Raw genomic sequence first — 72,089 nt, 5'->3', positions numbered from 1 at the left:
TCCCTACAATCAAAGCATAAGGGAGTTCTGTATTTTTTTTATTTCAAGTTCACATTATGGACATTATTACAAGCTGTCACTTCTAGACACAAGAGTGTTGTCAGGTGCATAATTTTGCATGACATACTAAATGAGCACATTTTTAATATATCCCTTGAACGATCATGATACATATGTATGACTAATACAAAAGATGCTTCAGAAGGTCTTTTATTTCAAATTTTCCTTGACAGAAATGACTTGATTTCATGTAGTAAATCTTTATTATTACTTGTAAGTAAAATATGATCCACATATATGACAAGTATTATAAACTTGCTCCTATTAAACTTAATATATATATCCATTGATCAATAAAATTCTCCTCAAAATCAAATGAGGTAATCACTTGAACGATTTTTTTGTACCATTGACAGGATGGCTATTTTAAACCATAAATAGATTTCTTCAATTTACATACTAGATACTTTGAATCATTAAAATCAAAGTTGTCCAATTAAAATATGTATATATTCTCCTCAATATCATCATTGAAGAATGAGATCGTTACGCCCATTTGATAGAAGTCATAATGAACTACAAATGTCATGACTATCTCAAGAGAGTCTTTCATCGAAATCAATGATAAAGTCTCTTTATAATCAAGACCCTCCTTTTGAGTGAATTTCTTGCAACAAGATGAGTTTTATATTTTCAACATTGTCCAAAAAATTCCGTTTGATTTTAAATATTCATTTACAACTAATAAACTTCGTTCTTTCAAACAATTTGATAAATTCCCAAACATCATTGTTCTGTCATGAACTTCATCTCTTCCTTCATTGCTTTGATCTATCTTTCAGGACTAAATCATTGTTTGACTTCTTGGAAACATATAGAATTACTTTCTAATCTTATGTCAAACTCATGCTATTAGAGATAAATATAATCATGTGAAACCGTGGTTTTCCTTTCCTTGGACTTGAGGAGGTTAGAACACTTGCTTAACTATAAGAGAGAAACCCTCAATTTGAGTAGGTGATTCCTCCATTTATATTGCAGAGGACATGAAATATCTGGTGCTACTCCCACTGAATGTGCAACTCCAAAAGCATAGGGTGTGATTACTATACCACTACTAGTTGCACAAGTAGTAACCATAGTACAATCATCAATGCTTTCCTTCTATAAAGATATATCCTTGTAACTCCCAAAGCATACACTACAAGAAAATCGATAATTAACAACACTCAAAAGACATCGGTTTTATGCCAAAACCGATGTCTTTTACTTTTTTACAATGGTTTTAACAAAAACCGATGTCTTTGAGAGGTTGATTGGAGCCTATGACAACGGTTTTTAGAGGCTACAACAACAGTTTTAAAACGGTTGTCTATGTCCGCTATTTTGGGACTACAACAACGGTTTTTGAAGACTACAACAACGGTTTGAAAACCGTTGTCTATGTGCGCTTTTTTGTAACGACAACAACGGTTTTGGAAGCTATAACAACGATTTAAAACCGTTGTATATTTTCACTTTTTTCTTTCCCTCTCTCCTCCCAAATATTTTTACATCCCGCTGATCTTCCACTGCGCGCTTCCAAAACCCCTAAACCTGACTTCCACTGCATTGCGTGGATGCTGTGTTTAAGCTAGAGGCCTTGTGTGGAAGATAAAAAGGTGAGGTTTTTTTTTGTTTCTCTTTAAAAAAACATCCGCCGAAACCCCCGCTGCCGCTGTTGGGGCCGTAGCGGAACCTTCAGAAACGTCCACCGACGCCAACCCTTCGATCACCGTCGCGAAATCGCAGACGTCGGTGTCGGAGGGTCCCGTCGAGGCGCCTCCGACGGAGGCCGCGGAGGCGTCTGGAGTTGGTAAGAAGGCAGCCGTCCGGGTGAGGAAGGTGATCAAGAAGAAAATCATCAAGAAAATCGTCCCAAAGGTGGTTTCTTTAGCGAAGAAAGATTCGGCTTCGTCGCAACAACCAATAGAAACGACCGACAAGAAAACCCTAGTTGCTAAAATCGGGCCTGATAACCCTAGTTCTGATGTTGCGGTAGGAGATGCCATGCTGGCCGAGAATAATGATCTTGGTAGGGAGAAAGATTCTGAGAGGGAACATAGTGACGAGAAAAAGGTGCTCATTCAGATCAGGACGCGAAGGATGATTTTGCGGAGCAGCAGGATAAGGAGAAGGGTGCTCAAAGGAAGCATGATATGAAGGAAGGTCACAATGAGGCAGTAGTGGCTGCTGAGGATGAGATGGCTGGGATGCCCATACAGCAAGATAAGGAGAATGAGGCTCAAAGGAAGCAGGATAAGGAGCAAGGTTACTATGAGGCAGTGGTGTCGGCCAGGGATGAGATGGCTGGGATGTCAAAGCAACAGGATACGGAGAATGATGCCCAAAGGAAGCAGGATAAGGAGGAAGGTCACATTGAGTCTGTGGTGGCTGCTGCTGATGAGGTGGCTGGAACGTCTTAACGAAAGAACAGGAGAAAAACTGAGATTTTTATTGGAGGATTGAGTAGGATTGCGAAGGAGGAGGATTTAAGGACGGTCTTTGGGAAGGTGGGAGAGATTGTGGAAGTAAGAATGATGATGGATGGTCAAACAGGGAAGAACAAGGGGTATGCTTTTTTGAGGTATAAGGATCCTGCACAAGCTAAAAAGGCTGTCTTTGAATTTCCTAAAGTTGAGGTAATTTCATTTTGAGCCCTGACATTACAATTGTCTGCTATAATACTTCCAGATGAATAGATAGCAAAGAAAGATAGACGTATATTGACATAAATATCATCCCTAAAATGCAAGCTAAGGATTTAAGGAGGTATTTTTTTTCACGAGAATGAAAGTCATAGGTTATTTGTTTGTTTTGTTCATATTAATAGTTCAATCAATATATTCCAGAATTTCTAGAATGGAACATTAGCTGAGAAATGAAAAATTGATCCTGGTTGCTGTATATATTACTCTCATGCTCCTTCAAATAGTGCACAATCTATTATATGCAAGAAATCCTAGAAATTCATTGTTCAATATATTTGTAGGGATTCAAAACAGTTTCTAATTGATATTTCTTAGGGTTGAAGATACAATTAGTAAAACCACTTAAGTTGCTAAAACATGTTTGAACAGACTCTCAAGTTGTGTACTTATTATTTGAATGTATATAGTGATTGGCAATTGTAAGGTTATTTTTTCACATCAAATGTACCCATGGGCTTAGGAGCCGTTGTTCGTTTTGATACTTACACACACAGAGTATTGGTTTATTCAGAAAGCAATTTGAACACTAGGGGTCACCATCATCCATATAGCAATTAAGGGTTTCTATCTCTAATCTAAGGGAGATAAACTTTCCCTCATCAATGTGCTTAGGACTTGACAGCTTATATCTATTCTATGACTCCTATCTCTAGCCAATGTGAGATAAAAGCTCCCCTCATCAAGGTACCTTGGACTTACAACTTGAAAGTTTATATCTTTTCTTAATGCCATTTGATGACACATTAATGCACATTGACTTCTTTTACCTAAATTGTCATGCCTCGAGGCAGAGTATGTGGCTTGGCCTGTACACTTGATCAGCATGCGGGATGAGGTAAACGTGATAAAGTGGTGTCTAAATTTTGTATGCTTTTTAAGTATGTCACATATCTAATATATATGTGTGCATCTATATATGTAGAAGACTAGGAAGGAAAAAGTTGGCAATAGAAAAGAGAAGTCCAAGTTGCACTAATTATATCTCTTTGAGTAGTTTTCACTGGATTTTGACCATCCTCAATGTTGAAAAGGAGATTGTTTATTTGTTGGATCCTCTTAGACATCACATTCATGATCAAGATTGGAAATATGTGGTCAACATGTAAGTTTTTTGGGTTCTTTTCTTATCTTTGTTGAAACATGATTTTATTTTGATGTGGCAATACAATAAACTCTTATATGCATGAAGGGCCTTGAAATTGTATAATGCGGAGGCGGGAAGGAAAGGGAAAAAACAACCAACATGGGAAGTTGTCAAGGTATGTCCTTGTGATTAGCAACTGTTTCACTGTCCTCGAAGGAATTATTTAAAAAAATAGTACTTAGAAGGATCCATATTATGTTTTTCTTATAATATAACTCAGCATGACTATTAATTGATGAATCATAAAGTTAATTTTGAAGTCTTTCAAGATGATGCAATTATATTTGTTCCTATGTTTGTTCACTATCTTCATTTATTGCCACAAATACTTTCTATATTTCAGTTGGTTACGTTAGTTTTGCTGCTATTCATATATATCAAAGAAATGATTTTGTGTCTTGCTAAAACAGACATGGACAAGAATGAAATGGAAATACAAGTTTAAGAGGGTCCTGATTACTGCACCGGTAAACAATTTCTCTTATTTTGTGTTTATTTTGTATCATTTTTTATTGAAAAACTTTGTGGGGCTTAGATAAAGCTTGATCTAATACATTGCTTTAGTTTGATTTAATATATTTCACAGTTTTGTTACACTAAAGGCTTCATCCTATGTTCAATCGCATTGTTTCGTTTCATATGGTGGCTTGAGCAAACCTTCAAGAAAAAACATGAACTAATATGATACATTCCACTATTTTGTGACCCTAAAGGCTTCAGCTTAAGTTGGACTACATTGTCAACACAATAGTCAAATTTATACATTAGAAAATGTGTTGTGTGGCATGAGCAATGGATGACTTTCCTTGCATGGAGGATGCATACATTTTCATGGAATGTAATTTGTGGATATTGACTTGATGTGTATCTCTATTAGCTTTTTTCATGGAATGTGTAATATGTTGCAAGAAAAATATTTGTGTTGGTTATTTTTGGTTATTTGTAAATATTGAGGTGATTAAATACATCGGTGCTTTTCTATTTGTGATTTGTTGGGTGAATTTATAATATTATGATAATTTTGTACTATTGGGAATTAGATTGATGTCACTCTTGCTCGATCATAATTTACAAACAACATAAAAAAAATAAGTGTTATTACAATAGTTTTAGATTCAATGACATCGGTTTGGAAGCGTTGTCGTTAAGTGTTATTACAACAGTTTTAGCATCAATGATATCGGTTTGGAAGCGTTGTTGTTAAGTGATATTACATCGATCGAAAATCGTTGCTAAAATTAGTGTTAAACAGATATTACATCGGTTTTACACCGTTACGGAACCGATGTCATTGAGTGATACTACGTCGGTAAATAACTGATTCGAAAATCGATGTTGTTAATTGATACTACACCGGTTATAAACTGATGTCTAAAATGTCAGACCTTTTACATCGCCTTCATAGACAGCGGTCGATTTTCTCATAGACACCGGTGGAAAATCGATGTCTATGACTGTTTTTCTTGTAGTGATAGGGTATGATTACCATACCACTACTAGTTGCACGAGTAGTAACCATAGTACGATCGTCAATGCTCTCCTTCTCAAAAGATATATCTTTGAGTTTAATACTCTCACTGTCCTCAATGAACTTGACATTACTCATCTGAAAAAAAACCTACTTGAGAGGACATAAAACTTAAAGACCATCGACCTTTCAGAGTAATGTACAAAATGACAACTGATTCTCCTTGAGCTAATTTTCTTTCATTAGGCCTATAAATGTCTAATGCTAGGCTTCTTACTCGTCCATAGCTCGTATGTGATTTTTCTTCCTGCCTTACTAGATACTCTATTAAGTAAGCATACTACAATCATGAATGCTTCACCCCGCAAGAACTCTGATAAAGAAGTAAATGTCATCATATTTCTTACCATGTCCTTTAGGGTCGATTTTACGCTCTGTTATACCATTTTGATGAGGAGTATCAGACATGGTATACTGAGCTACTTTCCTATACTCAAAAAGGTAATTTGCAAAAGGTCCTAAACATTGTTCATCTGATTTGTCATATCGACTATAATATTCACCTCAATGGTCAAATTTGATAGCTTTGATTTTCTTGTTTAGTTGATTTTCAACTTCGACTTTAAAAATCTTGAACACTTCTAAGGACGGTCACCTCTCATGCAAAAGGTACAAGTAAGTATATCATGAGTAGTCATCAATGAAACTGATAAAATATGTATGACATTCCAGGGTGCTTTAGGAATTTCCCACATATGTTCGTAAGAATCAATTATAAGACACTACTACATCGACTTGCACCTTTGTTCTTCTTGTTAATTGTTTTCCCTTTGACACACTCTATGAAACATCAAAGTTTGACATGTCAAAAGAATTAAAAATTTCTTGTGACATTAACTTTTCTATATATTGTTTGGATATATATCTTAAACGGTATATGTTATAACATTAATGAATTCTCGTTAGTCAAGTTGCATTTGGTACTTATGCTATGCATTATTTGGTTGTCTGTAAGAGTTATGGTGTTTAACCTGTACAACAAGAAATGAAAACTAAGTTTCATCTAAATGACGGTACTATAAATGTATTTTCCAAATTCAAAAATATATTGATTCCTAGATAAAGCCTAAAAACACATATTTTTTACTTTAGTCTTGTCACTACCCATATAGATATATCTTTCACCATCACTTGATAATCAACTTCTTTGATAGTGACACTTATATGAGTAGTTACTCTAATATTTATTCACCAAGTGTCAATGGGTACAATAGTTAAATTGATTTCCAAACTAATAAAATTGAGAAGTTCACTTCTAGATACTACAATTTTACTACTCTTACTCTTATCATTGGTCCTTTTACATCTAGTAAATTTAGTGTCCAAAAACACTAGGATATTATTATGATTGACAGATAAATATGCTATGTGTGTGTGTGAATATAAAAATAAACATAAATATATGCATATAAATGAGCCCTTATTGGCCCAATATTGGCGCAGATTCCTGTAGGAGTGTGGCAACCAATAGGTCTGAGGTCGATTCTCAATAGATACGGAATGCCCCATTGGTTGCCTCACGCCCTATAGGCGCTATTATTGCTAGACGAAGTCCCTTGTATTTATTCCCTTCTAAGAAGTGTGGAGACGTTCTAGAGGGACCGTCAATGTGACGATTTCACCTTTTGCTACGAATATAAATGAGCCCTTATGAAATGTCAAACATAACATTACAATTAATCTTTGAATTAAATTGTTGCTTATTAATGACACTCTAATCTCAACTCAAGACTGCCGTAATATGCAAGATCGAAGTGAGCGCTAGAGAGGGGGGAGGGGTGAATAGCGTTTGCCATTTTTTCACGTTTTTTTGAAAAACTTGTAACCTGAATACATAGCGAAAGATATAGTAAAACACAAGTATGGTCTCGTATGTTGTTACTTGGTTCACAACCACTGATTGCTATTCCAAGGCCCGCAATCCTTGACCACTTACATTGTGCAATTCATTAATAAACTCTTTCTTTTACAAGAAAGAGTCTCACCTTTATACAAGATGTAGGATCGATAACACTTTTACCATCCGAATATTTAAGTACAAAAAATGAAGTATAAAATCAAAGTTACCGACAAAGATGATTAGGATGTACATGTGATTGTTAGTACAGCTTTTCGAAGTTGCGGCTGCGCCTCGAGAGGTTCGATCGCGTGGAGAATAGCCGTAGAGTAAGCGTGAATTGATGCTCTAGGATTTCCCTTCGCAACTGCTTTTATTGACGTATCCGAGTGTCTGGAGTTCCATCCAGGCACCTCCATATCGGCTTATCGATCCGCTCTCGACACTAACTTAGCATCTCCGAGCGTCTAGAATGCTGACGTAGAGGTTGTTGGATTACCTTTGACTCCGCCGTGCCTTATCCATCTCCGAACGCCTGAAAGTTGAGGTATTTGCGGTCAATCTTGACTCGCCGCCTCATCTGCTTCGTTGGTCCGAACAACTAACATCCAGGCACCTAGATTCCTTCTGGGCACCTAGACCGTCCGATCGACCAGATCCAATAGGCCGCTTGGAATCCAAAGTTCTAGTCTCTCAATTTTCTACATCATAGAGTTAGTACAATATATATTTTACTAGTTTTACAACTGTCTTCTTGACTTTTAGGTTTCCAATGAAACCTTAGGTCAAATCGACGTCTACTGTTCCCTTTAAAGAAACACGTCATCACCTACTCCTCTCAAAAGAATTTACCTTCTGCCAATCATCCGATCCTCCAAACCTAATTGGACTTTTGCTCAGTATTCGATCCTCGACCCTTAGGACTTTGCTCCGGTGTCCGATCCTTGTTGACCCATCGATCCGTTAGATGCCCAATCCACTGACCCACTTAGACTTCCTATCTGGTGCTTTGATTTGTCAAGTTTTCCTACCTGATCCACCTGATTAGGACTTCCTTACCTGATACTTCTTTCCCCAACCTCAACTAGGACTTTCCTGTGCTCCCTGCACACTCAACTCAACATGTTAGTGCACTACACAATCTTAACTTGAACCCTTTGCCATAATCCAAATATCGATTCAATTATCTGGTGCTCTCCATATAATAACAATCTCTCTCTTTTTTATTATGACAATCTAGTTCAAAGTTAAGTCAAACTTACATTGAAAACTAAAACCATTTCAAAAGATCTTAAGTAAGGAAAAATAATGCTCCCCTATAACTCAATCTCTCCCCCTGAAATTAAGGTTAACTTTGAAAATATTTTATGAAAACTTTCATAATCCCTCCCCTGAACTTAACATGACCCTTTATAATTTTAAGTTTTGAAATTCATTCAAGAAAAACTTAATGTTTAAAGAAAATTTTGAAAAATACTTTATGAAAACATATTTTACAAAATATTTTGCTTTTAAAAGTACTTTAAAACATATTTTGGAAATTTTTCTTGAAAAACTTTAGAAAGAATTTGCTTTATTTTTCCAGACATGAAACACATGTCAGAAAAAAATTTTATTTAACTTTGAAAAGTTACTCTCTCTCGCCCCTTTGATATAATCAAAAACATATTTATAAGGGTTTTTTTTTAATTTCAAAGTGTTTGAAATTTATAAAAACTTTTTGAAACAAACTTCTTTGAATAAAAGAATATGCAATTATAAGAACAATATTGAACACAGAATTTAAGTTTTGGATCTTGAATCCAAGCATGATGCCTAAATTTGTATAACATATAAGTAAAAATTAAGCATCTATAAATTCGTCCTTATTTACATGTCTAACTTGTTGTTATTAGCTAACTATTATAAGATAGCGTTTTCACTAAGTTAGTTAAGTTAAATATATATTTCTAGCTAGTCTTTTAATATAAAGGAACACTTAACTTGATCAATGTGCGTATATATTTTTAGCCCAGATTTATTTTGATGCACTGATATAAGTATCTGAAACTCAAACTTTTACTCTATGCATCTCACTTCATTCTAAGTTTCACAGTACACAAACAAGTTAGTCTTAATATGTTTTGTGAGATACGAGTAGTCTAAATCTATATGTGCATGCTTTCTATTGAAAATGCTAGGTTAAGTTCATAATTCAATTAATTTTAAAAAAATCATAAATTTTTAAAAATATACATTTCTGAAAATAGATTTTAAAAAATTATGTTTTGAAAATAATATTCTATTCTACTAAATACATTCCTGATTATTATAGTTGACTAAATTTAAAATATTAAACAGATAAAAACTAAATCAATATGAGTAATATATAATGAGTCAAACTCAAATACATAGGTCAAGTCAAATACAACTTAGAGAAAAAACTAGTAGGTTATACTGGGAGGTGAAGGAGGATGACCTATGCCCCAAGATTTGAGCATGTCCATCATTTGAGTGTGTCTAGTTTGATTCTGCTCCTCCAATCTCTTATACTGACTAGTCACAGTCTGCTGATAAGTGACAACTGACTCCTGCAGACTAGTGAGTGAAGCCTGAATGCTAGTGGCTACCTCCTCAAGTCTGATCACTCTCTACTCTAGAGTGATAGGAGGTGAAGGTGGAGGTGGAGGAATCTAAAGGAAGTCAACAAGGTTAATGTCATCCTCCTCATCCTCTGCTGCCTACTTAGGCTGAGGCTGATTCTCCCGTCTCCAGGATAAGATTTCATCCTCATCTAAATGGACCCCAGCTAAGGAGAAGTTTCTAATGTCTAACATGTCAAACTCACTCACAGATTTGACATTGTTTGTGGCAATGCCAAATCCAAGGGCAGCTATGAGTGAAGTCAAGATATGACAATAGGGCATATGAACTCTCCTACTAGTACTAGTGCTAGTGCTAGAGTAAATGATGATATGAAATATGTACAAACTAATGTCTATGTTTAGCCTATGATATAATGCATATAACAAAAATTTGATTTGATGGTCAACTTTTAATTACTCAAAATTAATAACTTAGTTTAAGTTAATTAGGTTTAATTCAAATTGGTTTGGTGGTCAAATTTTAATTACTCAGACTTAATTAAATTTTAGTTAGGTTAAGTTAATTTTTATTTTAGAATTAATTAAGATGACTTGATTTTATTTAACTCATTAAGTTGAATTGATTGATTTTTAAATTTAAGATTTAAATGAATTAATTTTAACTTATGCCCTAAATCTATCTCACTAGTTCTAGATTGTCAAACAGTTAATCCTATGGATTAAGTGAGATGATTATCAATTTTAATCTTAATTAATTTAATTATTAGATTTTAAGACTTGATTGACCTTGAGTTAGATTCAAATTTAATCGTCGATCAATTAACCATACATTTCAGGATTTAGCTTCTAGGCCGTGGCGAAGGCACAGAGGCCTTCTTGGGTATCAGAGCAACGACCACTTTCTAAGACAAAGTTAATTCATGAAATTGTATACTTAGTTAATCTAATGAAAAATTTTAGTCTAACTAGTCTAGGGTTTTACAAATTAACTTCGATTAGTTCCACTTAGGTAAGCAGACCAAGTAAGGTACTCCTTACCCCACTTGACTACCTAGACTGAGTTTCCCTAACGTACTATCATTTTGTCCCACCCTGGTACTAGGTTAGACAAGTGTCAGTCAAACCTTTGTCCTTATCTAGCCTAAGTTTTGTCTAAGTTCAGAAAGTAAATACTAAAAAAAAATAAAAAAACAAAATATGAATCCTAGTTCATCTAGTTACGATGAATTTTGTTTTAGCTCCCCCTAGATCATGACCCTTGTTGAATCTAGTCAGATAATGAATCTGATCCTTGGGGATCAATATTGGTTTAGTCCGACTTGATTAATCAAGCTAGACTTGAGAACTAATGCTTGGACTCGTGGTTTGTAGGTTCGATTGACTAAGGAAAGATAAGACCTATGTCTGTGATTTTGCTTTGTGTTCAAGTCCAGATCGATTGTATATAACCCTTTGAGTCCCAAGCATCATGTCAAGATATTTGGAGCCCGAAGTAAACAATTCCAACGATCTTTTGAGATCCTCAACTTGAGTTTTTAGGGTGGAATTTTCTTTCTCAAGTTGTTGGACATAAGTCAAAGTTCCACTCTGAACATCTCTTGTTGAGGAACTAGGGTTAGTCTTCTCCTTAAGGAGTATAACCTCCTTTTGGAGTGAATTTACCTAGACTGTGAACTTAGCTAGTTTGTGAGATAAATAGTAAATTACCAAATACAATCATTCAACTAATTTAGCTACTTACATCGGGGTTTGAGCCTTCTGAACTAGATACGGATCGGTGGTTGACTTGACTCAACTTCAGACTCAATGTCGGGTTCGAATTTAATTTTGGCCACTTGCTCTTGTGCTAGTAGAGCTAGGAAGCTTGCTTATTTTTCCTCGTCTAACTCTTCTAAGGAGGATTCATCCCACATAGCTTTTAGCACTTTTCTCCTTGCCTTCTTCTTCTTCTTCTTCTTCTCCTTCTTTTGCTTTGGACAATCTATCTTGAAATATCCTTTTTCGTTATAGTCGTAGAAAGTTACTTTAGCTTTGTTGAGTGCAATTCGACTTGATCCAGCTTGCTTGTTCTTGGACTAGATCACTTTGTTGACGTCCAACTTTTTGAAGCCCTTCTTCTTCTTGAACATTTTCCGAACAAGGTTAATTAGTTCGGTGGTGATTTCATCGTTTTCTTTTGAACCTGACTCATCTTCGGATTCGGGTTTGGGTTGGTGCTTCGCCTTTGACTCCTTCTGCTTCGTTTGTCCTGTAAGAAGAGCAATACCTTTCTTATCCGGAGTGGCATTAGTTTGCTCATGGAGTTCAAATTCGAATAATTCATCAAGCTTAATCTTAGAAAGGTCTTGAGATACCTTGTAAGCATCAACCATTGATACCATAAGGTGTTTCTTGGGAACACTTTCAACGCGTACCTTATAATATCACGGTTCTCCATGGTTGTCCTATAGCGTGTAGACCGTTGAGTAGATCTTGAATTCTTACGTGTAATTCACTGGTAGACTCTCCTTCCTACATTTTCATGTTATATAATTTATTTAAGAGTAAGTCACGCTTACTTACCTTGGTGTCGGAGGTCCCTTCATGTAGCTTGATCAGTTTGTCCCATAAATCCTTTTCGCTTATGGGGGCTCACTTTATTAAGCTCCTCCTTTGTGCATTGTAAGATTTGGATGGCCTTCACATCTACCTCGATTTTGCAATTAGTTGTGTTATCCCACTTCTCGCAGGGTTGCGGGATTCCATCTTCATTGGTCGAAAAGTGAAGCCAATTTGTATGACTATCCATATGTCCGCTTGAGTCTTCAAGTGATACTTCATTCTGCCCTTCCAGTACACGAAATCATCTCTAGAGAAGAGGGGAGGTCTGACGGTGTTGTAGCCTTCTTGATGGGTCATCCAAAAAATCTTGCACAATAAATGAACAAAAAAATATTTTAAGACTTAATCTTAGATTAGTAATGCGGGAAGAAATCTAAAATTTTTGAAAAAAAAAACTTAAAGCGACGACAAAATGACTCGATTAGTGGTTGCATTAATTTTGAGCACTCTTGCTCTAATACCAATTGTAGGATCGAAATGAGCGCTAGAGGGGGGTGGATAGCGCTTGTCACTTTTTCACACTTTTTCAGAAAAACTCGTAACTCGAGTACACAACAGAAGATATAGTAAACACAAGTATTCATTTTTTTTACTTGGTTCACAACCATTGACTGCTATTCCAAGGGTCTGTAGTCCTTAACCGCTTAAGTTGGACAATTCACTAATAAACTCTTTCTCTTACTAGAAAGAGTCTCGCCTTTACAAAGATGTAGGATCGGTAACACTTTCACCGTCCAAATATTTAAGTACAAAAGATGAAATATAAAATCAAAGTTACCGACAAAGATGATTAGGATGTGCGTGCAGTTGTTAGGTGCAACTTTCCAACGTTATAGCAGCATCTCGAGAGGTTCGATCGCGTGTAGAATAGTCGTAGAGTAAGTGTGAATTGATGCTTGAGGGGTTTCCCTCGTAGCTGCTTTTATTAACGTATCTAAGCGCTTGGAGCTCCTTCCGGGCACCTCCATCGTCGGCTCGTTGATCCGCTCTCGACACTGACTTAGCATCTCTGGGCAGCCTATATCCCTTTCGGACGCCTAGAATGCTAATGTGGAGATTGTCGGATCAACTTTGATTTTGCACCTGTGTCTTATCCATCTCCGGACGCCTGGAGCCTTCTGAGTGCCTAGAAGCTGAAGTGTCTCTGGCCAATCTTGACTCGCCACCTCATCCACTTCGCTGGTCTGAACAGCTGACATTCGGGCGCCTAGATCCCTTCTAGGTGGTTGCACCGTTCGATCGTTAAGGGTGCCCATAATCCGAAGTTCCGATCCCTCAATTTTCTACATCATAGAGTTAAGAATAATATATATTTTATAAGAAATTAGTCAAGTTTACAATTATCTGATCTTGACTTTTAGGTTTCTAGTGAAATCCTATGTTAGACCGACGCCTACTATTCTCTTCAAGGAAACACGTCTTCACCTACTCTTCTCAGGAGAATTTACCTTCTGCCAACCATCCGATCCTCTAAACATGGTTGGATTTTTATTCAACATCTGATCCTTAGCTCCCAAAATTTTCCTCCAATGTCTAATTCTCGCTAACCCATCGATCCACTAGACGTTAGGTCCACTGACCCGTCTAGACTTCCTATCTGGTGCTTTGATTGGCCAAGTCTTCCTGTCTAGTCCGCTTGACTAAGACTTTCTTGTCCGATTCACAGACTAGGACTTCTTTACCCAACCTCACTTAGGATTTTCCTGTGCTCTCTACACACTCAACTTAGCTTGTTAGTTCACCACACAATCTTAACTTAAACTTTTTACCATGATCAAAATATCAATTCAATTATCTGATGCTCCCTGCACTAACATAATCTTTCCAGTGAAGACGGACCTGGGACCCCTAACCAAACCCGAGCAACTACCGTTGTTCATTATAATTATAACTCTTGGAATTCATTTCTCTTATAGAAGCTTCCAATGTGTTTTCTCTTAGCAATATTACCTTAACCCTGTGTCAACTAACCTTCATGTGAAAGGATGTTCTTACTATACTTGCTTATTCATAACAAGAAAAAGAGATCAGTCGGAGCGAACAAGTACTCTTCAGCAAAAGATAAAATCTGCTATCCCAGCGGTCCCACACAGTCAGTCTCACGACCATCTGTGAGGAGATAAATCAAAAAATTATAATTAACCACTATGACAAAGAGCATATTCGATCCTTGTCCACTTCAGCAAATCTGTCCCGTAATAATCAACTCAACCATGCCTTGAGGACGCGAACAAGTACTAAAAACAACGATAAGATGGAACAGAAAGGACGAGAACCACACAATGTGTTTTTTTTTGGATCAATACATTCGATATGCATATGATTCATAACTATTACTAAATGAATTAGGTTTGATTATTTGTAACTCCAGCTAACTATTACATTAATCAGCCATATAATATCTTTTTTTTGAGTTGATATACCACGTGCATGATCCACAATAATATGCTTATAATGAGCTACTTTTAAGTGCATATCTAGTTTAAAAGTAATTTTTTTAATTAATTATTTTTAACATAGATATAGACACAAAATACATTAAATCTATCTAATAATTTTTACTTTGATGATAATATTAATTCAATTTAGTACTATATGTATAAATTGATTCAATAGAAAACCTAGAAAAACTAAATGGAGAAGAAGTAATTGATTGATGGGAATTAATCGAGTGCTTCAATTGACTTGAAAACTTTATGTTCTCTACCTATGTGCAAAAACTAAATGGAGAAGAAGTAAATGATTGATGGGAATTAATCGAGTGCTTCAATCGACTTGAAAACCTTATGTTCTCTACCCATGTGCAAATAATCAACTGTGCAAATAATCAACTGGACCTCAATTGCAGTCAATTGCCAAGACAATTGAATGCATTAGTCAATTAAAAATTATTTTATGTTTGATCTTGAAGACAACAGTCGATTGATATCAAATAACTATCGAGTGATGCAATTGATCAGAAAATATTCTATTCTCAACTCGCGAGCAATAATCAATTGGATCATAATAACAATCAATTGCACAAGCAGTCGAGTGCCTCAATCGATCAAAAAACTTACTGTTCACGATTACCAGCACAACAATTGACTAATTTCAATCAATCAAATTTTTAACTTATTATTTGCAATTCCTAACACATTAATCGATTGTCTTAAATCATTAATCGACTGATCATTGATTATCATATTTTTTATGGATCAAACATGACGGTTTCCCCAAAAATCTGATTCGAAGAACTTAAAATCTTAAACTTTATATATCCAAATCTTGACGAAATTGTATCGTTTAACACGTTAAAATAAAATCTAATGCAAAACACATGCATTCAAACCAAAATCATCGAAAAACTCACATCTTAATATTGTAAAATCAATGACAACCTAACCTATGGCTTTGATACCACTTAAAAGATTTCAACCCTTCTTAAGATCGAGTTACCACATACAAAAGATTCAAACCCAATACATGACTTCAACCATTATCTAACATTTGATTGTCCTTAATTTATTAAGACTTCATCACTTATCAAACATTCATCACTCCATGACCTGCTTTAACTTCCATCACTATCAAACACTTAATTCTCTATGGCAAGGTTGGACTTCCATCACTACCACCTATTGAACTTCTCCATTGTCAAGTATCTAATCGACTTTGACCTATTGGATAGTTGACTCATTCAAGCAATACATTGCTAAAAAATAAACATATTACTCAAACATCAAAATATATTCCTGACCTCCAATTCATACATGTGCCCTATGATACTTGTCCCATACATGGCTCTTTGGAACATGATTTACCCTATTAAAACATATGCCACATTCTCCACTATATATCCATGTATGCATATATATAAAATTTGAACACCTCACAAAAGTTCCATCCATAAAAAGTCCAGTTTAGTCTAACGAAAATTGTGTAATAGAGACTTCAACAACTAAAATAAATCAAATGTGAAATATAAAATTTGAGCACATCACAAAAGTTCCATCCACAGTTCCAGTTTGTATCAAATCAAACAAAAGTTTTCCCACTTGCAAACAGGCTGAAGAACTACACGAAAGGAAAGTGAAGATTGTAGAGATGGGTCAAAGGCTAGGCATTAAAATGACAACTATCTATGCAGAATTCTTAAAGCAAATGTAGTCATCTGGGTTGGCTGCTGCGTGCGCTTCCCGATTTACCCTGGTGGCTGATGGAAAACTTCCGTGGGACCGAACCGGTCACCTCCAGGAATTGAGTTAATGCGACTGACTGAGATTTATCATTTTTTCTTAAAGCAAATGTAATTTTATGATTAATACTAATTTTGATAGATCAACATATGCTATACTTATGCATATATTTGCATTTATAAGAATTTTATTTTTAGCTAAAATGTGATAATTTTAAAACTATCTTTAGATTGGAAGAAGTAGCAAGATAAAGAAGACACTCATAAGATGAAGCTCTGGAGAAATTATAAATTGATAGAGGATGAAAATTCTCCTCTATCTGAAACAATTTGTTTCACCATATTAAAAGTCACAGGAGGAAGAGAAATGAAATTCTCCAGTTTTCACAGTTTTAAGTCAACAAAAATAGTGAATGTTAGAGTTAACTCAATGAAGTGTAAATTAAAAGATAATATTAAATTAAGAAAGTTCTGATTTTCTTTGCAAGGACACTTACCATATTCTAACTTGCTTAGAAATACACAAGTGGCCTACAAGTTACACATGCCATCATATTATTAGCTATTAAAAATTTACTCTAAGAACATATTTGGCAATTAGAGATAGATAGATGAAATTTTGAGCTAAAGATTACTGATGAAATTTAGAATTTGAAGTCTAAGAGGCCGATATCGAGGCTAGACTCAAGAGGCATAAACATGAATTAAACAAGAATCACTTCGCTGATTAAGGAGAAGAATTAGATACTATCCGCCTAATAAAAGAGAGAGGCTATACCACAAACTCCGAAAGGAAAGAAAAAGGAGGCCAAGGAGCTATAACTCTGAATTGAAGTTTAAGGATGAAAATTTAGAAGGTTAGTCCAAGAGGTTTTAGACCCCAACAAAAGAGGAAGGCGGACATAAGATGTAGATTTGAAGTGAAGGTTGAGAATAAAACTTGGATGATCAGGCACAGAAGGGAGGCACTTACCAGTTAAATATCTGTAAATCAACTAAACATTCCGTCATGCACAAATGAAGTTTTATTAGGGGGGTTATTACCCAGCCGGAAGACATCCCCCAATAACATGTAATCAATTAACTAGAATTTACAGACTAAGAGCTTGCTTATGGTAGTTGGCATCATATTTACAGCCATTCAAACATGAAATGGAATAAAAAAGATGAGATTTCCAGCTTCAATAAAGTGGAAGGAAGGCTACATGAAATGGAAGTACCTGACCCATATAACAGAAAGCTAGCTACTAGAGTATGTCTGGAACAAGTAGCGCAAAATTTCTTTATAGTCACCCATTTGAATCCCGGTGTTAGGATCGACAAAATAAGGCACCTACAAATGCAAAAAAAAAAAAAAAAAAGCACATTTTCTTGCATTAGTATAGGCATTTTCAGAAATGCCGAGTACATTATGCAACATGTCATCTTGAATTAACAAGCGTATGCATTTTTGCCTACATGCGATGCACAGGTGTCAACTTTGAGAGACATATATGAGCACAAAATTACAACATTTTTATAGAATAATAATGTTTTAATTGTCTTTTTTTTTAATTTATCATCAAAATGGCGCCCTAATTAATGTTTTTTTTACCAAATTACCTTTCTAAACCCTCAGCAATCACATGCATCTCTAAAAAAAGTCAGATTGGTTATCAAGCCAACTTAACGTGACTAGGTAAACTCATGTAGCCATTTTGGTCAAAATTATCGCATGAATAATAAATTTTAAAAATAATAAATAGTAAAGTGATATAAATATTGTCATACAAAGGTTATAAATCTAAAAATAATTTTAAAAAAGTCACATCGTAATCTTAGTAATTTTGGTTCAAAATTATTACATGATCATTCTCTACTTAAAACTCAACATAGGAGTCAATGGAGTTTATTCATTTTTTTTTAAATTATCAAATGACTCAAAAATTATAGAGTAATAGTTTTAGCCAAACTTTCACATGTTTATTTTTGCTCAGAATTTGAAAGATGCACCTTAGTAAGCTATTGGAGTCCAACCATACATTCAGAGGGACCAAATGACTCAAAATAAGTCCAAAGGTCATTTTTATGCTCAAATTTTAAATTTGAATATATAGACACTCTAGAAAGTCATTAGAATCCAATCATGCTTTTAAAGTAACTATATGATCAAAAATAACAATGTAACATTTTTACTAAAAGATTATTTTCTACTAACAATTTGAATGTGAATGTACTGATGCACTCTAGGAGGGCATTAAAGTTCAATCAAGCTTACAAGAGACCAAATGACTCAAAACTAACTGTAGCAGTTTAACCATCTTTTTAACCGTTTTGGTCTACATAACCAAAGCTACTATATAAATCTAGCAATTTTACCATATGTCTAGTACTTTTGATCAAAATTGCTAGATCTATATAGCAATTTTAACTAGTCAAAATTGCTATACAAATGGTCAAAACTGCTACGTAGTCATTTTTGAATAATATAGTCACGTTAAAAGCATGGTTGAACTCCAATTCATTTACATATTCACATTAAAAAATGACCATGTATCGACTAAAACTGTTATATGATCAATTTTTAGTCATTTAATCATGAACTATAATGACCTACTTGAGTGTACCTAGATATTTAGTTTCAAAATTTGAGTAGAAAATAACCATGTTGCAGTTTTAATCAACTAGATAGAGTCGGCTATATAGATTTTCTTACATTATTGGATTTTATCTTTTATTATATCATCATCTATATTCAAATAAATTTTATCTTATTTTATCGTTGTAAATCAAATCTTCTTTGATCTTCCTCTTCCTCATTTAATGTGTGTATTTGTCATAATTTCACATTGTCTAACTGGAGTATTTATTGATAGTATATGTCTGTAATATCTTAAACGTGTCTCTCGAAATTTTCTCTCAATAGGTGCAACCTCACTTTCTCTCTAATGTTCTCATTTCTTATCTTGTCCATCTTCATATGTATGCACATCCACTTTAACATCTTTATCTCTACGACTCTCATCTTTTACTCATGTTCTCGAGTCAACCCTAATTCATCCCAATATAACATAACAAGTCTAACCGTCATTTTGTAAAACTATCCTTTAAGTTTTAGAGGTACTTTATAATCAAGGTTTAAAATATCGAGCTGTGCCGGAGTTTCGGTCCCGGACCGGAATGATACAGTTTCGGTACCGTATCATACCGTGCCGGTATAGTTTCGGTATTTTTAAAATATAAAATATATTAATTAAAATAAAAAAATTAATCAAAATATTTAAAAATAAAAAATAATTTTTTGGATAATTTTATAGGTTTTAATAAAGTCTATTTAAATTATCCCGAATTATAACTTTGAACTATAGTTAGGAATTAATTATTAAAACATAATTAAACCCTAAGTTAAAAAAAAAAAATCGCACGATCGATACGCGCGGCCCATGCGCAGAGCGTCGCCAGCCCCGGGCGGCGCCTCTGGCGGTGTCGCCGATCCCGGGCGGGGCCTCCACCGGCGTCGCCGGGCTCGAGTTGCGCCTCCGGTGGCGTTGCCGAGGCCACGCAGCGCCTCCGGAGGCGTCGTCGAGCCCGGGCGACGCCTCCGGAGGCATTCCCCGATCGGAATTTTTGTGTCGACGCTGTGCCGGTGCCTCAGTGGAACGAAATTTTTCGCCCATATCTGGCGATACGGCTCGAAATTTTAATCCTTGTTTATAATCACAAAAAAAACACTCAATATCAAGTTGAATAACTTTGTAAGACATTAATACCCTGCTTTCCTAAATAATTCCGCATCTCTATCAAAATATCATTTGATCCAACCATATTTTCATTTTGCATCATATTTAAAGCATGTTTTACTTCTAAAGTTTGAATTATACGATAAAAATTTAATTTCTATACTCTTCTGACCTTTTTAATTAATTAAGTTGGTCATCTAAACCTTCGTTAAAAAGTTAATGAAAACATCTCTTTCATTGCTTTTTTTATTTCCTTATCATTCACTAATACCCTATTGCATTCATCTTTAATGTATTTTATTTGGGTAAGATCTCTTATCTTCTTCTCTCTCACTTTAACTATTTTATAAATGTCTCTTTCCCCTTCTTTTGTATCCAATTGTCGATATAAACATTCGAAAGTTTTATTCTTGTCTTCACTCACCACTTTCTTTGCTATTACATACATTTTTTAAAAAAAATTTTCCATTCTTATAAGTGAATAATAACTTATCAATTGTTCGTTTTGCTTCACTTTCTCTTATACTTTCTCATTCCGGCATCAAAATTCTTTACTTGGTGATGCACGTCCTTTTGACTCACCAAGTCTGCTCTTGATCATCATTTTCAAATTTAATATCTTCTTATCCCGTATCGTATTTAAGTCACCATATATTTCTCCTAATACTTGAGCTTCTGTCCTCTTTTAAATATATTTTGTTTCCTATCTTTTAACTTCCACCACTTGATTTTAGGAGTCATGCAAGTCTTCCTTCTATTGGTGTTATGCTTGAAGCGCATATGTAAAACTACTAACCTATGTTGGGTAGTAAGTTTTCTCCAGAAATGACTTTACAATCTTTACAAAAGTTTCCATCATTCTTTCTGATTATAAGAAAATCAATTTGTGATTTATTATTTTTACTTTTGAATGTAACCAAATGTTCTTCTCTTTTTTTGAAAAATGTATTAGCTATTATAAGTTCATATAATATTGCAAAATCTAATATAGTTTTTTCTTTTTCATTTCGTATTATAAAACTATAACCCCCACTCACCCTATCATATTCCTCATTTCTTGCTCTATATGCCCATTTAGATCTATTAAAATCATCTCATTTGCCAAAATTTTTTGCACTACCTCATGTAGGTTTTCTGAAAACATATATTTGGTGTCTTTATTTAATCCTATTTGAGATGCATATATGCTAATTACATTAATAGTTTCTTTCGCTACCACTATCTTAAGAGTTATAATTTTATCTCTCTTTCTAATTGCTTCTACTACTTCATTCTTTAACAAACTATTTATAATAATCATTACTTTATTTCTTATTTTACTCCTTTCCTATGTACCATAACTTAAAATTCGAGTTCATCGTTACCTTCTCTCCTACTCATTTTGTCTCTTATAAACATAAAATATTAATTCTTCTCTTAATCATCGTATCTACTACATTCATTGCTTTACCTATGAGCATTGCTATGTTCTATGTTCCAAATCTAAGACGATTAATATTCCTATAATATTTATTTTTATCCAATCTATAATATGAGAATTCTTGCATATTTAACACCACTCAAATTTTCATGAAAATGTAACGGTCCTTAGGAGACATTACAGTAGGAATAACCTAAGATTAGCATTGCATTCCTTCCGAGGAACAACTTAACAGTAGCACAACAGTTTGATGAATCCATTTATTATACATTTACATGTGTTTGATGCTGCCTAACATCGTTACACAACCCTCAACCTTTTTCATCCGAATTTAAGACAAACTTTTAGTAATTTTTAACTTATAATTCATGTAGTGTTTTTATAAAAAAAATGTCACAATTTATACCATTTTACTCTCCAATATTTTTTTAAAAAATATTTTTTTTTTATTTTTTTAAAAATTCCAACTCATGTAATAGGATTGACCAAAACTACTACATGGGTTTGCTTAGGCACAAGTGTCAAATCGGTTGAACTTATTTTAGATGGGTAGGTGAAGGTGCAATGGATTTCAAAAAAGATAAATTTGGCAGAAAACATTGAATGGGTGTCCTTGTGATGTATATAAAAAATGGGTGCTCCTTTGATGATTTTGTAAAGAAGGGACATCATTTTGATTTTTGCCCAACATGTCCATATCTTGTATTTCAAATAAACCATTAAGTATATATCATGGCACGACTAGCTCAAACTAACTAGTATTGATAAAAGAATATTCTCATACTAACACACCTAAAGTATACTAGTAATGATAAGTTGAATAAATGGTCCTTGGCGGCTTACCTCTTGTGAACCATACATCTGCAAAAGGTGCTTCAATTTTGCTGAGCCCTCTCCGACGTTATGAAGAATGTATGGAATTTCCAACTCACATAGTGCTTCCCGTATGATTCTTGAATACTACATAAAATATAAATTACTTTAGCAAAAAGATGCAAACATTGGAATATCAAACCAAACTTACCATATTGTTCTCATATGAAAAAAGTTCCAATTTTAGGGAAGGTTGTGTTCCTGCTGCATTTTTCCACAATGTCATTCCTCTACCAGCCCGGAGAAGAGTAGGTACCCATCCAGTAAACATAGTGCTGCACCTCTCAAAGAAGGATAATCAAATTAATAATAAATTAATAAGTACATATTATGATACTATTTTAAAGTAAATAATCTGATACAGTCTAATTACCATGATACCAATTCAATTAAAATAAGCCCAGTCCTGCTTTACAACGCATAGTAATGAACAGTCAACAAAATGAATTGCATAGGTTGAACACTTAAGCCTACAAATAAATGTCATTATTTTCTTTTCTAGTATCATGATATAAGTTGAAGAAGAGCTTCGGTGCAATGATAAAATTGTCACCGTGTAACTTGGAGATCACGAATTCGAGATTCGGAAACAACCTCTTGCAAAGCGGGGTAAGGTTGTCTATAATAGATCATTCCTCGGGACCCCACATTGAGGGAAGCTTCATACACCAAATTTCCCTTTTTATCATGATATAAGTTGAAGATTACATTAAAATATAATGTGAGTCCTTGAATCCTATTTGGATTGTTAAACTAGCATTGATCCTCCAAATGCCTTGCAACATATTCTCAGGTTGTCCTTGTTGAGGACCTACTTGAAATATGTACAAAGGTATATTTTCATCTCTGGTAAAACAGGGTAAGGCTACTCGGAAACAACCTCTTACAAAACAGGATAAGACTGTCTATAATAGACCATTCCCCGAAACTCCGCATTGACGGGAACTTCATACACTAGGCTGCCCTTTTTATCATAATATAAATTGAAGATTACATTAAAATATAATGTGAGTCCTTGAATCCTATTTGGATTGTTAAATTAGTGTTGACCTCTAAATGCCTTGCAACATATTCTCAAGTTGTCCTTGTTGAGGACCTACTTGAAATATATGTACAAAGGTCTATTCATCTCTTGTACATTCTCAGGTAAATATTGTGTGTTTATATATATCAATAAGGAATATTATGAAAACAACCTTACTATTAAACATGTCACATATTTACACTTAAGCCTGTTAGTTCAAATATATTGTGGCAATCCAACTTCGTACAAGCGTACTCAATTGTAAATTCTTTAAAAATTTAGCAAGTCTACTAAACGAAGTTCAGATCTCATTGGATATTGCATTTTTTCTATGATGAAGTGACAATCAATCTCTCTGTGTTATCCTTTTTGTCAAACACTGATTTTGGGTGCATCATATCATGATTGTCACAGTAGAGCTTTATTGGTTCAATAGGGCTATAGTCTAGCTTGATTATCAATTGCTTAACCTAAATGAGGCTCTATTCTCCCTTTATACTTTATACTTTCAAAACTCTACTTCTTACTTGATTACCTCCCAAAAGAATGCAATAGTCAGAAGTGGATCGTCTGTTTGAAGGACTGGCCCAATCTACAGCAAAGTATCCCAAATCATAAAAACGAAACTTTTCCCTATACTGTAAAATTCTTAAGGCTGCTACCCAACGATAATGGCATGGGATCTCTCAAAAATTGACCGATCACAATAACTGCAAATAATATGTCAGCTAGTGTAACTTAACACTGACAATCTAGGCAAAAGATTAACAAGTGGCTACAATAGAATAACTAGAACTATAATCATTATTCTCAGTTGTAATAGGATAGCTAATTCAGCTCGTGGTGGATAAAATTATCACATGCTTCAGAAAATAAATGATCAGTGTAAATTTCAGAAACTATATATATTCTGGACTCATCTCATAGAATTGCTAAACTAACTTATCCTTGGAATCATAAATCATGAGAACATAAATCCCACTACAAAAAAATAGTAGATTAGCGAGGAATTTTTGAGACGAATTATTTTCGTCGCCAATTGACAACGAATTTTGGGACGAATCCAATTTTTGTCGCAAATCCGCAACAAAATTTGCGACAAAACAATATTAGTTGTCAATTTAGCAACAAAATAAATTCGTCGCAATCCAACAGTTCGTCGCTAAATTCGTCACAAATTTGCAACGAATAAATTATTCGTCGCAATTTGGCGACGAATTATTTTTTCGTCACCAAAAATACACCACTGTGTAGAATCTCGTCAAAAAAGGCGACGAACGCGACGAACGAAGAATTCATCATCGAAATTGGCAACGAATATCGTGTTCGTTGCCAATTTTGGTGATGAAAAATTGGCGACGAAAACTCTATTCGTCGCCAAATTGGCGACGAACAGCGAGTTTCGTCGCCAAAATTGGCGATGAAAACTCTATTCGTCGCCAAATTGGCGACGAACGGAGAATTCATCGCCAAATTGGCGACGAAACTCGCTGTTCGTCGCCAATTCGGCGACGAATAGAGTTTTCGTCGCCAATTCGGCGACGAACGATAAATTCGTCGTCGAATTGGCGACGAATTTGGCGACGAATATTTTTCGTCGCCAAAAACTTATTAAACCCTAGATCCGACTTTTTCCCTTCACACGAACGCGACTTTCTCTTTTCCCTTGCGCCGCAGCTCGCCCTCTCTCGCTCGCCTCTCGTCCGATCTTGCTGATTTCTCTCCAAAATCTTTCCTCCTCACGTGGTAAGCTTCCTCCTTCCTTCTTCCTCCTTTCTTCTTCGTTGCCATATTGGTTTTCGACATCGGACCTGGCCCTGGACGACGGCGGGCGGCATCGCCCTGGCGGCGGGCGAGCACTGGCGGGCTGGCGCTCCCTGGCACTGGGCGGTGTCGGGCGGCGATGCCTAGCCCTGGTTGGCGCTCCCTGGTGCTGGGCGGCGCTGGAATGGCCAATAGATTTGCTGACAATTTTGTGAATTTGGTTGATTCTTTCATTCCATAAGATTAAAATATCCAATAGATTTGCTGACATTAACCTGGATTTCCAGAATACGGTAGCAAGCAAACCAGAATAAATGATACTTGCATGATGGAGAAGAAATCCATCAGTCAGAGCATGTCTAAGTTTTCCACTTTATTGATATAGCATGGTATTCAATATCCAAAAGTTCATCCACAGTATCCTACCTCCAATTTGTTTTGTATGAATTTGCTAGTTTGGATCTATACTAACAACAACTACAAGTGATCAAGATATAGATTCTTTCATGCAAGAAGTAGTGAAGACTATATGGGATACATTGATATATGATAGTTAGTCATTACCAACGTAAATGAGTATCATCAACTTTTTATTCTACCTTAATAGTAAGGTTATATTTCACAAGTTTAATAGACGCTTATACATATATAATCTAATAGATAGTGTAGCGTAAGAAATTATTGTAAAACACAATGTGGATAGTTGTTTATTGAAACAATACCAACTTTAAGAAGGCGTAGGTGCTCCTAGAGTAAACACATCCTAGATTAACAAACTTAATCTTTGAAGAAGATAGGGGAAATGAGGTAATTGTTAGCTAGTTTCATTGTAACTGTCATTATAGATTAATGAAGAAATTGGTTTGATAGGGGATGCTATGACCTTGTGCTACTAGGCTTTTAACTTCCTGCTATTAAAGTCATTCTTCTTGAAAAAAAGGGCTGAATTCGAAAGGAAAAAATTCATTTGAATCCACATAGGCAATGCCAATTTATGCTGCCATTTATCAATTGGGATTCTGTCTTGTACAAACGTGACTTATATACCCTCAAAATGAGGGAAGGAAGAAAGTAATGCACTATCTAGGATTTTGCTATTAAGGATGATCAATACTACATTTTCTTCTTAAATTTACTTTCATCCATCGATATTGTTTGTTGACACAAAATGTCTTAGCTCTAGTAGTGCAAAGATAATTATTGGTGAACAAAGTCCAACTTAAGTTATCCTGAATAGGTTGCTGATTAGCTGTTTTTGATCTTGCTGATGAATCATAGGTAGCTAGCTGTTGGGATCTTTTTTCCCACATTAATTATGGTGTTGGCTATTCTTAGTTTAATTTGAATGTATTGGAAATTACAAAAGAAATGGTAAGAAGCATTCATGAGGAATATAGGTTGGTGATACAAGGTTGCCATAGTGTCCATGGTTTCATCTTTCAGAAAGATTTATATAACTGTTGTATATAAATTTGATGGTTGGCATTGCTGTATATAAATTTGATGGTTTTCCTTAAAAGTCTTTGCAATTTTGGTCTTTGGCTGGTTTACCTTCACCTCACTTCAACTATGTCAAAAATATTGAAGAATGATTACCACCTTTTCTATTTAACTACAGTGATCGGAATTACATGACATCTTTTATTTTTGTAAAAAAAAATGTCATGTAATTTCCTATCACTGTAGTTAAATAGATCAAGTAATGGCCTGCCGGGGCAATGACCATTACTATCCTTCCCTTAACTCCACTACATGGCATCTTTGAGGCCACAAGCCGTGGCTAGATAAACATCAACTCATATGCATGGACTGATGGTGATGAAAGAACACAATTTCCAGCACAGATATCTCTCTAAAGCTACTTCCTTTCACATGTCAAAAGATTATATTTTGGTTGCATCAAAATTGTTTTAGCCTTTTTATACTCACTTTGTCTGGTGTATGTTTTGTTTATGAAGGTCTCAGTGCACTTCAAGGTATAATGTGCACCCCTCACAGAGAACCAATTCAAGGGGATTATCAAGGATAACTACTATACACCTCAACACTTCTGGTTTGAGCTTGACCATTCTCAGACAAGAGCTTTAATTGAAACTTTTGTGCCTTTACCTTCATCCTCCGACACTAGAGGAGTTCCTATTACTCTAATCCAGAACAAAATGCTACCTGTTTCATTGACTAGCATCTTAAAGGCAACAACTAGCAGTAGATATACTTATGCCATGATACGTGGGTTGAAGAAGGATAATGATATGTCTAATGATTTCATTAGTCAGAAGGATAATGACTCTGGTTAAAGCATCCTATGGTACCATTGAAGAAACGAGCATGATGATTCTATTGCATCTTTTCTTGGTCCTGATTATCCCTCTTGACATTACATATATTGTATATGGATTTATATAACTGGATGTACTGGTTTGGATTTCATTATGTTGATATTGATGTTGTTCTGGAGTGATATTAATGTTTTTGATCATGATATGGATTGATATGTATATTTGTAGAGTGTGGATTGATATATATGGATATGGATGTTTGTGATTTCAATTTGTGTAAATTGATATATGATGTGGATGTGGATTGATATGTATATTAATTTGTAGAGTGTGGATTGACGATATATATGGATGTGGATGTTTGTGATTTCAATTTGTGTGAATTGATATGTGTATGTGGATGTGGATTGATATTAATATGTGTACAGGTTATTTGTAAAATTTGATTCGATCCGATTGGATCGTGTATTGTATCTATGAGATAATCAACAAATAAAGGGGTAGGAAAAAAAATTTTGATTTTGCGACGAAAATTATTTCGTCACCAAATTTCGTCCCCAAATTCGTCGTAGATTTGCGACGAAAATTGGATTCGTCACAAATCTACGACGAATTCTGCGACGAAAATGATTTCGTCCCAAAATTCATCCCCAAATTCGTCGTAGATTTGCGACGAAAATCGAATTCGTCAGCAAATCTGTGACAAAAATAATTCGTCGCAGATTTGCGACAAAATCGAATTCATCGCAAATCGGCGATGAAAATGATTCGTCGTAGATTTGCGACGAATTCGATTTTTGTCGCAAATCTACGACGAATTTGGGGACGAATTTTAGTTTTCGTCGCAAATATTGCAACGAAATGAGAAATTTTGTCGCCAAGCTTGGCGACGACTTTATAGCAACGAAAAATAATTTGTCGCAGAATATTTTACGACGAATTTTTTTTTAAAATTCATCATAAAATTCATCCCAAAATCAGTATTTTTTTGTAGTGTCATGTCTTCCAACTTTCTCAACATGGGCATGCAGATATAAAATACAAAATGTTACCATCTAGATGAATAACATAACTTTCTCAACATGGGCATGCAGATGTAAAATAAAAAATGCTACTATCTAAATGAATAACATAAAAAGTGCAGAGCGTTACCTCTCAAGGAGCCCAAACGTGGGTTTCCTTCCTTGACCATACTGCTGGAACAGGTATTTCACTATATCGCCTATACATAGACAACATTAACAAAAGGTTCTCAGACAAGCTGAATTTAGAAGACAGATTACACTCACATCTAGTTAAGGATTAATGTTTGCATGATTCTAAAAGTACAAACACAGATTATTTCATGGACTCAAATATTATTTAAAAAACAAACAGAAACTGAGATGGGCAGCGCTATCCTTCCAGTTAGACTTGCTCAACCAATGGTAAATTGTTTGCAGTATGTCTAATATCCAACACCCTCAGAGAACTTGTCCAGCTTTGAAACCCAAAACCAGAGCCTTCCTCATTTCTAGGGCCTTCTTCTGTTCTATTATAGGTGTCACCAAGGTTAAGGCATTACCCTTATCTTGTAGATTGAAGAATTTAATGCCATTTGGCCTTACAATGAATTCGACAGAGCTGTGGAAATTTCTACTAGAAGTTTTTAACCCCTGGAAGCTATTGTGCCAAACATGACAAGGGTTTGAGGCTATCAGGCAGACTTTGAGGGCCATAATCAAGGGACTTAGGACCCAGTTTCAGCCACAACATCTACCTCCGCTTACAAGTCTATGTTTCTCAGTTCCAATCCCTATTTGAGGTATTGTGGGTGTAATTGAAGGATCATAACTAGTTTTAATAGGCACCCATTTCAATGACAAAGAGGTGCTCCAGGCATAGTTTCAAGTGTCGATCAATATCAGTGAACATGGAGGAAACATATCGTATCAAATATCTACCAATATTGATATTGTGCCGACACTGGTAATACATAAAAAGGAACTAATAATGCAGAAAAAGAAATGTCTTGGAGAATAATGCAAGCTTGGCACATCTTTTAAATTAACGAACATTTGGTTGTTTAGGAATTGTCACATTTTTTCTTTTGGTAATAATGAGGATAATTCTAATCCCAATTAGAGGATAACGTGGTTTCCTAATTTAGATTATTTATTTTATTGTCTGTTTTAGAGTTGGATTTATAAAAGAGGTTTAGAATCCTGCAATTTAGGATCTTTCAGATAATGATAATCAAGTTCATTTCTTTGTGTGAGAGTTCCTGTGTTAGGTTTGTTCATCGTTCGTCTATTGTGCTAGATCAAATGGTATCAAAGTTGAATCTTGGTTCAATTCAATATCTCCTTCGCCCCCTCTCCATCCTTGTCACTCACTTCCCCAACCCACTTGTCTGCCATCTTCATTATTCCTCTCTACCACAACTCCACTCATGCCTCCATTTGCATCTTCTTTTCATCGCGCATAAGCTCTAAAAATCCTCATGTTCTTCACTGTGCCAAGGAACCTGCTGCAGCAGATTTCCCTTTTATGTGTCAACACCATCTGCCTCCTCGGAAATCTCCCCCGATGCTGGTTACATCCAGTGCTTCCTCGACGTCACACATCTCTGCCTAGTACTGATTCTCTACCCAACGCTACCTCCACCTGACCAGATCGCTGCAGGCATCTACTGCTCAAACCTTCCTCAGCACTGGGAAGTTATGTGGGACCTAGATTAAGTTATCATCTGATGTCCATCCACAGACTAATGGACAAAGCTTGTCAACCAGTCTAGAAAACTTACTAAGATGTTTAGTGGATGAAAATCAAATATTTGAGATTCAATTTTGCCACTTATTAAAATTACTTACATAATTTGATAAACCAATCTACAGGTCATAGCCTATTCGAAATCGTGTATGAGTCGAAAGCTCATCAACCTATTAACCTTATCTCCTTACCTACCACCTCCCATTCAATTGGATCAATTAAGAGTTCTATTCTAAGATTGGCACCGATGTCAGGAGGAAAATCACACTGAGAAATAAGGCATATAAAATTCAAGCTAATCCTCATCATAAATTTAAGGACTATAATGTAGGGGACTATATGTTTGCCCACATTCACCCTAAATATTATCCTAAAAACACCTTTGAAAAGATTTATACTCACTCTTCTAGTTTATTCTAAATCGTGAGACAATCTAAGTATAATGCATATGTTGTTAACTTGCCTACTAACTTAAACTTCAGTTCAATTTTCAATGTTGGGAACTTATATCATATTAGGGAACATTAGAGTTTTTCTCTGTTTATTGATTTCCATACAGGTCATATGCCAATAGTGTCAACTCCTTTGCCCCCATCCATAACACAACCTTCACGTCAGATTAAGTGGGTTGGGAACTCCAAGACGGTGATATCTCCAAATGGAAGCACCCACTAGTACCAAGTCCAATGGAAAGGGCTTCCATAGATTGAAGAAGCATCATCGAGAATGTGTTTCAATGGCTTACTGATATATTGCTATTTGACAAGGTCAATTAGGGATTATTCGGGACTATATCGATCGCATTTCATATCATAATTGGGTTTTTGAGCTTATTTCTTATCCTCATTCTATATTGTTTCATTAATTGAGTAATTTACATGTATTAATTATTTGAATTTAATGTTTTGCAGGAAATTAGGATGAAGCTACAAATAAATCCAATTTGGAAGAAGATAAATTTTGGTTCGAGTCTGATTCAAATCGAAGTTAATTTGGCTCAATCCGGTGCCAAATGCCCAATTTGGTTCAAAGGGGTTCAGCTAAGTTCAATTTGGGCTCGAATCGGGACTTCAATTGGAAATAAACCGCCGGTTCAAGCTTGGAATTAAAAGGGGCACCGGTTCATCGCGAAAAAGGGGAGTTCGGTTCTCTAGGGTTTCTTCGCTTTCCCTTCTCGCGCGACGCCTTTCTCCCTACCGAGCTCCCGTCGCGGCTTCACTTCCCCCCCCCGATCAACACAGTTAACGACGGCGGCAACAATCGACGAACGCTGAAGAGTCCGAAGGAGCCTCCGCCGACGTGGTTGCAGAAACGGCAGCTCTTCGTTTCCCCCTCGGTCGCGGAACGTTGCTGAGAGTGGTCAGCTCCCGCGACTGGCTGCCGACGGCTCTCCGGCACAACAGATAGCAAGCCGTGAGTGGTTGCTCCGACAAGTTTTCTGTCCCTCCCGACTCCACCGGTGCTGAGCAGAGTCGATTCCGTTGACGTGGTAGCGAACAGTGTTTTAAAAGGCATTCCGGAGGCGTGCCCCGAGGCTCGCCCCGGGGTGAGGCGTTCCAATATTGTCCTTGGGCGATGGAATAAGGTGTAAGTGTTGTGAGGCGTACGCCCAGAACTTCAAGGCATTCGCCTGGGCGTTAGGGCGAGCCTTAGTTCCGAGGCGTTAAAGGCATAAGTCCCATAAATTATCTTAAAAAAAATAGAAATTTAATAGCTTAGAGCCTTAGACTTATCAAACAATAAAGAGTATCTTTCTGCAAAATGTCATTTCCTTTAAATCCCTAATTCTAAAAAGGTAAAACCCTAATCCTGTCTATAAATCACACCAATTTCTTCCTTCACCACCATCAACAATTTCAAATCTCCATTTCTCTGCCTTTAACAAGCTCACAAATCACAAGTGATTTGCTCTTCTCAATTCACGAATTCCATCCAAATCCGAAGATCAATCAGGTAACTTTCTCCTTTTTTTCTTCCATTTTTTCGTTTTCTTTTTCTCTCATTTTTTTGCATTTTTTGGGAAAGGTATGTTGCATGATTCTTGAGCTTGAAAACAGAATTTTATTAGGGGCAGAATATGTCTTAAAATTTGGCTGCTCATGGAAGAATTGACCATTTTTTAAAAAAAAAAGAAAGAAAAGGAACGTAGAGTTATTTTTATAATTACTTTGACTTAGACATACATATCTAAAAAGAGTGTGAGAAAAGCAAAGGAAAAGATCACAAGAGTCAAGACAACTAAATTGTGTTCTCCAATCAAATTGCAGAAACATGCAAAGCATATATACAACATGGTCTTCAGCCAAGCAAGAACATGAGCTCCGCACATGTATCTAGTCTAGTAAAATTTAAAGAAAATATCGTCGAAAAATATATATGGTGAAAAAACCATAAAGAGGGAACCAAATATATAGTTCATTCGTTACTTTAAATAAAGAGGATCTTTTTGCAAAATGTCATTTCCTTTAAATCCCTAATTCTAAAAAGGTAAAACCCTAATCCTGTCTATAAATCACCAATTTCTTCCTTCACCACCATCAACAATTTCAAATCTCCATTTCTCTGCCTTCAACAAGCTCACAAATCACAAGTGATTTGCTCTTCTCAATTCACGAATTCCATCCAGATCCGAAGATCAATCAGGTAACTTTCTCCTTTTTTTCTTCCATTTTTTCGTTTTCTTTTTCTCTCATTTTTTTTTGCATTTTTTGGGAAAGGTATGTTGCATGATTCTTGAGCTTGAAAACAGAATTTTATTAGGGGCAGAATATGTCTTAAAATTTGGTTGCTCATGGAAGAATTGACCATTTTTTTTTTTTAAAAAAGAAAAGGAACGAAGAGTTATTTTTATAATTACTTTGACTTAGACATACATATCTAACAAGAGTGTGAGAAAAACAAAGGAAAAGATCACAAAAGTCAAGACAACTAAATTGTGTTCTCCAATCAAATTGCAGAAACATGCAAAGCATATATACAACATGGTCTTCAGCCAAACAAGAAAATGAGTTTCGCACATGTATCTAGTCTAGTAAAATTTAAAGAAAATATTGTCGAAAAATATATATGGTGAAAAAATCATAAAGAGGGAACCAAATATATAGTTCATTAGTTACTTTAAATAAAGAGGATCTTTCTGCAAAATGTCATTTCCTTTAAATCCCTAATTCTAAAAAGGTAAAACCCTAATCCTGTCTATAAATCACCAATTTCTTCCTTCACCACCATCAACAATTTCAAATCTCCATTTCTCTGCCTTCAACAAGCTTACAAATCACAAGTGATTTGCTCTTCTCAATTCACGAATTCCATCCAGATTCGAAGATCAATCAGGTAACTTTCTCCTTTTTTTCTTCCATTTTTTCGTTTTCTTTTTCTCTCATTTTTTTTGCATTTTTTGGGAAAGGTATGCTGCATGATTCTTGAGCTTGAAAACAGAATTTTATTAGGGGCAGAATATGTCTTAAAATTTGGCTGCTCATGGAAGAATTGACCATTTTTTTTTTAAAAAAGAAAAGGAACGTAGAGTTATTTTATAATTACTTTGACTTAGACATACATATCTAACAAGAGTGTGAGAAAAGCAAAGGAAAAGATCACAAGAGTCAAGACAATTAAATTGTGTTCTCCAATCAAATTGCAGAAACATGCAAAGCATATATACAACATGGTCTTCAGCCAAGCAAGAACATGAGCTTCGTACATGTATCTAGTCTAGTAAAATTTAAAGAAAATATCGTTGAAAAATATATATGGTAAAAAAACCATAAAGAGGGAACCAAATATATAGTTCATTCGTTACTTTAAAGTAAAAGATATTAGCTTTGTTATGTCCTAAAAGTACTAAAAGCGCAACTATTATGTGTTTGACAGGATGGTTTCTGATGAAGATATTAACTCTGAAAGTGCTAGTAGAAAAGATTTTGCTTGGAAGCATGCTCAAATAGAGGCTAATGAGAAACACTTCAGATGTCGCTACTGTAACCAAAGATGTACCGGGACTATTAATAGGCTTAAACACCATTTGGCTAAAACTCATCAAGGTATGAAACCTTGTCCTTCTGTTCCACCAGAAGCATATGAGGAATGCAAGAAAGCTTTAGTGAGATAAAATATGTAAAAACTCAACGAAATATTGCCTTGAATGAGATTCGTTTGGCTGCTGAAGGGGACACTAGAGTTATTTCTCAAGTAGAGAGAATGGGTTGTACACCATCACAATCAAGGGTGAGGGATCCTATGGATAATTTTACAACAATTTAAGCTAGGCAAACTACTTTGAATTCTAAGTGGAAAAAAGAAGAAAGAAAGGAAGTTTGCAAATTGATAGGGCGATTTTTTTTCTCTAGCGGCCTTGTTTTTAATGTTATAAATGATCCTTATTTCTTACCTATGTGTGAGGGAATTGGAAAGTATGGGCCTGGTTTTGCACCTCCTACTATGCATGAATTGAGAACTTGGATACTTAAAGATGAGGTTCAAAATATCAATAAAATGATGGAAGACCATAAAAAGGCATGGATACAATATGGTTGTTCTATAATGTTTGATAGTTGGACTGATGGAAAAAGTAGATGTTTGATAAATTTCTTAGTAAATAGCCTAGCTGGTACATATTTTTTAAAGTCAATTGATACCTCTGATTCTATAAAAAATGGGGAACTTTTGTTTACTTATCTTGATAATGTAGTAGAAGAAATTGGAGAGGAAAATGTTGTGCAAGTTATAACAGATAATGGTTCAAATTTTGTTAATGCTGGAAAAAGATTGATGGAAAAGCGGAAGTATTTGTATTGGACTCCTTATGCTGCACATTGCATTGATCTCATGCTAGAAGACATAGGCAAATTAAAAGTTCATGAAACTACACTTGGAAAAGCTAAACAAGTGGTCAAATTCATATATGAGCATACTTTGATTTGGAGTTTGATGAGATCTTTTACAAAGGATCATGAACTTCTACGGCCTGCAGTAACACGGTTTGCCACTGCTTATCTTACCTTTCAGAGTAATTATGCTCAAAAACAAGCACTTCAGTCTATGTTCACTTCAGAGGCTTGGAATTCTTGTTCTTGGGCAAAACATGTTGAAGGTATGAAAGCCAAAGCCACAGTTTTATTTGATCCACAATTTTGGCCTCAACTAACTTATTGCATACGAAGTGTTGTTCCATTAGTGTATGTTTTGAGAGAAGTTGATTCAGAAGAAAAGCATGCTATGAGTTTTATATATCATTTGATGAAATCTGCCAAGGAACAAATTGCTTTGAATTGTGGCATGAACAAGCAAAAATATGAGCCTATTTTGAATAAAATTGAGGCAAGATGGACCCCACAACTTCATCAGCCATTACATGCTGCAGGCTATTATTTGAACCCTCAGTTGCGTTTTCAAGATGATTTTTCTGATCTTGATTATATAAAACAAGGTTTGCATGAATGCTTGGATAGACTGCTTGATTACAATGATCGGCTTAAAGCTGATATTCAACTTAATCAATATGATTTTTCTAGAGGAGATTTTGGTTCTCGGGTTGCAGTTGACTATAAAAAATTACGAGCTCCAGGTTTGTATGAATTTTTCAATATGTCTGTTTGATCATATTCAACTGTTACTTTTAGCTTTTTATTAATTTTATTTTCTATTTGGTAGCTGATTGGTGGATTCGTTTTGGTGGCAAGATTCCAGAATTAACAAAATTTGCCATTCGTGTTCTTAGTTTGACTTGTAGTTCCTCAGGTTGTGAAAGAAATTGGAGCACTTTCCAATCGGTAATATTAATTTTCATTCTTGTTATTTGTATGTTTTTATATGATTATGCTTTCTACACTATAATTTTCAATCCTTTTTTCGTATATTATTATCTTCTAGATTCATACTAAGAAGCGAAATAGACTTGAGCATAAGAAGTTGAATGCTTTGGTGTATGTCATGTACAATACTCGCTTAAGGGAGAGGAGTATAAAGAGGAAGCAAAATTTTAATCCAATTTTGATTGATGAAGTTGATTCAGATGATGAATGGATAACTGAAAAAGAAGATCCTATATTTCCAGAAGAAGCTGATTGGCTTGATGATGATGATTTATTTAGAGTTGATGCTGTCAGGACTTTGCCAATTACTGAGATTTATGAGAAAACATCCCCAATTGATAAATCTAACAATGCTTCATCTCAGTTGGTGCCACAGAACAGAAAAAGAAATCACGATGAAAGTTTAACTTCATCAAGTAAGTTTTTAACTTCTTAATATCCAAATTCATTACTAATTTTCTATATATTATATTGAGACACTAAGTCAATTTGATATGAATTTATTTAAATTTTATTATGTGGTTAGGCAAGAGCAAAGGTAAAGGAAAACAAATTGCCACCTTGGATACTTTTGAAGAAAATGAAGATGTGATAGAAATTCTGGAATCACAGTCAACTATTAGAGGAATAAATACACTAGATGAAGATGATGATATGGATGATGTTGATTTTGATGAATAGAATCATTATATTTGTCTTGTCAGTTTCTTACTAATTATTGGTGCTATTCCTTGTTAGATATTTCAATAATTTGGTTTATAATTTGGTACTTTATTTTGATATGTGTTTATTAAAATAGTTAACCTTTGAAGTTTGTGTTTGTAATTTATGTTTGATAATGTAGTAACTTCTGAGTTCTAACTAGCTTGTTTTTAAGATTTAACTTTTTATAATATTGATTATTTGCTTTTTCAAGTGACTAATCTTGAAAAAGTATGCTTCTTAAATTATTATTTGGAATTGTATAACGATAGTTTTGTATCTATATAGTTTTGCTTGATTTTATCTAATTTTATTATATCTATTTATATTTTTAAAGTATTTTTTATAATATATATCATATTTTTATATATTTAAAAATTAAAAATTTATGGGGCTTACGCCCGATGCCTCGGGGCTTTCGCCCCGTGTGGGCGGATGGTAAATGCCTCGCCCAACGCCTTCACCTTTTAAAACACTGGTCGCGAACGCAGGAACGATTCTCCTGGGTTCCGATCGCCTTCCATTCCCCGGAGAGTGTAAGGTAAGGGTTTCGTTTCTTCTGATGTTTGGTTGTGGTTGCAGCTAGACATTGGGCTGAGACAAATCCCGATCCACGATTCTTTGTCCATTCTCCGCCATGGGTGTCCTGCTCCGGTGCGATACATTCCCCCTTTGGTGTGACATCGATCGATTGAAACAAGCCTTGGTTCTGTGCAGATTGGGATAAACTGTCCCTAATCCTTTCATTCCTTGCATCTGTTTCCTAATTGTTGAATTTCTTGCTATGACTTTCATTAATCAAACCCCCCCTGATTTGCTGTTGATCCCTCTGTTCAGTGGCATTTGTGGGTAGAGCATCAAATTCTAGGGTTATCTAGTGCATATGTTGATGAAATCTGTGTGCATAGGTTGATGAAGTTTGTGTTGCAGTGTTTGTTTGAACTTGTGTGCTTTGATTGAGGATATTCATGTGCTGTGATTTCTGTAAATAGCCAATGAACATTGTGTTTGAATTTGAGTTTAATAAAGGGTTTGTTTATTGATAATGCATATGTTGTATTAGTGTCTAATGTTTTTAATTGTGTTGTATGCCTTGTAAAATGATTGTATAGGATGTTTGAGTTGTATAATTTCCTTGTGATTAGTGTACAACTTGTATGAGTTAATTTGTAATGTGTATTAGAGTTTGTTTTGTTTTGTAATTATTTGTAAATCTATTGTGACTTAGGGAAGTATGGTTGTATGTGTATGGGATGTATAGTTCAGGTTGTATGATGATTTGTACTGATCAACTGATTCGTTGAGCATGTAATCAATTGTACAGTAAATTTGTGTAAAGGTTGCATGATGTGTATAATATGTATGCTATTGTTATTGTTTAGGTTTATTTTGTTCTTGTTGATTCAATTGTAGTGATATTATGTTAGGATTGTATCATATTGTTAGATTGTACATAGATTCTTCATTGTGTGTGGTTAGTGGGTATGTGGTGTAATATTGTATGTTATGATTCATCTTGTATATTGACTCATGTTAATAAATGCAATTTATATAATAAACTATTAGATTCGTGATTTTTGTGTTGTTGTAATATGATAAATAATTCTTTGATTTGTGTGCTCCTGTAAATATGATTGTATATTGGTTGTTGTTTGTTATTGTAAATCATAGGATTTAATTGGAATAATTGAAGTTGTAAATAGTTGGGATTGAATAAAGTCAATAACAAAACCCCGTACCAATGTCTATGATAGCTTCCATCATTGAGTCCAAGAGAGACGACCCGGACCTCTCTATATTACTTTAGCGATAATTAGGGGTTTGGTAAATAAATAAATAATTAATTTTGATGGGTGTGAGTGACAACAAATAAGGGAAAATATATAATAAAATATCCCAAAACACACTTCACATCAAAATTTTGGCGCCGTTGTCGGGGATTTCATATGATGTTTGTTGTATATGACTGTATATTGGTGTTGTTTATTATTGCTGGTGATTGTATTCATGTTATTTGTTTCATTTTCTTCCTTTATTCATTTCTTTATTGTACATATTCATTCATTTCAGTTTTATTTATTTATTGTTTCATTCTTTACTTTGTAGTTCTATTGTGAGGTGTATGACCAGGTCTTCAGGAGAGAAGTTACTTGAGCTAAATCCTGAGATTGATAGGACATTCCACGCTTTGCAACGGATTCAGAAGAAGTCAGCAGGTGTTCTGGACTGCAGCTCATCAGTTGAGGAAGTAGACATGGCAGATAAGAACAGAACTTTGAAGGAGCTTGCTGCACCTGACGTGACTTATCAATATTCTTGCATCAGTTATCCTATCGTGGAAGGTGATTTTGAACTAAAGTCTGGTATCATTCATTTACTCCCTAAGTTTCATGGATTGGCAGGAGAGGATCCTAACAGACACTTGCACGAGTTCCATGTGGTTTGCTCCACCATGAAACCACATGGCATTTCAGAGGAAGATATAAAGCTGCGGGCATTTCCTTTTTCCTTATCAGGAGCAGCTAAGGATTGACTATATTCTCTTTTACCGGGTTACATCACTTGCTGGCTCGATATGAAGAGGATGTTCTTAGAGAAATTCTTCCCAGCCTCCAGAACCACGACCATCAGAAAGAGTATTTGTGGGATCCAGCAGATCGTGGGAGAGACATTGTACGACTACTGGGAGAGGTTCAAAAGACTTTGTGCAAGCTGCCCGCAACATCAGATCAGTGACCAGCTGCTCGTTCAATACTTCTATGAGAGACTGCTTCCCATGGACAGGAGTATGATCGATGCAGCGAGTGGAGGAGCATTGGTGAACAAGACTCCGAGCCAAGCGAGAGAACTTATTGCAAATATGGCGGACAATTCACAGCAGTTCGGGAGTAGAGCTCTTGTGACTCAGGGCGTCAGTGAAGCTCAGTTGGCCATTACAGAGCAGCAGGGTTTAAAGAACACTATACAGGAGTTGACATCTCTGGTAAGGCAGATGAACAATTAATCAGACAGTCCACCCTTCCACTATTCCTGCACCTGTTATGAAGGTTTGTGGTATCTGTTCGAGTCCAGAACATTTTACTGACATATGTTCATCTCTTCGTCAGGATGAAGTATATGCGGTGGCGAATCAGTTCCCTGCCCGTCCTCAGTACCAGCAGCAGTACAAGTATGATCCGCATTCAGCTACGTATAATCCGGGTTGGAGAGATCACCCGAATCTGAGGTATGGAAACTCTTTTCAGCAGCAGCAGTATCAGCCACCACCTGCATTCCAGAGGCCGATTGCGTATCACAACAATCAAGCTACTTCCAGCTCACCAACACAAACTTCAAAATCCTTCACAGTTGATTTCACAGCAGCACAACAAATTCACCAACACCAGCTCACCACCACAACAAATTCAAAATCCTTCAGGACCAAGAATTGAGGATCTTATGCAGCAGTTGATTTCACAGCAGCAACAACATCAGCAGAAGACAGATGCAGTTATCCAGAACTTAGAAAGACAGATCAGTCAGCTCGCATCCAGTGTGAATCAGCTGCAATCACAGGGGTCTAATCAATTACCTTCACAATCAATTCCTAACCCTAAGGGTAATGTCAGTGCAGTTTGGGCACCATCTCAGGATAATCCATAGAAGGAAGTTGGGAGCAAGAAGCGAGCCTCGATCACGCCATCTACCCAAGTGGAAAGGGGAGTATTTAATCCACCTCACTTTTTTTTTTGTATATATTCCATTACTTGCCTATTTTGGGAGTTTAAATTTGTTTGGTTTAGGATGTGTGAGTTGCTGTTGTTTTTAAGAATAATTTCCCCCTATGCATGACTTCATCCATCTTAGGATTTGTGATAATGTAGTTAAATGGGTTTATCGAATTTTTAGAGATTACAAAGCATGAAAGAGTTCTTGGATTGCGTGAGGATACAACTTAGTGATGGATTTCCCTTTAATAAGTTGAGATGATGACCTACATCTACCTAGTGAGGACTGAGCCTGATTGATTTATTTGTTGTGTGACACTTGTGGTGAATGTTAAGCCAGAACTTGCTCTGATTCTGTTAAAATCACATTAACATGAGGTTGCATGAATTATGAAGGTTATTCCATTATTCCACATCCATTTTCTTTTCTTAGTTTAGGTAGCTCAATAAATTCTTCCATCATGTGTTCCATTTCTCCATACCATGTTTGCTTTTCTTTTCCATTGGAATTGGAGACATTAATGTTGAGATGAGTTTTGCCTGAGACAGACAAAAGTTGAAGTGTGGGGGTATGCTTAAATGTTTCACCATTGACAAACTAGTAGGTTCTAGTCTTATTGTTTTGCTTGTTTGTAGATTTTATTTGTTTTGTTTGGTGTAGTTTTAATTTTTGTTTGTTTGTCAAAAAAAAAAAGAAACAGAAGCTTTCAGATTTTTTTTCAATCTGTTGTGTTTTTTTTTCAACAGATTTTTTTTGACAAACAAACAAAAATTAAAACTACACCAAACAAAACAAATAAAATCTACAAACAAGCAAAACAATAAGACTAGAACCTACTAGTTTGTCAATGGTGAAACATTTAAGCATACCCCCACACTTCAACTTTTATCCATCCCAGGCAAAACTCATCTCAACATTAATGTCTCCAATTCCAATGGAAAAGAAAAGCAAACATGGTATGGAGAAATGGAACACATGATGGAAGAATTTATTGAGCTACCTAAACTAAGAAAAGAAAATGGATGTGGAATAATGGAATAACCTTCATAATTCATGCAACCTCATGTTAATGTGATTTTAACAGAATCAGAGCAAGTTCTGGCTTAACATTCACCACAAGTGTCACACAACAAATAAATCAATCAGGCTCAGTCCTCACTAGGTAGATGTAGGTCATCATCTCAACTTATTAAAGGGAAATCCATCACTAAGTTGTATCCTCACGTAATCCAAGAACTCTTTCATGCTTTGTAATCTCTAAAAATTCGATAAACCCATTTAACTACATTATCACAAATCCTAAGATGGATGAAGTCATGCATAGGGGGAAATTATTCTTAAAAACAACAGCAACTCACACATCCTAAACCAAACAAATTTAAACTCCCAAAATAGGCAAGTAATGGAATATATACAAAAAATAAAGTGAGGTGGATCGAATACTCCCCTTTCCACTTGGGTAGATGGCGTGATCGAGGCTCGCTTCTTGCTCCCAACTTCCTTCTATGGATTATCCTGAGATGGTGCCCAAAGTGCACTGACATTACCCTTAGGGTTAGGAATTGATTGTGAAGGTAATTGATTAGACCCCTGTGATTGCAGCTGATTCACACTGGATGCGAGCTGACTGATCTGTCTTTCTAAGTTCTGGATAGCTGCATCTGTCTTCTGCTGATGTTGTTGCTGCTGTGAAATCAACTGCTGCATAAGATCCTCAATTCTTGGTCCTGAAGGATTTTGAATTTGTTGTGGTGGTGAGCTGGTGTTGGTGAATTTGTTGTGCTGCTGTGAAATCAACTGTGAAGGATTTTGAAGTTTGTGTTGGTGAGCTGGAAGTAGCTTGATTGTTGTGATACGCAATCGGCCTCTGGAATGCAGGTGGTGGCTGATACTGCTGCTGCTGAAAAGAGTTTCCATACCTCAGATTCGGGTGATCTCTCCAACCCGGATTATACGTAGCTGAATGCGGATCATACTTGTACTGCTGCTGGTACTGAGGACGGGCAGGGAACTGATTCGCCACCGCATATACTTCATCCTGACGAAGAGATGAACATATGTCAGTAAAATGTTCTGGACTCGAACAGATACCACAAACCTTCATAACAGGTGCAGGAATAGTGGAAGGGTGGACTGTCTGATTAATTGTTATCTGCCTTACCAGAGATGTCAACTCCTGTATAGTGTTCTTTAAACCCTGCTGCTCTGTAATGGCCAACTGAGCTTCACTGACGCCCTGAGTCACAAGAGCTCTACTCCCGAACTGCTGTGAATTGTCCGCCATATTTGCAATAAGTTCTCTCGCTTGGCTCGGAGTCTTGTTCACCAGTGCTCCTCCACTCGCTGCATCGATCATACTCCTGTCCATGGGAAGCAGTGCCTCATAGAAGTATTGAACGAGCAGCTGGTCACTGATCTGATGTTGCGGGCAGCTTGCACAAAGTCTTTTGAACCTCTCCCAGTAGTCGTACAATGTCTCTCCCACGATCTGCTGGATCCCACAAATACTCTTTCTGATGGTCGTGGATCTGGAGGCTGGGAAGAATTTCTCTAAGAACATCCTCTTCATATCGAGCCAGCAAGTGATGCAACCCGGTAAAAGAGAATATAGTCAATCCTTAGCTGCTCCTGATAAGGAAAAAGGAAATGCCCGCAGCTTTATATCTTCCTCTGAAATGCCATGTGGTTTCATGGTGGAGCAAACCACATGGAACTCGTGCAAGTACCTGTTAGGATCCTCTCCTGCCAATCCATGAAACTTAGGGAGTAAATGAATGATACCAGACTTTAGTTCAAAATCACCTTCCACGATAGGATAACTGATGCAAGAATATTGATAAGTCACGTCAGGTGCAGCAAGCTCCTTCAAAGTTCTGTTCTTATCTGCCATGTCTACTTCCTCAACTGATGAGCTGCAGTCCAGAACACCTGCTGACTTCTTCTGAATCCGTTGCAAAGCGTGGAATGTCCTATCAATCTCAGGATCTAGCTCAAGTAACTTCTCTCCTGAAGACCTGGTCATACACCTCACAATAGAACTACAAAGTAAAGAATGAAACAATAAATAAATAAAACTGAAATGAATGAATATGTACAATAAAAAAAATAAAGGAATGAAACAAATAACATGAATACAATCACCAGCAATAATAAACAACACCAATATACAGTCATATACAACAAACATCATATGAAATCCCCGACAACGGCGCCAAAATTTTGATGTGAAGTGTGTTTTGGGATATTTTATTTATATATTTTATTCCCTTATTTGTTGTCACTCACACCCATCAAAATTAATTATTTATTTATTTACCAAACCCCTAATTATCGCTAAAGTAATATAGAGAGGTCCGGGTCGTCTCTCTTGGACTCAATGATGGAAGCTATCATAGACATTGGTACGGGGTTTTGTTATTGACTTTATTCAATCCCAACTATTTACAACTTCAATTATTCCAATTAAATCCTATGATTTACAATAACAAACAACAACCAATATACAATCATATTTACAGGAGCACACAAATCAAAGAATTATTTATCATATTACAACACAAAAATCACGAATCTAATAGTTTATTATATAAATTGCATTTATTAACATGAGTCAATATACAAGATGAATCATAACATACAATATTACACCATATACCCACTAACCACACACAATGAAGAATTTATGTACAATCTAACAATATGATACAATCCTAACATAATATCACTACAATTGAATCAACAAGAACAAAATAAACCTAAACAATAACAATAGCATACATATTATACACATCATGCAACCTTTACACAAATTTACTGTACAATTGATTACATGCTCAACGAATAAGTTGATCAGTACAAATCATCATACAACCTGAACTATACATCCCATACACATACAACCATACTTCCCTAAGTCACAATAGATTTACAAATAATTACAAAACAAAACAAACTCTAATACACATTACAAATTAACTCATACAAGCTGTACACTAATCACAAGGAAATTATACAACTCAAACATCCTATACAATCATTTTACAAGGCATACAACACATAATTAAAAACATTAGACACTAATACAACATGCATTATCAATAAACAAACCCTTTATTAAACTCAAATTCAAACACAATGTTCATTGGCTATTTACAGAAATCACAGCACATGAATATCCTCAATCAAAGCACACAAGTTCAAACAAACACTCCAACACAAACTTCATCAACCTATGCACACAGATTTCATCAACATATGCACACAGATAACCCTAGAATTCGATGCTCTGCCCACTAATGCCACTGAACAGAGGAATCAACAGCAAATCAGGGGGGGTTTTGATTAATGAAACTCATAGCAAGAAATTCAGCAATTAGGAAACAGATGCAAGGAATGAAAGGATTAGGGACAGTTTATCCCAATCTGCACAGAACCAAGGCTTGCTTCAATCGATCGATGTCACACCAAAGGGGGAATGTATCGCACCGGAGCAGGACACCCACGGCGGAGAATGGACGGAGAATCATGGATCGGATCTGTCTCAGCCCAATGTCTAGCTGCAACCACAACCAAACGTCAGAAGAAACGAAACCCTTACCTTACACTCTCCGGGGAATGGAAGGCGATCGGAACCGAGGAGAATCGTTCCCGCGTTCGCGACCACGTCAACGGAATCGACTCTGCTCAGCACCGGTGGAGTCGGGAGGGACAGAAAACTTGCCGGAGCAACCACTCACGGCTTGCTATCTGTTGTGCGGGAGAACCGTCGGCCGCCAGTCGCCGGAGCTGACCACTCTCAGCAACGTTCCGCGACCGAGGGGGAAACGAAGAGCTGCCGCTTCTGCAACCACGTCGACGGAGGCTCCTTCGGACTCTTCGGCGTTCGTCGATTGTTGTCGCCGCCGTCGTTAACTGTGCTGATCGGGGGGGGGGGGGGAATGAAGCGCGACGGGAGCTCGGTAGGGAGAAAGGCATCGCGCGAGAAGGGAAAGCGAAGAAACCCTAGAGAACCGAACTCCCCTTTTTCGTGATGAACCGGTGCCCCTTTTAATTCCAAGCTTGAACCGGCGGTTTATTTCCAATTGAAATCCCGATTCGAGCCCAAATTGAACCTAGCTGAACCCCTTTGAACCAAATTGAGCATTTTGCACCGGGTTGAGCCAAATTAACTTCGATTTGAATCAGACTCGAACCAGAATTTATCTTCTTCCAAATTGGATTTATTTGTGGCTTCATCCTAATTTCCTGCAAAATATTAAATTCAAATAATTAATACATGTAAATTACTCAATTAATGAAACAATATAGAATGAAGCCTAAAATTCATCAAGGATAAGAAATAAGCTCAAAAACCCAATTATGATATGAAATGCGATCGATATAGTCCAGAATAGTCCCTAATTGACCCTGTCAAATAGCAATATATCAAATCTCCCACACTTATTCTTTCACTTCTCGTGAAAGTAGACCTAACTAAACAAATTTTCCACCCTAACAATGATCCACCAAATTAAGAGTTTGTAACAATAAGCTAAATAAGAGTACCAAATTTTAAAGATACAAACAATCCAGAACTTATTTCTTACATGTATCAACAACCCAGTAATTTCAATCCACTCTGAATAAGTTAAGAAAGATGACCTTTAACCTCATAAGATATATAATGGAGTAGCTCATCCTCATAATCAAATAAAAAGTGGAGCTCTCTCAAGCTACTCATGGATCATGTATTACCATAGGCTTGCTCTTCTTCTTATCTCCACTACTATATATGCACAAGGTTTCACAATCATAAAGCTTATTAGAATTGCAAAGAGAACATGATAAAAGGAATAAAGCACAACAATGATATGTAATGAAAGATAGGAAGGCAATGCAATAAAGAAGATAAGTGGAAAAAATGGAAACATATGCTATGTTTCATAGATGAGTCTAGTAAGTAATGCCCAAGAGTTATCATCCAAAAAAAAAAAGATAATCCCAGTAGCCACATCTCTAGGGGTGGCCGGTGAGAGCACCCACTTCCTTTGTTTTTAAGGTTCCCACATGGAAGTTTCCCACCGACCACCAGAGTAAATCGGGAAGCGCAAATTGCGGCCAATCCAGATGCCCAGCATCCTTTGATTGCGTTCCCCATTTGGAGGAAAATTCCCCAAGAGTTATCATCCAAGCTAGCATGGGGAAAAGCTAATAGCAAGAACATATCACTCAATCTTCTCCTAAACTCTAATCCTTTATAATGAAGCTCATAATAGGAGAATCATAAAAAGAAAAACTTGCTATCAACCATCTTCTAATAAATTTTCACTCATTCAAACTTTTATTTCCCTATCAACTAAACACAAATTTTTTTTTTCAAAAGAACAGATTCCTTTCTTCTTTTTTTTCAAAGAAACAGAAGCTTTCATTTTTTTCAAAGGAACAGAAGCTTTCATTTTTTTTCTTTTTTTTTTCAATCTGATGTGGTTTTTTTTTTCAACAGATTTTTTTTTGACAAACAAACAAAAATTAAAACTACACCAAACAAAACAAATAAAATCTACAAACAAGCAAAACAATAAGACTACTAGTTTGTCAATGGTGAAACATTTACTTACCCCCAAGCTACTTGAAATATTAGGGCAGCATCCAGTTGATCCATCCATCTCCCTATTTGATGAATCAAGTTCTTCTTGGTGCAAGAGAATAATACATAGAAGGTGCGACTAAGGAAACAACTTGGAAAATAATCTAGGATTGGCACATCTCTAGATAAATTAGATTCTAGCATATGGTAATTTAGAAATTATTGCAATTTTCTTTTGGTAACTAATCAGCTGATATTTGTAATCACAATTATTTTAGTATTTTTCTAATTTAGACTATTTATTTCCTCATATGTTTTAGAATTTGATTTTCATCATCTTTTTAATGAAGGTTTAAGTGACCAACTTAACTTAAGTAATTTAAGTAGGTCAAATGAGTATAGAAATTTAAATTTTAATCATAGAATTCAAACTTCAAAAGTAGAATAAGCTGTAAATGAAATACAAAATAAAAAAGCAATTAGACCAAATGATATTCCAATAGAGGTATGAAAGTGCCTAGGGAAGCAAGATATTGAATGACTTACAAAGTTATTCAACATCATATTAAAAACTAAAAAAATATCCAATCAATGGAGGGTAAATACATTAATTACATTATATTAGAATAAAGAAGATATAAAAAATTGTATAAACTATAGGGGAGTATTAAACTAATAAGTTATACTATGAAATCTTAGAAAAGAATAATAGAAAAAAGACTAAGAAAGGAGACAACGATGATTGAAAATCAATTTGGATTTATATCTGAAAGGTAGACAATAGACACTATATATCTTCTCAAACAACTAATTGGAAAGTATCAAGAACAAAAGCTGACTAACATATGATAGAATCTCAAGGGAAATTCTATAGAGAATTCTAAAAAAGAGAAGTGTTAGCATAATGTATATTGAACTAATTAAAAATATGTATGAGAATATAATGACAAGAATGAAGACTCCAGACAGATTAACCAAAGCATTCCTCAGAAAGATAGGGTTACATCAAGGATCAATTCTGAGTCCTTATCTTTTTATACTAATCATGGGTGAACTCACTGGATACATCTAAAATATGGTATCACAATGCATATTATTTGCAAATGATATTATTTGGATGGATGAGACACTTGAAAGAGTGAATGTTAAACTCGGATCTTGATGGAAAATGCTAGAAGTAAAAGGTTTTAGGCTTAACAGAATAAAGACAATATATAGAATTTAAGTTTAGTAATATTAAATATAATGAGACAATTGTTAAAATAAGAGATAATGAGTTATTTGTAATTGAGAGTTTTAAGTATTTAAGATCATTTCTACAAAAGAATGGAGAGATTGAGAGAGATGTTTTACATAGAATACAAGTGGAATGATTGAAATTGAGGAGAACATCAAATGTTCTTCGTAATTATAAAGTACCTTTAAAACTTAAAGAAAATTTTTACAAAATAGCAGTTAAACATAATATGTTATATGAAGATAAATATTGGACTATGACTCGAGCACATGAGCAAAAGATGAAAATTATAGAGATAAGGATGTTAAAGTGGATGTGCAGACATATAAGGATGGACAAAATAAGAAATAAAAATATTAATGAGAAAGTTGGGGTTGCACTTATTGAAGGAAAACTCAAGAAGACACATTTATGACGGTACAGACATGTATGTAGATGACCAATAGATGCTTAAATTAGGCAATGTGAAACTATGACAAATGTACACATCAAACGAGAAAGATAAAAAAAAACTTGGTTAGCAACAATAAAAAAGATAAAATCGATTTAAATATAAATGATGATATAGTGATATAGAAGAATCCATATAGCCAACACCACATAATAGGACAAGACTTGGTTGTTGTATGTTTTAGAATTTGATTTATAAAAGAGGTTCAGAATCTTGTGACTTGGGATCTTTCAATTAATAGTGATTTTTCAATTTGTTTTCTTTATGTGGGAGTTTCTTTTGTGTGAGGTCTATTCATTGTTCATTCTCTTTGCTATATCAATAGGTAAGTATCATTATGTCACCAATGTCAACATAGTTTCAACAGTATTGATTGAGATAGAGCCTATTTCCACCAGTACTATCTGAAACTCACAAAGACAAGAACATTATGCACTTATGTCTAATCCTTCAATTCCGAGGTTAAAAAACAAGAGGAAAAGGGAAGATGAGAAGCATCAATTGGCAATACTAGCCAAAATTAGAAGATGCTCTTCCCATGACTTATCTTTCGATTTCATCTATTAAACAAAGGAGATGAAATAGAAAAAAGAGAAGATAGAGGAAAAGGAGATCCACCAATTAGAGCATAAACTGTAGGAAAGAGGAGGAAGTCAAAGTCAGAGAAACCAAGAGGTATCTATGTCTTGTACCTATAGTTGGTTCCAATTGTGTACTCCCAGTAGCTAACAACAATAAATTTATGGGCATGTATATCTTGGGAGCATTATTTACAAATGAGAGACATTTATCTAGCTCAACGGGAAGTTAGATTCAAAATCAAATCTTATGTTTCCTTCATGTATTATTTTCCTTTCATGTATACTTCCTATTCACGAAGATCATCTAATCTTTAAGAAGGATTCCTATTGGAGAGCTTGTGCATTCTATGTTGTATATGTACGACATTTGTGATCCCAACAAAACCCAGATCAATATCAATGACAAAAATGGATTTGTCAAATATTCTATCACAATGAATTCAGAATTTCCTTATTTTACAACTCAAAGTAATTTGTGCCTGGTGACTTACTGCTTTCATACATTGAAACACCAGTGTTCAAATCAACAAGAAATGGGAACCTGCACGAAAACAATTCTTAAGTAAAACTGAGATTTGAATAATAAATTATTATGAGATACTTTTTACTAATGAAATGTATGATCAAAGGAAGAGAAAAGATTACTCACTGCTCCTTCCCACCAATGCTTCGGACTAATTCCCTATGATGTAATGATCCTTTTGGACAAGGATAAACCTGAAAATCAATTGAAACAAGTCAATCACTAGCATATTGCACTTAATGAATATACTAGCACAAAAAATATGTTCAAGCATAAAATCAATATAACAAAAATCAAGTCAATTTTGAGATCATATTTTTCAATTATATATTGATTGCATTATAACATAATAATCATTATTCCTTAATATTTTTTATTAATCCAAAAGTAATTAAGACAAAATTTAATTTGCAAAAATTTAAAATAGAAAATGATGTGATCAATATATGTATGGTAATTAAAAAGAAAATAATTTTATTTGTTCTCAAAACCAAATTTGATTTGAACTGCCCTAAAGCTCCACAATTCACTCCTTCAGTTTACCATCCATGTATATCAAATTAAATATTTACAATTGATAAATGAGGATTTGAATTGACAAAGTACTTATATAAGAAAATATCCTGGGCTAATTTCTAATGAACATGTTAGCTTTACTCCAAAAAAAGAAAAAACAATACACATATCTATATACCAAATTCAAATTATTATTAATTAGTTAATTAAAAAGGTGTACTATACGTATGGATCAATTACTGAATTCAACAATTAATCCATAGAGATTTAACAAAGACACATTATTATACAAATATCTATTTTTAAATTTAAATATATCATTTAATACTTAATGCATGAATTGTTGGCAGAGAACCAATGAAAACCACATTGGCACTAGAATATACAGGGTTATCTATGATTGCCTATTCATAAAGAAGCTTAAAATTATATGCAACAAAAATTAGATGGACATCTAATGAAAAGCAAATTCCTCTTATGTATATACATGAATGGATGAATAGAAGCATTAAAAGAACACATAGATGGTATCATGTACAGATGATGGATAGATGCAAATGTTACAATTTCTTTTCTCGCCCAAAACACTTCTACATGGAAAATAACCAGTCCATCATGTGAGGCTACGTTCAGGTAAAATTCATAGCTATCTGTAATGAGTATTACACAATTGTAGAAGAGAAATATGAATCCTAGTTACACAATTGTAGAAGAGAAATATGAATCCTAGTTGTATTAGATTAGAACCTTTTTCTATGTGTACATTTGTTGGGCTTCCAAAACCAAAATTCAATTTCGGTTTGATTGGCATCAATTTATGATCTAATGAAGGCACAAGCTTGTGTACGAGCATAGTCCCCGAACGCAGTGTTAACTAGAGTATACGTACATAATCTTGTGTGGGACTAAAATTGATTTCTACAAGACAAATACGGTCATGACAAATCAGGAAGCAAAGAAGCACTACATGAAGCATGGGCTGACCACTGATTTGAACTAACTGGTTCAGCCTAAATAGGCTTGGATTAACAGTCAATTAGCTGATTTAATCAGCCAGTTCATGGTCAGATTCAAGACTATTTCATTGTAGGCTTGTTATTTGGCTTCCCAATTGGGAACCCTAGTTGACAAAAAATTAGAGAAGAGGTAATTTCCCTGTGCCACACAACAGTGTCCAATGACTCTCGGAAAGAGTGCTCAGCACTGTTCACACATGAATAACTACAGATTGTGATTGAGAAATCAAAATTGGCTTTTTAATCCCTTGATTAATGCCTTTTCATCCATTGGGTTGCCCTTCCATCTCTATAAAAAGATTCCAAGGCACTGAGAGTTCATCAAGGCTCGAAATTTGAAAATTTAGAGGGTTACTATTTCGAGGCAAAGGTTATTATATTGTTGGGAAATAATTATTGATGGCAATAAGCACCTACGTGGGATAATATCATCTTAAAGAAATAGGGTTCAATCCTCACCTCAGCCTTACAACTAACCAAAAGGGTGTATCGACTACCCAAAGGGGTGCATTGATGAAGTCTAACAACTATGCGTTGAAGATGACTTGCCCAAAAGGGTGCGTTGACTACTCAAACGAGTGTGTCGACTAAGTCCGACAATTACGCATTGAAGATGAATAACCAAATAGGTTGACTTGATTATAAGAACACATGTGTCGAGTAACTGGAGTCATCGTCTACCTAAAAGGATGCCTAGACTACTCGAACGGATGTGTCTACCAGAAAGGGGGCCTAAACTACCCAAAGGGGAGCATCTTGTTTGTGCAATCATGGCCTAAGTTGTCGTGTTAGACCAAGATATTTTGATGTATTTGACAAAAGGTTTAAGTTAAATTTATCTATGTTACTAATGTAAGCATGAAGTTTTGCAAGGATTTGGCAATATGCACATGAAGTTCGTGGAGCTTGTCACTTGGCAAGGTCGAGTTGTGTTAATTGAACTTGGCACGACCAAGTTGGTGTGGTTCGATGTCTTAGAGGTCTGTTGGAGATTAGCATAGGATAAGAAGCATGGAGCTAGTTTAATGAAGCTCGCGGAGATCACCATGGTTGATGACTTAGTGTGACCAAGTGGTTTGGCTTGATGACTCAAAGGTCTGCTACAAATTAGCAAAGGATGGTTTAGGACATCTAAGAGATCACAAGACAAGGAGCATTGAGTTATTTTGACAACTTTGATGACAGCTACAAGAGATCAACTACATAAATGACCTAGCGAAGGATGATATATGGACAAGCTGAAAGTTTGGTGCATCCAAGGGACTGAGAACCTAACAGGAGATGAACTCTTCGGCAACATAAAGCTTGAAGACATCTTGGTAATATGTGAGAGATTACGAAAGAATATGTAATCTTGGATTTTACGGTAGATTCTTACCTAGGCATAAACTTGACCAAGAACTAGGTGTTTCAAGTTTATAGTCAATAATCTAATCAACTAAAAACCAAATTCAATCGATTGATGAGCCAATTGAAAGGGATTTCAATCGATTGATGAGAGTTGAGTTGACTAAGGTCCTGTTTCAATTTGAAAATAAGATTGTTCTAAGTTGATTTTATCCAATTGAGTCGATTATTGGAATCCAATAGATGCGACTGTCGATGAGTCATTTGAAGATAACAACTAGTAGATAAGAATCCTATGACATTTAAGTTTACTAGCAAAAATTTGAGGCAATTAGAATTAAACATAACAGCTGGGTAAAAATTATTCAACCACGATTTGAAGACTATTTATAAAGGGGCAAGGGGAGCTCGAAGGACAACAATCAAGCCATTGTTCTAAAGCATCTCCACAATTCCATATTGTCATTTTGGTTATCTTATAATCTATCTTGTTTAGTGCTTAAGGTTTATACCTTAAAGCTCTTATTCTTTTCTTACAACTATTGGCTTTATCATTTTACTCTTGTTTGTAAAAGAATGATTTTTATGAGGTTTCTCAACCTTCCCTAAGGCGAAAGTTAGTTGGAGTAACTCACCTTAAGAGTCTATAGGACATGGAATGTAAATTCTATTGTGATAGCACTTTTATATATATATACTTTCATTGCACTAAAGTCATTTATTTAGCCCTACAAAGAATTCGCAAGAAAGGTTTTATTTTCAAGGCAAGTGCTACTCACCCCCTCTAGCTTTCAGATCATTATAGATCTTCATGCACCTTCATTTGGTATCAAAGTGCAGATGCTTTCGAAGGACTAACCACCAACAAAGTCATGACCGAAAGTCAGTTCGCACCATGAAGTTCAAGGGAGACTTGAGAATATTAAAAAGATAAATCAAGGTTTTTTTAAAAAAATTGACTTTAATCAAATCCTTGCAATAGAATGTGGATTTGAAAGTCTAAAAGACAAAAAGGCGAGACTGCTTAAGAGAGGCAAAAGGATGGATGAAGAAACCAAGCTTTTCAAAGGTAACAAAAGACCTTAGATATATTACTTTTTGTTTTACCTAATAACATTTTGAGAAAGATTGGAGACTACACAAATGCAAAGATGGAAAAGATCATTTTTCTTTATGAGAATCCTTTGCTAGAACTCAAAGCTCAAATACGTGGGAAGATTGAAGACAATAAGGAAAAAACAAAGAAGTTCAAGGTTTAAGCTTCGAGATAATGACAAAAAATGAAGATGTGTCATCCTCTTCATTAGAAGATCCAAGTAGTGAGGCATCATCTTCACCAAAAGATGAGAATACATCAGAGCCAATGGAGATAGAAGTTGCTTCTTTAAGTTCCTCAATCCAATCCAAAACAAAAGATCACATTATTTGTTTTAGTTGAAACAAAAGGGCATTACAAGAACAAGTGTTCACACACAAAGGAGGAAAAAAAGGTAAAAAGGCTTAAACTCAATAAATTCGAACAAATTAATACTCTATTCAAGTTGCAACAAAAAGGAAGTAAATAAGGACCACACATAGTATGTTTCACGAGCAACATGTGGGGACACTAGTACAACAGATGCCCACATAAGGAGAAAGCTAAAGGAAAAAGAATCAAGAAAACCAAGAAGAAGGAAGGCTCATACCAAAGGGAGCACGAACGGGAAAAAAATGGGGTAAATTTTTCTTTACCTACTCAAAGCAACCTAGCATCTTTACCCACTCAAAGTGACCTAGCACCATATTTGCACTCTATTGCACACACCTCCACTAGTCACATATGGACAACAAATTGTGGGGCTAGGCTTGAAATCAACGAGGTAGAAGATGCTCAATAGTAGATCAAATTGCACTTATTGGTCCCATGACATGGAAGAAGGAAGCGTCAAACCATGAAGTATCCATCTTCGCCAGGCTCTTTATGATGGGTGTTCCTCTCTACTAAGTCTTTAACAGGTCTCGTCATTTCCTCCACCTGCTGCTCTCCAATTCATTGTTGACATCACTAGTTATATCTTCACTAGGCATAACATCAGCTGCCTCTAGATCATTCTTTACAACATTTAACGACAACAATCTAAGAGATCCATTAGAATTGCTAGACTTTAGTGAAGAAATCAAAGATCATGTGTGGCCAATAAAATCAAATACATACCACCACTATCAGCCTTTGCACTCAACCTGACCACTTTCCTCCACTTCCAGCAATGACTTTGAGGCATGAGCATTGTGATTAGCAACCACTACTCTTAACCTAGCCACTAACCTCCACGTTGCAAGGACCTCATGCAAACACGAGCACCACCACTATTGAGCTTTCATGCAATATGACAACCAACTAATAATCACGCCTCATACAGACATGAACACCATTTATACTAGCCTCTGCTTGTAATCCAAATAATTGTTGAAGACTATGCCTCATGTAGGTATGAGCACTACTACTACTAGCATTTGATCTTGATCTGACTGCCTATATGAGGATGTGAGAATTGCCACTATTTGCTTTTACTCGAGATCTAATTGCCTACCTATAACCTGCGCCTTAAGTGGACATGGGCACCACCACCGTGGGCTTTCTATCTTTATCTTAGCACTTGTATGCTTCATTAACTATTTCTAGAGCTTTGCTAATCAACAATTAATGGATCATTGGTTGTGTACTTCATTAACCAATTATGTTTTGTTTCACATGCGAGTGTTATGTTTCTATTATAATATTGTGTCCAGTGTATGTTTCTCAATATAAGAGTTTCTCTAGTTTATATAACAAGCTAGACCAACATCTAAAATCTCTAGTTATTGGTTGAGACGGGTGAAACATTTTGTCTCACTTGACAAGACATGCTAGAATGTTAATACAACAAGGTGGCGAACCATTGCGAGCACTGCTTCCTTCATCAGCACACCTTTCTTTGCGGCTTTCTCCTTCTCATCTTGAGTCCTTGTAAGAAGTTATGATGGAAGCACTAACTTCTCTATGTTGAACCCTTCTCTTTCACATCAAAACTAAAACCCAAGTAGCCTAGCTTCCTCCTCTAGTGTTGGCTAGCTTCCTCTGCTCCACGTAGCTCATCTCGTGCTCCTCTTCCTACGACATCAACATTCTTCCTTCTCTCCTCCCTCTTCCGCTGACATTAGCAACCCCTTCTCCTTCAAAATTTACCAATAGTCAAGCAAGAGTTTATCTTGAACAAGAACAATATTGTTATAGAACTGTATTGGTGTTTTGAAGTATAGTGTTGACGGAAAATTAGAAGGGGGAGCAGGAAGGATATAGAGAAGAAAAAGAAGAGAATACAACTATATATAGTTCAATTCCAACTTTGTATTTCATTTGAAATGCAATTTTGATATCATGTCATATGGACACAAACTATAAAAAATATTGTTTCAATTCATCTTAACAAGTATTCTAGCATGCCATGAGGCGTCAATATTGACATGACACGATACTCAACACAACAACACAGAATAGATTACCTATGTTGAATAGAATCAAATTTTAATAATTTATCAAAATGACACATTCTTACGGTGCTAGTAGGCATGGTATGAGATTTAAACCATACTGATGACATTGTTCTAATTTTGTAGGGGACTAAAACCCCAACCCTACTAGAAATTTTAATCCTTGAGTTAGACATGGATAGTATACTTGCTCCAACTTGAGAAAATGTGTTATGAAATATTAAATAGGGCCATTGTACTAATGGAGTTTGTTTCACTTTATTGGTTCCATTAGAATGTTATCATGAGTTTATATACACCCCATGCAAGTGTCATTGCATAATTATGAATGCAATACAATACTTTTCTTTTTCTCATATTATACACCCAATATGAGACTTAGAAGAATTAAAATCATATCTTAACTATAACGTCTCAAAAATTGGTCGAAGAGCTAGCTTATGTGGTTTCAAACAGCAGTCACTTTGCCCCTATTAGACACCCTTTAAAAAGTGAGCAATGTGAACCACCTAATCACTATGCCTAGGGATCTAGCTAATTTCATTTTTTTAAAGTAGTTGGTTCACCTATACCCTAATCTAAGGGTTAAAATTTCAAACCATATTTAAGTTTCAGTTTATGACCAGAACGATGCGATTATGGTACCATATTGTATCGTGTTGATACAGTTTTAGTACATTTTCAAATATAAATATATTAATTAAAATATATTTTATTAATATTTGATTGCTATAGATGCCTACTATGAATTATATTTGATATGTTGAATTTAAGTTTTAATATTATCTCATGAAATGCTTGATACTTATTGAGTAAAAGTCAATTTATGATTAATTAAAGTCTACCAAGTAAACATGGTAGGATCAACTAGGTTCAAACTGGATTTACTTGTGATTTATTTTGATCAATTTAAAATTAAACCAAATTCATATATAGAAGAATTTAATTCAAAGTAGTATATTTTATAAGGTTAGAAATTATATTATATTTAATTTTTTTTTTTTTTCTAACAAACTGTTTCCTCTATCTTAACGAGTTTTTTTCTTTGTTTAGCATTGACAGGAGCTTCGTATATCAGACTATTCTTTTTACCTCATGGACCAATAGAGGGGAAAATTAACTTAAAGAGGCTAAGAGGTTTTTTCTCTCCGTTTACCCTCATGGAAGGATGGAGGAACAAATTATAATGATAAAGGAAAAAAAATAACTTGTGAAGGAGGGAAAAATTAAGAGAGGAAAAGGAATAGGGATGAATTGGAATTAAATGCTTAGAAAAATAAAAAATGAAAATGAAAACAAAAAATGCGACCTCGCGAGGCTACCACGAGGCCACAGTAGCCTCGCGACTCCGAACCCATGTCAGTGCCAATCGACAAGCGGAATAGTAAATTCTGCTCATGTCGATTGGCACGGCTTGGCATTTTATACCATGCCCTATCCCTCTTTCATTCTCTCTTTTCTCCAACGAAACCACCTCCACTATCCACATGCTCACATGCAATGACTTTTCTCCTCGACAAAAATTTCTTGCCATCCTCTATCAAGTATCAACCCCTTCTTAGTCCCATCAATCTTGGCCTTCCCCACAGCCAATGCACGAAACATTTTCACTCAATGCACCAACCAGCTCAAATGTCAAGCCATCTTTCATTTATCCTTCCTTCTCTTCTCAAGGTACATTTTCTCTATTCTCTTGGTTCTTATTTAGGTCTTGACTATTGATGCTAGGAAAAGAAATGTGAAATAGTAAAGCATGAGATGATCACTACTTGATCTGGAAATGGCTGGTCCTGTTATATTGATCAAATATTGAGATGGTCAGTATTTGGATCAGTATTTAATCTGGAAAAAACGGAGATCGATCAAATACTGAAATTATCAGTATCTGATCAGTATTTGGTCTGGAAAATATTGATCAAATACTGGGATGACCAGTATATTTGATCAGTATTAAGATCGAATATTTGATCATAAGCTTGATAAGTATTTAACTACATAACTCCTATGTTAGTTTGAGAAAGAAAGTAAAGAGAGGTGATGAGGAGGAATTTAATGAGGACTTTTTATATAGTTTTTCTCTCTTAAAGAATACTAGACTTAATTATTTCCTTGATTGCAAACTTGAATGTGTGACACCAGTTATCTTTCCATTTTTTGATATTTATACTATGATGATAAAGTTGGTTCTGGGAGCGGGAGCACTAAATCAAACCTATGTTTTAATGTATGGTACGTTTAAAGTGAGATTGGTTTGTGATCTAACAAGGTTATCAAGTATGCAGGTGCAGATAACTTGACAGCATGCAAGTCCTAGTTGGGAACTACGTAACTGCAAGTCCTAATTGGGAACTAGGACCTAGATGAGAACTAGGCAGAAAGATTTAGTTGGGAACTAGAAGGTGGAAGTCCAAAAGAATCAGCTAAGAGTTGAGGACTTGATAGTGGAAGTCCAAGTGGGTCAGCAGGAAGCTGAACACTTGGCAAAGGTAAAGACCTGGACGTACTAGGCACAGGTAAATTAAGTTTCGAGCAATAGGTGTTGTTCGAGACTTACTATTTGTGTTAGTATTTTTGTACACTAACTCTATATCACAAGCCTGGAGGTACAAGCAAAGGTAAACTAAGTGTCGAACGGCAGGTGTTGTTCGAGACTTACTATTTGTGTTGTATTTTTATACACTAACTCTATATCACAGGAAGCTACTTGGTGGTTTCAGACGATCGAATGGGATCTGAGCGACCGGCTAGAGATAAGTTCTAATTGACTGAGTTGAGAACTTCCAGGAGATCGGAATGAGGTGCGGACAACCTCATTGGTCCGAGCAACCAGAGCAGCTTCCAGACGATCGGAGTAGGTGTGATCCAGTGATCTAGAGGAGACGGTCAAAATAGGCATTTGACAATACTCCAGGTGCTTGGAGGGAGTCCAAGCTACCGGAGCCTGCTGAATCGTCATCGATAAGGATAAAGTTTGCAGTCAAATTAGCATGTTTGAGGCGACCGAAAGGGCTTCCAGTCAATCAAAAGAGTATCAGGTCAACATTCGACTGGGCGCTATAAAAGGAGGCTCGAGGCATTGGTTTTTCATCAATCTATTCTTTGAATGTTCTTCTAAGTGCTCATGTTCTCCTTATGTTGATGCTCTGCGCTCGTGCTCTTCAAAGATCAATGGCAACCTAGGGCTTGTAAATTTCTTATTCTCTTTAAGTTGCCATACTTATATTTGTTGTACTTAAACTTAAGATTCTTATTAAAAGGTTTTTCCATCTCCAAAAGAAAGGAGATATTTAATAAGAATCTATTTATTTTATTTAGCCTGAGTATTGCTATATTAGGTCAAGTGTTATATTGTTTAAATTTGATCTTACATGTTGATTCTGCATACTTTGACTGTTTATTTGTTTAGATTATTAAACTATCAACTTGATTAATTTGTATACAGTATTCACCTCCCTCAAGCGTAGACATGATCCTACAGATAATAATTATGAATTTGTCATGTGTTTTCTTGCAATTTGGATTTATAATTAAGAATTTTATGTTTGGCCATGATTTTTATTTTATTAGTTGCAATATGAAATATAACAGATTTTGTTGATGTTATGTATTTAGTATTTTTTGATGTGTTATTGCAGTGTCAAATATTAGAATTTATGATTTTTCATTGATTTTAGACAACGTGAAATACATGCTTAATGGTCGCTCAATTCTCTGCTACTTTCTAAGGTTGTTGCTTGATTCGTTGATTTTCCCTTCCATGCTGCTATATGAGTGTGATGAAGGTAAGGTGTATTTCCCGAGGTATTGAATAAGAGTAAATACTCATAGTCAAATTGAGTCCAATTAAAGAAGGCATGCTAAAATTACTTGTGGAGCCCGCTCCACGATGTCTAGTGTTGAAACCTTGTTGTAAGGGTGATCTAAGTGGTTGTGTGGCATGTTGATGTGTGTTGTTGCTTGATTTGCCCCCAGTTTTTAGATTGTTCTTGTAGCACGTGCTTGATTAACAACTTTTTTGTTCTTTTAACACCATAATTTTAAAAATGGAGTATCCTTCTCAGGAGCCCTCTTTACTCTATTTTATAATATTTTAGCGTCGAATTCTTATCTCCCTTCCTAGGCATATGCCTAAAGGCAATATGTAGTAGGTCGACTACTTATCATTTGGAATTATCATTTAGTATCTCGTTAAACTATCTAAAAGTATAGGGTGTATAATAGTGGTTAGATTACTCTTAAGAAACTTGTGAAAATATTATATGGAAATTTTCAATTATTGTTGTCATTGAATTTAGTATTAACTACTTTCAAGGAGAACACCACTTGGGTCCTTGTTGATCTACCATTAAAGTGCAACCCAATTGACCACAAGTAGTATTTTCAAAAAGAAAAAAGGAAAGGCAAAAATCCTTTTGAAAAATATTATTCGACTTTAAGACCTAGTTAACCGTCATTAGGAGTAATAGATGTATATTGGATGTTTAGATGTATATTGAATGCTTTTAGGACTGAATTAATTGTCTTATGGTTGACTGAATTAATTGTCTTATGGTTGAACTCACTTGTATAGGTGCTCATTTAGTGGATCAGTTTTGAGATTAATTTGAAGTTAGATCGACTAATTGGGAGCAGGAGTGAAGATGTTTAGTTTCGCCTGCCTTTAATTGGGCTTGAATTAGACTTGATCTTGTCAAGGTCAGACTGAAACCAAGTCGAACCAATTTGAAATTCAAACTGTGTCAAGTTGAATTAGAGTTTACTTGGGTATTAAAAATCTCCTTTCCTCCCCCTCTCTCTTGCTCTATTCTGCACAACACAAACACACCATCCCCTCCTCTCCCTTGATCAACACTTGATGCACTTTCCCCTGTCCTTGCTGCATCATGAGAACCTTCTTTTCTGTGCCAGCGACTAACCTTGATCACTTGATTGGACTCAATCGGGCTGGTGGCAGAAGATGAGTGAGCAATGTGATGTAAGGCATGATGGGGTTGTGGAGGCAAAGATGAGAATAATAAAACCTGTCGATGGAGGGTCACAAAAAGGGAACATGAAAATGAAAGGGTATGAAACAGTGATTCAATATTCCACTCTGATATAGTTGGATGCAACACCAAACTGAATGATTTCATGTAGAGCACAACTCAAAATTTCATTAATTACAAGAGAAAGTCAGGGCCCCTTATAAAGACCTATGACTCAATCTCCTAATCCTACAAACTTGGTAAGCAAATATAAATAGCTTTTTCTATTAAAATAAAATATAATTTTCCTACTTTATCTTGATTACTTTTAAACAGAAAACTCACAACCTTTTGAGAAATCATTTATAAAATCTATCATTCCTATTTAAACTTCAAAATTTAAAATTTTCTAATTTTCAACCATATCACCTACTTAATATACTGGTAAACCCAAAGTAGACCATTACAATGGAGTTAAAAGGGTCATAAACTACTTAAAAGGCACAATGGACTATGGCATACTAATTACTGAATTTCAAACAATGCTCGAGGAAATACTTAGATGCCAGTAGGATATCTAATCTCGAGGATTACTCATTCACTAGTGGTTGAATTTTCACCCTTTATAGAAGTTCATTTTATGAGACTCCAAAAAAACAGATATGTATTACGTATTTGATTATGGGGGTAGAGTTTATGATGATTATTTAGCTTAAGGTCGGGCCTCTAGAATTTTGCTTTGTGATAGCCAAGTTAAGTGACTAGAGTTTGTAGAAGTATCTCTAATGGAAAGCCGGGACATGTTAGCTTAAGATTCAGTAATGTAAGGCATTTAATCCAGGATGGTATTATTTCTGTTGATTTTATTAGGCCAGACCAAAACTTAGCAGACCTATTGACAAAGGGTCTTGTAAGAAACAAAGTCAAAGTACTTGTGTTAGGATGAGCCCAATTGTCTGAGGCCTACTAACTTGATTTGCTTAAATGATGGAACCTCAAATCAATCCATAAACCTTTTGTTTTAAGTTCAATGATGGTTAGCACATCTAAGAGTGAATACAAGCACAAAATTGGTATCATCCTAAAATAAAGGTGCTTGGTTACCTATTGGATAAATTAACAGTCAGCTAATTGCTTTTGATGAATCATACACTATTAAATGTCAGTTTCATATCTACAGGGGATACTTTGGTTTGACATATAAGAAGATAGGAGGGTGGCCAATCCAAAGGATTCAAGAGCTAAATCTTAATTTCATGAAAATGAGTTTACATACCCAGCCAGCATACTATGAGTGCTGATGTGGCACTCTTATGGCGCTCATGGTCACGCAAGGCTCACAAGGTACAGATGAGATATAATGTGGTGCTTTGTCACTTTGTTCATTCACACTGTCGTTATTGAGACAAATACTGACTTTTATGCCACACAGGAAGCTCTATCTAAGCCACCACATGAAATGGTCAGTCCACTAGCAGGTTTCATGCCAACAGATCAGATTTGACAAAACTAGTGTGGCCTATGAGGTCCAGGTGAACCAGTTAGTATTGCCAGATATGGATGATCCAAGGAACCAATCAAATTGAATTGATGTAGCCAAGTAGATACAAACTATTAAGGTGGGACCTAGTTCATAAATAGACCAAGAATTTGCTAGGCATAATCACTTTGAATTTAAGATATTCACAATCTAAAGCAATCATCTATTCTCACCTACCACAGCATGTTCTACCTCCCAGCAAACAAGATATTACCACCTGATTCGAGCAGTCTAGCAAACATATAACCTAATATCCAAGTCTAGCATTCCCAATTGAAGCATAGATATCAATCATTTTCCAGGAACAACTATCTTAATTTAGTCTAGATAAACTAATAACCTAGTCTGCATCATTCAACAATTCAAATATGAAGAAAACAACACTTGCCTAGTTTTTTACTTTTAATATCAGCCAAATGAAAATAGCAACTTAGAAAATTAAGGTAGAACAAGTGTCATATTTTGTCACCTCCACTGTGAGATCTAGCTCGGTCATTGCTTCCCTCACTCGCCTGCAAAAAGGGCATGCCTCTGTTGGAAAAAAAGTTGAGAAAATTCCACCTGTGAATCACTTTTATTGCAAAGAAAAATGTGTCTAGACACAAACTAATATCAATATCTAATCCCAAAAAAAGTTGAAAATCTAGCAAATTACTCTTCTAATATCGTTCACAGTAAGTACCAAGCATACAAGACTATGTCTAAGAATAGGCGGTTAACATGAAAGTGATAAAAATTGTACAAAGATTAGATTGACATAATATATACCCTAATCACTCATCCATCCAAAAGAATAGTACATATAATATTTGCACACAGAAGTAGCAATCCATCAACACAAAATAAAGAAAAAGAAAACAAATGTTTATCCAAAGATACATTGTTTGTTTAGTAAGCTAGAGACTTGGGAAAATAAGGAACTTCCCTTTTGTTAAGTGTATTGGGAACAATATGCATCACAATTTGTTGTCACAGTAAACTTTTATTTGTCCAGTAGAAGTGTATCCTAACTCAGTCACCGAATGTCTTACCCAAATGAGCTGACCCTATATTCTTTCTCTGCATTCGATCTTTCCATCAGTGTTTGCTTCTCTCTTTCACAAAAAGAATATAAACTCCTAAGAGAATACAATAGTTAGATGTAGATTGTTTGCTTGTAAGGAATGATCCATGTGGTTGTTATCCAATGGTCATGGCATGGATTCTCTAAAATCGACTAGAAACACCTTCCAGTTGACTGTATAATCGACTACTACCAATCTAATAGTTGAGTCAATATCTCCCATTAAGTTATATAAGTGACTCAAATGCATATAGCTTTAGGCTCGTTCCACATGTAATCCTTCCCTCTTCACCTACGTAGTTCTTCCTCCTCCGGCTACTTCAAGGTTGCCACCTCTGCCACTCATCCTGTAGTCTCTCAAATATCCCATACCATCCTTCTCCAATCTCCAACGGATCTCAAGCCAGAGAGCCATCAAGCGATATCAACTTGTCGCATGCCAAGTCAAGCTTCGCAAGCTATGCCAACATCTCAATCTTTCTCGTCTTGCAATCTCTCAAATGTCTCATACATCCTTCTCCAAACTCAAGAGAACCTCTAAGCCATTGAGTATCACCAACTTAGTCATGCCAAGTCATCATCCACAACTCAACCTTATCGGATCATAAGCTCCGCAAGCTTCATGTGCGTCTCTTGCCAAGTCCTACACAATTTAATGCACAAATCAATGACACTGATAAACTCAAGCCCTTTGCCCAACACATCAAATCACCATGGTTGAACATAACCACTTAGGATACAAATGCACTAACAAAAAGTATGAGAGATAAAATATGCAATATAAGGAGCTCATGAAGCACTGTGCAATCCATCGTTCTCCACAATCTCTCCATTTCATTTATATAAGCTAACCCTTGGCACTTTGTACATAAAAATGGGACAACCACTCATGTAATCCATTATTTTGAGCTAATGCTATCTATGTGGTCTCCATGTGTGGTCCAATTATGATTGAGAAAATTAAATTCCATTAAGAAAGTGTATTATTTACAAAACCATCAACTTCTCTATTCTCTAGAGCATTTATTAATAATTTATCTATAACAGAAAAAAAAAAAGATTCACAATAACTTAGAGGCTCATGCTCTATGACGACTTACCAAATTCATATATTTGCAAAGAAGTTTGTTGTGCTGTAGAATCAGGGCTTCTTATGTTTATTGACTTTGAACCCCATGGAAATCTAGATAAACTTGATAGGGAAGATGTTGCCACCTGTAAGATGAAACAATTTAACTCTAATAAAAAAGCAATAATTTCATGTGGGGCATAATGAAAATAATAAGCAATCTCAGGTCTGGATGAAATTTTGTTTTTCACATTGCCACAGGAAGAAATTTGATTATGTTTTCACATATCCAATACTTTGGACAAAGGGATTGAAGAAATTATTATTTCTAAGCGATGGCTCTTGATGTTCAGATACGCATGTTGTACCTCAAGAAGTTCATTCCGATTTTGAGAAGGATCCCCACCCTGCTTACAAGAAAAAGTGAATATTCACCAATAATACATAGATCAGCTTAAGAAGTTTTGAGTTTCCATGAGAAATAAATCTACAGTGTCAGGTTAAGAACAAGCAAGTTTTGACTTGAAAGAAAAGTTGGCTAACATAATCCAATTTATAGATAGGCTTAGTAGTGTTACATTTAAGCACTCAAACAAATCAGAAAATCTTTTGTCAGGTCAAAATTTTATTCAATCAATCCATTTGAGGTCCAAGAGGTCCATCAAAAGTGTACCTTTGCATAAGGGAGTGAAACCCACAACTCCAATGGCAATCTTGCCACTGATAGAGGTGATCCAGGCCTTTGTATTCTGTTTTCCCTTTTTATTTTTTTATTTTTTTTTTGTTACTTTGGCAAAAAAAGATGTCAAAGAGATAGGGATATGAAACAAAAAAAACGGATAAGCTTAATGCAGTTTAAAATTATAGTACCAATACTCGTTTCAATCTATGGCCATAATGGTACCATATTGATACTATGGTTGTCAAAATTGGAAATGGCATCAAAATCGAATGGTCAAAAAAATCGTATCAGATTAGTTGCTACCACAGTTGCCGAAATCGATTTCGACATCGAGATCAGATGGTCAAGAAATGTAAATATCAGCTGTATCAAATTGATAACATCAGTGAGAGCAGAATTGCTGGAAAAATTAAGAAAAAAAAAAGAAAAATCAGAATAATATGATGCAAAAGATGACAAATGGTGTTTAATTATAATTAATATACTATATCTCATGAAATAGCATAGTAAGATTACAAGTAAAGAATAGTAGAATTAATTAACTATATGAGCCATACTATCAATGATTTTATATGATTTTTATTATTAGGCTAATAATATCATATTTTTATTGTTATTATCTAATATAATAATCTAGAAATATCAACTAATATTATATTATTAAATTAAATGTATTTCTGATTATTTGTATATAAAAATCCTATTTTATCAATATAAAAGCAATAATTAAAATATACAAATATTATCACATCGATTAATATAAAGTCATTCAATAATATTAGATATTGATATATATATAAAAGGGCAGCCCGGTGCACGAAGCTCCCGTCAATGCGGGATCCTAGGGAAGCGTCTATCGTATACAATCTTATCTTGCTTTGCAAGAGACTATTTTTGAAACTCGAACTCATGACCTCTAGGTCACATGACAACAACTTTACCGTTGCACCAAGGCTCCCCTTCGTATCATTCACTAAAATAGATTATTATTAAATATTTTATATTATTGAATTTAAATAAGAAGGGGGTTGGGCCAACATTGTTCAAGAGATATTATATTGCCTCTCGATCTCTTGATCAGAACATGACACAAATGAGGTTTTGGTTTACATAGTGGTTGATCACATGCTGCAACAAAGTTATTCGTCCATTCTAACAACACATCTTAAATGGTGAGGAAATGAGGGATTGGGATAGTGTATAGTAAATATAAGACGATAAGTCTAGACTTGAGATAGTGTATAGTAAATATAAGACGATAAATCTAGACTTGAGATAGTGTATGGTAAATAGAAGATACACTAGCAAGCAATAAATAACACCAGATGCTCTATTTTAAATATCATTAAAACACTTGTTCAGGTAGCCTTCAAGTTAGTGGGTATTGTATGTATTAGAAGGATTAGTGCTAATTGATTAACACATCAGATATAAACTGGTTTTATCTCTTTATTTGGTTGTTGTATCTTGGAAATTTATTAAGCAAATTGTTACCACTAGAAATTCTCTGAAGTCTAAAGCTATTGCTCATGAAAGCACATGCGCCAAAATTGAATGACTTTGAGACATTAATTAGTGTTGTATTATTTAGTACACCTTTATTTGTTATGAGCACTTTGATGATAACAAGCAACAACTGAGAAATGCAAGAAAAAGTTGCATATTTAAAAATAGATTGTTGTCTCAAAGCAAGTGCAAAAGTATCACATACAAAATGAGGCACAATATTATTTCCCTGAATTATTTAAGCTTTAATAAGTTTATACTAAGATTATGGAAGATGGGAATCCAAAAATATCTAGAGAGATGAAGCTAAATCCATAAGAAAGTCACTACTGATAAATGGAAAATTGGCACTCAGATGTTCAAAATTAGAAATTAGTCAGACAGGTGACTATTCAAGAACACTCTATTAATATTATTCATTCCTATGATAAAAATATGCTTATATAAGCATGATGATAGTAAGACTTTAGCCTCTGTTTACTTAGGATGGAAATAAAAACTGTGGAAAGATTTCTATCGTGGAAGACTTTCTACTATTTACTTCGTAAAAAAGGATGAATTATATTCCTTTCTCTTATTTACTTAATAGGCAGACTGATTTAACAATCCGTCTGTAGATCATTTTTTGATATTTTTTCGTCAGCCTAAATCGGACAGAAAGCAACTTTTTTTCCTCCCTTCTCACAAGAGTGGTAGTCTAATTTTTCTCCCTATGTGCTCATGGTATAGCTCACAACCGTTCACGTGCCTCGCGTCGCCTCACGCGACCGCAAGGTCGCCTCGTGCAAGCCCGAGGTAGCCTCAGTTGTCATGGGTGACGACCCTGTGCACAAGGTCACCTTGCGCGACCACTGACGACAGCCCCGTGCGGTCGTTGGCCACAAGCAATGAACCTCACATGCGAGGTCGCCTCACACAATCATTGGCAACGGACCTCGCGCGACCACAGGCAACGACCCCACACGAGGTCACCTCACACGGTTGCAGGCGGTGGCCACTCACAAGGTCGCCTCGCCGGCCGCGAGCAACGACCTCGCGCAAGGTCGCCTCACCGGCCACGAGCAGTAGCCCCATGCAAAGACCTTGTGCGGTGGTGGGCGATGGATCCGACCTTCATTTTTTTCCCGTCTCTTTCTCTTTTTTATTTTCTATATTCTTTCCGTTAGATTTTTCCGTCTTGAATTCATTTCCCCCTCTATTCCCTTTTGGAGTAAATAGGGCCTTAAATTCTTGATCATTTCAAAATCCAAAAGGCAAGATGTCAACCTACAGCTACAACAATATTTATCATGGTCCTTTCCCATTTTTTGTATAGCAAAGTCCTCGCACTTCTTCTTCTTCTGTTCTAACCTCCCTGTATTAGAGCACCCCTTTAGATTAAGTGGTCCTTCCTCTAATTTCTCCCTTTATCCCTTTACTAAGAAGAATATTATGATATGCTTTATCGATTCCAACATTGTTGCTCTATAGCGCCTATGATGCCTCTCCTTTTGTCATCACCTACTCCGGCTTGGTAGATTACTTCGCCTCTCTTGACACGAGATATTCCCTCCACCACTCCCAACCGAGATGGATCTTAATATGGGCTATCCTGAACTGTAGCCCAACAACCCTGTTGCCCAACCAAAAAAATTATTTCTTAAGGGTTTTAGATATATTTTTTTTTCTCTTTGTGTATCTCACCAGGAGCAATAACAAATCCCGAATTGAGAATCCCAAGGCATCCAGCATTGAGATCGCCTCCTACCGCATCAACCGGCGTGATCGAGTCGCACGGTCGCCACCACGCGCACGACCAACTCGCACACCCCTTGCTCCTACCCTTTCGTGCGATGCTTTGGCCAAGGCTCTTGCCGCACACGCGGCCACAAGCGTGGCCGCAGACATCTCCTGCTTTCCCACACTCACGACGCGGCCGTAGCAAGAGAATAGATGTTATACACTTCAATTTTTTACTATACTTAGTGGAGATACTGCCAAAAGAAGAAGTGAGGTAAAACTGTAGAAGATAAAACTGTAATAATAATTTCAATTTAGCTCACTTAGTCTTACTGTGAACACTTATTCTTTTGGACAATAATAGTGTCGATTGCTCTTGCACTCTAGGTTTAAAACTGTGAATACTTAGTTCTTAGTGACCATTCTCCAAATTGAAGAACTAAGGTTGAAGTTTGGGGAATTTATAGAAACATGACAAAATTTGAATTTGTATTCATTTTGCACTTAATGCATAAATTATGAGAACAATAGATACTCTTTGTCAAATTCTTAAAAGAAAATCTCAAGATATTTTGATTGCTATTACATTTATCTCTACTACCAAAATTCTCCTTCAAGAATTTAGAGAATGCAGATAGCAAGAATTTCTTCATGAAGTGAAAGTTTTTTGTTCAAGAAATAAAATTGATATGTCGGACCTTGATTGTCTATATAAGATTGGTCGTTCCCGTCAGAAAACTACAATTGAACATCATTACCACTTTGATATTTTTAATGCAGCAATAGATTTCATCTTGATTGAGTTAAATACTCGATTTAATGAGTCATCAATGAAATTTCTTTCTCTTAGTACAACTTTAGATCCTAAAACTTCATTTGACTCGTTTAATCGTGATGATATTTGCAAGCTTGTAAGAAAACTTTATCCTGAAGATCAAGACATCGTTGCTTTGAAGTATGAATTGGTACATTATAAATTTGATGTGATGCATAATTTGAAAGTTTCTACACTTGTTGAATTGCATTAGTAATTGACTAAGAGTGGGTGATCAATGGTTTACATTATGTTAACTAGATTGATTTACTTGTGAACAAGATTTAACTAAGGATATAGATATAAATGTTATTATAGATGAATTTTATGTTTCAAAATCTCGTAGGGAACAAATTTATTGAATAGTATAATGTAACTTATTTTGTTATATTTATTATATTTTTTTATAATAATATATAATTTATTATATTAAGTTCTAATTCCTGAATCCGTCCCTAACTCCCAACTTTTCCTACTCCCTATCCCCTTTTCAGCACACTTGTTGCTCCTATCGATACCCTCATCCCTTCCAGATCCCTACAACCCATCTAGATGCAATTTTCTTATCTTCCACCGACCTAACCAGTGTTTTGTTAACTAGAACTTGCATAGATTCAATGAAGATAAGTGTGTCGAGATGGGATGATACTTTCAACGCTTTCAATTTGAGTGTGTGTGTTAATGAAATTAAGATCTTCAAGAATTCAATTACTTGATGACTTTTTACCAATGATTATCCTATTGTTATCTTGGTGTAGTCACACTTATTATTTCCTTAATCATAATTGTATTAATGCGACCAATTTGCAAGCCAGTAGATTAAGAATTATTATTAAATTCATTTTCTAACAGTTGGAATGCTCCAATCATCTAAATTCCTAACCCACTGGTGGTGGTTAGGTATTTATTAGTTATTTTGTCGTATAATAAATCTGTTTATTGGTCAATGTCAACCCACGGCTCTGGTGCTAGACAGCTTATACCAACTTACAGTAACATCATCATCATCGTGCAACAAGAACACCAGATTGAACAGAAAATCACATAACAGCTTTTCCAAACCCTGAACTTTGTAGTGTTTCGCAAACAACGACATTGCCTAAAATTAGCAATGGTAATTGAAACGCATATTGATTCTTACCCCAAAGAACTTGAGAAGGGGGCAGAGCAAGGACAAGAAGTTGCTAGCTGAGCTTCCGGCAGTATTAACGGAACCAACCCTGCTCTCCTCGGCAACCTGTTTGCCGCTTCGGGCAGGATTGCCATCCATTCCTGGATGCTGTGCCTGCCGTGTGCTTCTGGAGGGCGGAGAGAGAGCCAAGTTGCCGCGGCCACCGAAGGGCCTCCACGGTCCATCAGCCGGGCCCTGCTTGCCGATTGAAGCCTCGCTGACTCGACGGGGACGGCGACGGGAGAAACGGCGAGAGGATTGCAAATGATCGAGAGGAGTGCTACGCCCTGAGGATAACACGACGAGCTCCGCCATGGGGCGTTGCGAAATCTTCAAAGGCGCGGTGGTGTACGAAGCCGACGAGTAACTCACCGGCCACCACTGAAACGAAAGAAGGTTCCATCCGACGGACGGCTGTAGATGGGGATACACGTGTGATCGTGTTCCGCTGGAACTAGACCCACCACGGGCCGGGTCCGGATCCATAACCGGATCAACCGCCGATTAACCGTAACCGGCCCATGATTACGGTGCCTAATTAATCATATACCGCTGATTCAGTTTATTTTATTTTTTTAATTTGTCCATTAACCGACAGTTTCGCCCGTTGGAACCGACCGTTAATCAATGATTTTCAATCATTTAAAGTTTTTTTTTATTTTTTTTAACGGTTAAGATTGTGTCAAAATAATGAAATAAATAATCTAATGAAAGAAGGTTCATCTTGATCTTGAAGAGTAATAAAATAATTATTCTGAATATAGATTTCAATAATATCTAATTTATCAATCATGAACCAAAATAACTTCTAACAACCGAGACACAATAAGGAAGTATCAAAATTTCTAAGGTTTTGGATACTTCACCTTTAAAATCGTCTATTCTTATTAAATATTTTAGAAAATTATTCATCATCAGGAGAATGACATGCAAAATATAAATATTGCAATTTCATATAAACTCCAATTAATCCGACTAGGTTATGAGTCATTAAAGCAACATATCGAAATGAAGCATCCAATATAATTTAGAGTCAAACATTCTTAAATACAACTATCCAGATTTTCATCAACTAATAGAGGTGCTAATTCAAGTTTGTTTAAATATTTTGATAATAAATTAAGAGAATCATTAGTTAAA

General features: G+C 35.5%; 2 protein-coding genes and 2 pseudogenes across 2 annotated transcripts; 2 read left to right on the top strand and 2 right to left on the bottom strand.

Annotated features, from left to right (window-relative positions):
* Positions 1 to 17,632: 17,632 nt before the first annotated feature.
* Positions 17,633 to 71,325, bottom strand: LOC141836301 (uncharacterized). Its single transcript, XM_074723761.1, has 10 exons — positions 70,920 to 71,325; positions 65,426 to 65,464; positions 65,089 to 65,203; positions 63,395 to 63,456; positions 50,159 to 50,226; positions 50,001 to 50,050; positions 28,854 to 28,923; positions 22,786 to 22,909; positions 22,605 to 22,721; positions 17,633 to 17,955 (listed from the first exon to the last, which is right to left on the bottom strand). Exons 1-10 carry the CDS (start codon positions 71,262 to 71,264, stop codon positions 17,863 to 17,865), a joined length of 1,083 nt encoding a protein of 360 aa, XP_074579862.1. The 5' UTR covers positions 71,265 to 71,325; the 3' UTR covers positions 17,633 to 17,862.
* Positions 34,845 to 37,648, top strand: LOC141835993 (uncharacterized). Its single transcript, XM_074723410.1, has 5 exons — positions 34,845 to 36,018; positions 36,105 to 36,223; positions 36,324 to 36,681; positions 36,792 to 36,853; positions 37,550 to 37,648. Exons 1-5 carry the CDS (start codon positions 34,845 to 34,847, stop codon positions 37,646 to 37,648), a joined length of 1,812 nt encoding a protein of 603 aa, XP_074579511.1.
* Positions 39,078 to 40,398, top strand: LOC141835992 (uncharacterized; annotated as a pseudogene).
* On the bottom strand, positions 42,390 to 43,697 carry LOC141835766 (uncharacterized; annotated as a pseudogene).
* Positions 71,326 to 72,089: the final 764 nt, after the last annotated feature.

Source organism: Curcuma longa, chromosome 10, assembly GCF_044706935.1.
Source record: "Curcuma longa cultivar G26 ecotype Majalengka, Jawa Barat chromosome 10, ITB_CL_G26_1.1, whole genome shotgun sequence".
Taxonomy (NCBI): domain Eukaryota; kingdom Viridiplantae; phylum Streptophyta; class Magnoliopsida; order Zingiberales; family Zingiberaceae; genus Curcuma; species Curcuma longa.
The sequence above is the reverse complement of the archived record's forward strand: the minus strand, read 5'-3'. Positions and strand labels throughout refer to the sequence as shown.

Excerpts from the sequence above, each read along its gene's own strand:
- LOC141835993 (XM_074723410.1), top strand. The coding sequence starts at position 34,845 with ATGTGTGAGGGAATTGGAAAGTATGGGCCTGGTTTTGCACCTCCTACT. Across the intron at positions 36,019-36,104 it reads TAAAAAATTACGAGCTCCAG|CTGATTGGTGGATTCGTTTT; the intron begins GTTTGTATGAAT and ends TCTATTTGGTAG. Across the intron at positions 36,224-36,323 it reads ATTGGAGCACTTTCCAATCG|ATTCATACTAAGAAGCGAAA; the intron begins GTAATATTAATT and ends ATTATCTTCTAG.
- LOC141836301 (XM_074723761.1), bottom strand. The coding sequence starts at position 71,264 with ATGGCGGAGCTCGTCGTGTTATCCTCAGGGCGTAGCACTCCTCTCGAT. Across the intron at positions 65,204-65,425 it reads ATCGGAATGAACTTCTTGAG|GTGGCAACATCTTCCCTATC; the intron begins GTACAACATGCG and ends TTCATCTTACAG. Across the intron at positions 63,457-65,088 it reads TTTGCAAATATATGAATTTG|AGGCATGCCCTTTTTGCAGG; the intron begins GTAAGTCGTCAT and ends TTTTTCCAACAG.